At 43.8% G+C, this 72,089-nt stretch overlaps 1 long non-coding RNA gene across 1 annotated transcript; it reads right to left on the bottom strand.

The window, feature by feature from the left end:
* Nucleotides 1–23,398: 23,398 nt before the first annotated feature.
* On the bottom strand, nucleotides 23,399–42,199 carry LOC117509724. The gene is made up of 2 exons (XR_004560479.1): nucleotides 42,095–42,199; nucleotides 23,399–23,461 (listed from the first exon to the last, which is right to left on the bottom strand). It is a non-coding gene; the product is annotated as an uncharacterized LOC117509724 (long non-coding RNA).
* Nucleotides 42,200–72,089: the final 29,890 nt, after the last annotated feature.

Below are 72,089 nucleotides of genomic sequence, written 5' to 3'. Positions count from 1 at the left end.
CCGGTAGGGAATAAAAGTGTGATCACATAAACAGTTAAACTCCGTAAGCGATGGCGTGGAATCGTCTGTTAATGTAAAGCAGTTAAACTCCGCGAGGAGGGCGGACTCCTCTACGGTTGCGAGGGACGCACGTAGTTAAATTCCGAAGGAGGGTACGGACTCCTCTGTTTTAATATGAAGTAATACCGGTTTTTGAGAATAAAAGTGTGAAAGTGTAATACTTTGGACAACGTAAGTGACAACCGTGTGTGTGGATGCAGAGGCAAGTGATTCCGCTTCCTACGGGGAGGTGAAAGGAATCAACCACACGACGGCAAATTAATTGTCACGTCCAAAGAAAGTGAAAACTTCAGATTTAGAACACCCTAGGTGTGCCCCCGTCTGAAGTCCAAATTATAACAAGGAATAATAAAAATGGGGGGAAAGACGTCTAAAAATAAGGAAAATTTATCAACTGACGACTGGAAATTTATGGAAGCAAAAAATCCAAAAGCAACAAAGAAATTGGAGACCTGGATAAATAAACATGACTTTGACGGATGACTAAACCTGACTAGTATTCAAAAACTGAAGGAAAGGTTGGAAAAGGAACATAAAGGTGATAAAAAAAAGAAGCAGAAAGTAGGGGCAGATTTAGTGGCATTTTGGGAGGAGGAAGCAGAGAACAGACGGAAGGGAGCAGAGAAGCGACGATTAGAGAAAGCAAGGAAAAAGAAAGCTGTAGGTAAGGCAGAAGAAGATGTGATAATTCAGCACAGAGAACCAGAACAACCTCAGAAACCACCGACGGCTGGACCGCCGGCAACAACGCATTTGTACCCTCCTCTACCAGAGGATGATGATGTGCCGCCACCGCAGTATGATATGGCGGTGCGACCTAAAGTAAAAAGTGAAAAACAAGAAAGCCACAAACACGCAGTCAAACAAAAGTGCCTACAGCTCCTCCCATGGAGGAACACAGTGACCAGGAAGGTACCTATCCTTTGATAGAAGTACCAAATCCTCGTGCAGGAACTCCAGGGCACCGATCAACCATGCTCGTATATCGAACATGGAATGCTGATGATATCAAAGCAGCAGTTGACATGATACCATCACCTCATGTTGACATTGAGGGATTCATGCAAGACATAGAAAACATTAGAAAGTCGTATCACCTAGATGGAACTGTGGAAGGTGTAACTCCCCCACGAGAAGATGTAGCCCAGTACATTATTGATGTAACCGCTTTGGTTAAATCCTACAATCTTAGAGGGGATGAAGTTCAACAAGTCATAATGGCAACTGTGACAAAGGATTGGGCTGATGTAAAAGGAGATTGGGATCCTGCAGAGGCAGACCACACTCCATTAGCCCATGATAGTCAGGAATTGGAAGATCGATTGGCCGCACTATTGCTGAGAATTAAGCAGAAATACCAGCAGAAGTCAAATTACACAGAAATAAATCGCACAAAACAGAAAGATGATGAACCATTCGAAGACTATCGACATCAAATGGAAAAAGTTTTTAAAGTGCACAGTGGTCTTCTACCACTGAAAAATGATAGCGTGTATGAACAACAATTGAAAAAATGCACTCCATGCCAACTCCAGATCAGATATCCGAGCATGGGTAGACAAACACATGATAACGCTCCCAACAGCTGGGTTACAAGAGTATGTAGACCACGCCATACATGCAGAAAGAAATCTGAAAACAAAAAAGGCAGCCCGCTACTGTATATACAAATTTGGCCCAGGCCTGGCAGTGCTCTTTGGATCTGTCGGAATTGAGACAAACTGAACAATTATTGGAGGAAGGTCTGATGACCTGTGAAAACAGCGAACATGTAGTAATGATGTCACCTAAAGATCTACACATAACTATACTATTCACTCCACGAAAGGATGAAAGGTATGGAGCAGGATTTCTGAAAATTCCATCAGAATTACAGACAGTAGCACACCTATACACAGACAGAAAAACCACCTCTGTGTGTAGTGTAGTGCTGACCCAAAGTGCAGACAAATGGTACAGAGGAAAACCTGAGGCTGTGCCGCATATTTCACTGACAAGGGCAGACACTCAGTCCTGGAAGGACCTTGGAGGAATTGCTAAAATAGCTGAGGAAGCAACTGATTGGCACGAAGCAGATGAAGTGTCGGTGTGGGATTTCAGTCCATCCACAGGCTGGTATCAGAAATACATGTTTGTAAGTGCTTGGACGACACCGGTGATACATGAAGTAGATCTGGACGATTGAAATTTAACAACATCTGTGTTGTTGACACAGGAAGATGAGACTTTATTGGCCAAACTGCCTCCTCATCTCTGGGTGAATGCACCCACAGATGTAGGACTGTTGAAAAATATTCAGCCAGTCAAAATTAAGCCACGATCTGATTGGAGACCACGGATCAAACAATATCCGTTAAAACCGTCAACAAAAAAGGAAATGATGACTTTCTTAGGTATCTGTAATTATTGCAGAGCCTGGATTCCATGTTATGCAGAGAAGGTGCAGAAATTGCAGGATTTAATACACTCTATACCAATGGATATGAGTGACAAAATACAGTGGGATAAAAGAAGCTGAAGAACAGTTTACAGCTCTTAAACAAGAACTTGTGAGTTCCACAGTATTATCTCTGCCCAATTATGCCAAGCCATTCACTCTCATGGTGGACACAAAACGGGGATTCATGTGTGCAGCTACAACAACATGGTAATAAAAATAAACCAGTTGGCTATTATTCCAAAGGTTTGGATCCATTCTTATCGCCTGCTAGACAGACAATGAACCATTAATAGAGTCTGACCTTTTATTGGATATGCAAAAACAGGCACCAGCGCAGGAATGACATTTGTGGTTGGAAAAATGGGCAACCCCAAACCCCAAAGGACTTTATTGTTACATAACAAACCATCCTACCCAAAAGCTTATTCAAAGCAGCTGCAATTGCGACACATGGGTGTGTCGACAGGGGGGATGGTATATATGGTAGACCAATACTTTACTACCTATGGATTTAATTTATACTCAAAAAATTTTTGTAAAGCCTGTGTTACCTGATTGAAACACAACCCACAGGGAAATATAAGACCCCGGAGAGGGCAATTCCCAAAACCACAGTATCCTTTTCAAATTGTCCATATGGACTTTATTGAACTAAATCGATGTGGACCTTATCAATACAGTCTAGTATTATGGAATACCAGAGACATTGTACAGTGATAATGGAACACATTTTGTAAATGAAGTTGTACAAAGAGTAGCAGAACACATGAAAATTAAGTTAAAACATCATTGTGCTTACCACCCACAAAGTGCAGGATTAGTGGAAAGGACAAAGGGCACAATAAAAATAAGATTAAGGAAATGTATAGAAGAGACAAAACAAACCTGGATTGAATGTTTGGACCTAGTAAAATTGTATATGAGAATAACACCAACACCATCAGGTTTAACACCATTTGAGATACTTTATGGACGACCATATCGTCTACCAATTTTGACATGGATACTAAAACAGCAGATGAGGAACAAACATTAGCAAATTTTATGAAAAAGACATTAACACAGAAAGAGATAACTCAAACACATTTACTGCCGAATAATTTTGATCTTCCACAGGACGGCCTTCCAGTAGTCTAGCCAGGAGACTGGGTGTTCATCAGAGTGATTAAGAGGAAGAACTGGTGCAGTCCTCGTTGGGAAGGTCCATACCAAGTGCTGTTAACAACACCAACTGCAGTAAAGATAGCGGAGAGATCAACGTGGATACATCTAAGTCACTGTAAGATACAGCGTGTGTTGGCGGCCTCCACAGTGTAAGGGGAAGTCTGGCTACAAAGGGAGTCTATTTAATTAGCAATAGATTGTCTCAATGCCAGTCAAGCAGGGAGATCCTTGCACTATTAGGTGAGGTTGGTTAACAACACTGTATCCTAGCAATCATGACTGAACTACAGCAGACCCCGGAGCGGCGTGCTCAGCGCCGCCGCTGCCGGACTGTTGGTAGGGCAGCCGGTTGCGTTGTGATCTTAGTGTGTTTCGTGCTCCTCGGATTCCTGGCCTGGTGGTTGACCCAAGAATTGCAGCTCACTGTGGACCGAGCCAGAGAACAACGGACGTAACGTCAGAAGAGGTTTATTCATAATGTGAATGAGACAGATGGACACCCTCATATATACCATACTAATATGTGGTACAGATATGTTCATTTATTGGCTATGGAATTACGTTACTAATTGTTATGTTTGTTCGCAAATACCTATATCCTCAACACACCCAGCTCTGACGGCTAAACCGTACCCTGCTAGGGTGACAGAATGTCTTATCATACGGATGCATAATCAAACTGTATTTCGGGGGCAACAGTTCTCAGCAAATCTGATAAGATGTAACACCACTTGCCTCAGTGCAACCACTTATATGATAGGGATTTCAACAGAAGACGTACAAGCGTGCCCAAGTGCTGCTCCATTGACTAGACTGAAGGGAAACGCAAAAACATCATCACGTTAAATTGTCATCACAACGGCCATTCCCGATTTGCTTTTACGGGACAGGGAATAAAACTGTAGGTAAAATTAAGAAACGTCTGTGTACCCAAACTTATGTTCTATCAAATAATTTAAGCCTAACCAAAACATAATATGTGGATGGTACTTATCTTCATCACATTGGACGGGGATGTAATTATACAGGCTCCTGTCCATGGGGAACGGATGAAGCATGTGCTTATGTTAGTAAGTTTTTGCTACCACCTGTAAATGGTACTCCGGTGTATGATGACATCTATTGGCTTTGTGGTTCCAGACTGTACATGAGTCTCCCACCAAATTGGGGTGGTGTGTGTGCACCTACCCAGGTGACTGACCATACATATGTGGTAGTGCCAAGGACCTCCACAGAGAAGAATGGCAGCACCAGACGGAGGAGATTGATATACCCAGATGTGTTACCACATGATCACATGTGGGGCTCGGATGTACCAAAGGACCAGAAATTGTGGTCTGTAGGAGATAAAATAGCACATTCATTGTTCCCCTGGATAGGAGTGGTAAAAAATTCATTAATGATTGAAACTCTGAATTATCGATTGGGTCTGTTCATGAATGTAACTGAGAAAATAGTAGCAGCTCAAAACACTGAAATAGATGCTTTACGTACCATGGTGATGCAAAATCGCATGGTTTTAGACTTGCTTACTGGTTCACAGGGAGGAGTTTGTGTTCTGCTGAACACAACATGCTGTACTTTCATCCCAGACTCCATTCATTCAGTGGATGTGCAGGACGCATTGGAAGAGCTGAATAAACTTCGTGATGTAATGCATAAAGACACCCTAGCCGTGAACCGGTGGAATCCCTGGTCCTGGTTGACTTCAGGAGCATGGTGGCAGTTACTATTGAAAATGGTGACACCAGTTATTATAGTCCTAATTCTGATTGGACTTTGCATGTGTTGTGTGATCCCTTATATCAAAACAATGGTTGGCAAAATGGTGTCAAATACATTTGTAAAGTGTAATCTGGCTTTCCAACAAACTATGCCAAAATATCAAGCATTGAAACAGTCAGACCTTAGTGGAGAAAACTATAATGACTGTACTGAGAATTATGATGATATTGAAAAGCTCACAACTCCAGTTCAAGCTTGAACTGTTGACGTGATGAGTTAACACACTCTTAGCCTATGAAGCTTTAGCTGAAAATGTAATAAGACAAGTGGTGTAGTGGAATAATACAGAAAAACGGTTCATTTATACCAGTCAGCCGAAGTGGCGTGTGGTGGTGGTGTGGAGATAATAGAATTTTTGACAGATTGCCTAGGAATGTGTCAGGCTACTGTGCTTTAGTGTCCCTACTCCTCCCAGTAAAAGCCATTCCCGTTTTAGCCAAGGACTTGTTGACGCACCTAAAGTCTGTGGTGCCTGAAAATTGCAGCTGAAAATCTGAATAAGAAGTGGTTGCTTAGTAACAATTGTTTACTTTTAGGTGAAGCTGTAATACCGTTGGAATGCATGATAAACAGTGGGGAATGTTGGAGTTATTCTGTAGATACACTGTTTTATTTTATCATGCATGTTTTGTGTTCTCTGCTCTGGTAGAATGTAGTTCTCTCTGCTCTGATAAAGTGTACTGTACTGATGTGATGGGTGAAGGTTACTTAAGATATGTGACATGACGTGCTTCTGCAAGTTGTGGTATCTCTGTGTGCACGCTAAGCTCTTTTTCAGGACATGTGAAGATGACCCAGGCAGAATGCAGCCGTAAGCGGAGCAGTGAGATAAAGAATAGAGAATTGAATGTTCCAACCACAGTGTGATTATGATACATTAGTCCTTGTGTCAGAAGAAGTGTGATTAATCGTTAGATGTCTTAAACACATCTTAATCGAGCCCAAGATTAAAAAGGTTCTGAAAGTCCTGAATGTATTGTGCAATCAGCGGTTCTGCGGCAACAGCTCACGCGCTATCACTCCTCCCCTTAGGAGCTGTACCGCCCATGTATGTAGGGAAGTCCTTAATAAAAAGAGCGGGAGCGCAGGCCAGACTTTAGTGTAGCTTTGGTGTACAGCCTGACTGCACTCCTCGCGAGCTAAATTTGACTTTCTGTCTCACTGGTGGTTCTTGACTCTGTTTGTCTTGTTAAAGGTTTTAAGAATGTTTGGAGGCGAAAATACCCAACAGAAATGGTCGCTGAGTCTGGAGAAAGGTAGAATGGCTGGCTGGGTCTTACCCACCACCTGATTTATCCTCAGTGGCCCTGCCAGCACAGCGGGGCGATCCATTCCCTCACCTCATCAATAACTTCCCCTGAACAGAGGAAAAGGCCGGCCTTCCACACGGACACCCACCATGGGGAACGGCTCAGTGGGGGAGGGAATCATATCGTCGTGTCAGCTGAGGGAGGAGTTTGTCTACTCAAGGGGGACTTCAGTACACTGCACAAAACAGAGTGGGAAGAATTTAAAACTCTTTCAGAACCTTGAAACCTGAACTGTTCCAAACGGATGTTGTCACATTAGATCAGGTTGGTCTGGAAGCACACACTCGAGCAGACCACCGGTCCTTCCCCACCTCCTCCGTGTAGTCAGCTGTCTGCTGCTGCTGGATGAAAGGATCCATCGGCCTTTAAAGGGTTATTCCATGGAGCGCCATTCCTTCCTTTTAATCCCAAACAGCAAATCTGGGCATGTTTTGAAGCCTCACAGTAACTTCTTGATCCATCTCATGAACAGACTTGGTATAGTTAGTATATCATCAGCACCAGATTCCAGTTTTTGAACTGTTCAAATAATTTCATCCCGAACCTGGAACTCATTGATAGTAAATGGTAACTTCCAGGTATTGAACTTCTTTAAATGGGGTATTTGTCATGACGACAGCTTGAAACTTGTGTGATCATGCACCATCAGGATAAATATTTGAAGCAATTTGTTGAAGTTGTTCAACGTTGAACAGCTTGATCACATCTGACCAGAGCAGCAGCTCCTTTCTTTTCTTTTTCTTTTTGTTTTTGACATCTTTTACTGTCTTGTTGATTTATTTTGTTCTTGTATTTAATGATATCATTTTAAATCCTTTTATTGTACAGCACTTTGGGGCAGTGTTGACTGTTTGTAAATGTGCTTTATAAATAAACCTGACCTTGACCTTGTTTTGCTCAGGTGCTGTGGGAGACAGCTGCTTCACCAGTAGCTTTACCTCTTTTTTACCTCTTTTTTTTCCCTTAGCCTTTCTACCCTTCTGCTCTTCTCATGAAGACATTGTGTGCTGTATACATATCCAATGGATATTTTAACCTTTTCAATGCTACCAGGACCCATCTTTATCACTTATTCAAGAGAGGAACTATTGGCTCTGAGAACAAAGGCACGAACCGGTGCCCCAAAGAGATGATCTACCTGTTAGTAGGTTCTTTTATCATGGTGAGACCTCCAACAAGATCTGGACAGGAAACGGACTTCAAAGTTTAGATGTTGTATTGAAAAGAGTTGTTGCACCGGTACAGAGTTATCTCAGCGCCGGTCACATGCAAACACCAGGAACAAACAACACAGACTTTCTTTGTTCTCTAACTTTTATAACCAGCCTAAGCCACCCCAATTCGCCCGTTTCAAATCCCACAAAACCTCAGAGAGGTCGCCGCGCTGTGAGACCTCAGTAACATTGAGAACTGCATTGAGACGCTCTGATCATGCTGCACTTTAACCGCTGCACACAGACAACACCATTAACATCACAACAAAAAACTATTTTTATATTGTGCCTAAAACTCTCATGAATATATTCTCTGGGTTTATAGATGTTGTTATTGTGTTTGTTTCATGTAAACATGTGAGAATCACAGTCTGTCTCTCCGTTATTTTCAGTGGGAGCTGCTGTGAGCTACAATCACTTCCTGATCATGTCGTTCTGGGGGAAAGTGAAGTTTGCTCTTTAACGTCTTGATTATTGTTCTTTATAACACTGTTTGTCCTCTTTGTTCCAGACTAATATATATAATATGTCTGAAATTCAGTTTGCGCTTATTAAATTCCACACAGATTAAAGGTAGCAGACACGGATTATTTGTTATAATTGTTTTAGCAAGTTTTCAGGGTATCATGCAGAAGTCTCTTATTGACGTGATGAAAAGCATAAAAAAATACATTTTTGTAGTGTAGTATTCATTTACAATTGTCATCATGTGGATTCTCTATGTTATTTGACTGCAGCGACTCTCTGGCGTGCAAAGGATTATGAGATATGTCAATAGGGTGAATATGGGCGGTCCTGAACCTGGCTCGAGTCAATGTCTATGTGAGCTGGCTGCAGGGTGGTGAAAGTGGGCGGTGTCTTCGCGGTGTGTTCATGGTTATGTAAAAATCTTATAGTGTGTGTTTATGTATGTAGTGTAGTTTCACATAATAAAAACAGAGTGTTCCATCATGTTGATTCTTTTTCCAAACAGACATGAATACTTTGGTTTTATCAATTAAACATATATACAAAGATCAGATGGTTTTATCAATTACACAGCTGTTAAAGGATCTGATAATTTTACCAAATACAAGGACATTTTGTGTGTGCGTCATGGAACACTCTAACATACCCGTCGAGAGGATCGCCACCGTGCAACTGACCATGCACATTTTCCCTGTCGCAGCCTCTGTCATCTCATGACAATATTTGGCTTTAAAGACAGTGTGTGGACATGCAAGACATGCAAGTCTTTACTTTTTTAAAACTGAGAAGATACATTACTGTATTTTTATGTAAAGACAAAACTTGCGTGGGTTTTCTACAACCCCAATTCCAATGAATTTAGGACGTTGTGTAAAATGTAAATAAAAACAGATTACAATGATTTGAAAATCCTCTTCAACCTATATTCAACTGAATACACCACAAAGACAAGATATTTAATGTTCAAACGGATAAACTTTATTGTTTTTGTGCAAATATTTGCTCATTTTGAAATGGATGCCTGCAACACGTTTCAAAAAAGTTGGGACGGGGCAACAAAAGACTGGGAAAGTTGATGAATGCTTAAAGAACACCTGTTTGGAACATTCTACAGGTGAACAGGATAACTGGAAACAGGTGAGTGTCATGATTGGGTATAAAAGGAGCATCCCCAAAAGGCTCAGCCGTTCACAAGCAAAGATGGGGTGAGGATCACCACTTTGTGAACAACTGCATGAAAAAATAGTCCAACAGTTTAAGAACAATGTTTCTCAACATTCAATTGCAAGAAATTTAGGGATTCCATCATCTACAGTCCATAATATAATCAGAAGATTCAGAGAATCTGGAGAACTTTCTACACGTAAGCAGCAAGGCTGAAAACCAACATTGATTGCCCGTGACCTTTGATCCCTCAGGCAGCACTGCATTAAAAACTAACATCATTGTGTAAAGGATCTTACTGCGTGAGCTCAGGAACACTTAGCATCTACAAGTGCAAAGCGAAAACAACATCCAGAAACGCCGCCACCTTCTCTAGACCCGAGCTCATTTGAAATGGAGAGACGCAAAGTGGAAAAGTGTGCTGTGGTCTGATGAGTCCACATTTCAAATTGTTTTTGGAAATCATGGATGTCGTGTCCTCTGGACAAAAGAGGAAAAAGACCATCCAGATTGTTACCAGTGCAAAGTTCAAAAGCCAGCATCTGTGATGGTATGGGGGTGTGTTAGTGCCCATGACATGGACAACTTACACATCTGTGATGGCACCATCAATGCTGAAAGGTACATCCAGGTTTTGGAGCAACACATGCTGCCATCCAAGCAACGTCTTTTTCAGGGACGTCCCTGCTTATTTCAGCAAGACAATGCCAAGCCACATTCTGCACGTGTTACAACAGCGTGGCTTCATAGTAAAAGAGTGCGGGTACTAGACTGGCCTGCCTGCAGTCCAGACCTGTCACCCATTGAAAATGTGTGGCGCATTATAAAGCGCAAAATACGACAACAGAGACCCCGGACTGTTGAACAACTGAAGTTGTACAACAAGCAAGAATGGGAAAGAATTCCACCTACAAAGCTTCAACAATTAGTGTCCTCAGTTCCAAAACTCTTATTGAGTGTTGTTAGAAGGAAAGGTGATGTAACACAGTGGGAAACATACCACTGTCCCAGCTTTTTTGAAATGTGTTGCAGGCATCCATTTCAAAATGATCTTGTTATGTGTCGGACGCAGCTCGGAGAACCGACCAGCGTTTGAAGGACCCAGTATGAAATAAGCAGAGCACGGTACAAAGGCTAACTGAATTTAATACATAACAGTGATGTGATACAAAACAACAAAAGAGTGTGCGGTCTGGCGTGGTGGTGATACGGTGCGCTCCCAGCAGCGCTAACGGTCCGGAGCCAGAAGCCGTTCGGACCCAAGGACCCCGCCGACACCCCCCAGGTGGCCGCAACAAACCGAGTCTGTGAAAGAAGGAACCATTATGTGAGTCCACACTCTACACACAGAGAGACCACTCAAAGGTGTACATAAACAGCAAATACTTCCTGGCTTAATTACTAATCAGCTTCCCAACCTGCAGGCATGGAACATCCAGTTCACAAAACTCCACTGCAGTGGAAGCCGATACATGACTAACGTACAGCTCAATATAATAAGGTGTGAGGGACACCACATTTACTGACTGTATAAAGTTAGTCACAAAATCTAACGTACCTCAGGAAGTGTGCTGACGAGCGTGAGACCTCACCCCCTCCTCTTTCACAGACCGTGCATCAAACCCTGGACGTTCTCTGCATCCACTGATGATGAGATGGCTCCCGAGACGACGATCTCACCCGTCTGGTCACAAGGTCGAGTCTCTGGCAAATACACACTGTGTACTCCAGTCTTAAATGCCACCATGTTCCAATCCATATAGATGCACCACAGCTGTGAGTCCTGACGAGCCGCAGGTGATCAGGGTGAGGTCCTGATAACCTCTGCAACACAGCCACTCAGTCCCAAATGCAAGCCACCTGGAAGGAAAAACAAAAGACAGAAACAAAAGGCAGCCAGGCCCCCCAGCCATACAACAGATCTCCTGTTACCCATGGTTTGTTATTGGGGGTAACAGAGGACAGTCTTGGTTGGGCAGACCATGTCTGCACAGAAGTTAAGATAATCTGTCAGACAGTGTGTCAGCCCTTCTATAATCTCACTGTGCAGATTGATCAGTTCATCCCAGACCTTGGACACTTACCCCTTCAGGGGACCACTTCCTGACAGAGTGAGTGGTTACCAGCTGCCTTTGTACCAGGGGGGTACACTGTGGCTGTAGGTGGACCAGATTGTGGTCAGACTTCCCTTAGTGGGGGGGCGGGGTGATCCTGCATACATACAGTAAGTCTATTGTCCTGTTGTTCGTTGTTGGACAGTCCACAACCTGGTGAAATGCAGGCAAAGTAGAGTCCAAAGTTGCACACAGTTAAAATCCCCAGAAATGCTCACCAGAACCTCAGGGTGACAGTGTGAATTTTCTCACATGCAGTGGTTGCGTCTGCTCGCGGTGGGGGGAGGGTGGAGGGGACACAGATCAACTTCCTCAGTAGATAGTATGGCCGTAGGCTAACAACTAGCAGCTCAAGGTCTTGGCAGCACAAAACTGTCTTTACAGAGATGTGTTCTGGGTTACATCAGCAGTTGTTAACATGCATAATGAATTCCCCACATGCTTTAGTGTTTCTGTCGGTTCTCACAGCAGTGAATCCCAGCGGAACACTGGACAAACTGCTAGACATTATGGACGATGCCAGTCAGCCTCTGCACACCGTCATCAGCAACCAGAGGAGCCTCTTCAGCCTCAGACTGTTCCTTCCCAAGTGCAGGACCAACAGTCTGAGAAACTCCTTTGTTCCTCAGACCATCAGACTGTACAACTCCTCACTCAGGGGGAGGAGGAGTAACAGGAAGACAGAGGACAGGAAGGAGAGCAGCAGTAGTAGCCAATAAACCAGGCAAGCAGTATTTCTGGTATTTATATTTGTGTATTTATATTACAAACTGTTTTTCTTTTTTACTTTCTTTTTTACTTTCACTTTTTACTCTGTGTGCTGCTATACAATTCTGCTGGAACCTCAGTTTCCCCGAAGGAGTCTTCCCAAGGGTTTAATAAAGTACTATCTAATCTAATCTAATCTTGTGTTTTTGGGTGGGTTGCCAGGTCTGCACTTTATGAGACAGCCAGTTAGGAGGCCAGATCGTAGTAGAACCGCACGCTGTGGAATAGCCCTGTTCCTCGTCATTCCAGTCCTCAGCACTGAAGAACCTCTGTGCTGGATCAGGTTCAGGCAAACAGCCACATGACAGTCATGTTATACATGATAATGCCTTATCCGAGTCAGCTGAAGAAAACGTTCACTTGACCAAAAATGTAAATAAAAACCAATCCAGTACAATGCAAGGAATGTCCAAAGAGACCAAGGACCAAAGATGTCATCTTAGACCACTGGCTAGTGTCCAATTGTTGCAACTATAAACTGTAAAAAAAAGCCTGTGAAATTAACTGGGAAATTCTGCAAAATGACAACAAAAAACTGTAAAAAGAAAAACAATGGTGTTTAATTGAAAGCACTAATTTGTAAAATGTAGAACGAAACTGAGCTGTGAATTTAACAGGACAAATATGTTAAAATAATCATATACCATTGTAGAATTTACAAATGACTGTAGTTTAAAAACAGAAAAAACGTAATACCAAAAACTGTATAATACAGTTCAAATTACAAGATGACACTGTTAAAATGATGTTTTCTTCCTGTTAATTTGAATTTTATTATTGTTTTAGACTTTCCGTGACCCTTAATTGGACTAAGTGGTTGAAGATGAGTGAGTGAGAGTGAGATAAGAATTTTCACAAATACAGTAAATAATGTAAATTAAGGGTATGACAAAAGAGGTGATTTGTCTGTTTAAGCATTTTGAGGATATTTAAACATAAGGTGAATGTTTTGTGGAGATTTTTTTCTTCTAAACAGACAATTAGCTTTTCTGTTCCATATATTTGCATTGTAATAATTATTCATTAATAAGATAGATAGATAGATAGACAGACAGACAGACAGACAGACTGGGAGTGCCCTTGCATGGTTGACATTATACCTGACCAGTTGTTCTCACTGTGTTTTGGGGTTCCACAGGGATCTGTCTTAGGCCTCCTGCTTTTTTCCCTTTATATAGCACCCCTTGGGCACTTATTGCAGCGTTTTGGGTTTACCTTTCATTGCTATGCTGATGATACTAAATTGTACATGCCAATAACTGTTGGTAATCTCATCCACATAAAATCCTTAGAAGATTGTCTTGCATCAGTGAGAAGCTGGATGTCTAGTAGCTTCCTACTTTTAAATTCTGATAAGACCGAAATGACTTTTGACACGAAGCAGAAACTTTGACCACATTACATCCATTTTGGCATCTCTTCACTGGCTCCCTGTCTCTGTGAGATCAGATTTTAAGGTTCTATTAACCTATAAAATGGACTGGCACCATCCTATTTAGCTGATCTACTTAAACAGGACGCAGGATTACTTTGTGTCCCTAGGGTGAATAAAAAGTCTGTGGGTCACAGTGCTTTCTCTTATCATGCACCTGTTCTGTGGAATGATCTCCCTGTGTCAGTGAGTCTATGGAGACTTTCAAGTTTACTCCTTTATTGTGCTTTCAATCTTTAATTATGATCTTTGATCTTTTGGCCCATTTTGTTTTGTTTGTTTTTAGTTGTTTTCTGTGAAGCGCTTGAGGTGACGCTGTCATGATTTGGCGCTCTGTAAGTTGAATAAATTGAATTGAAATAGATAGATAGATAGATAGATAGATAGATAGATAGATAGATAGATAGATAGATAGATAGATAGATAGATAGATAGATAGATAGATAGATAGATAGATAGAACATTGTGTCAGGAAGGGCATCCGGCGTAAAACTTGTGCCAAATCAACATGCAGACCCACCTTGGATGTCCTGTGGCAACCCCGAGTGAAAACAAGGGAGCAGCCAAAGGGACTTACTATACGAGGTCTGTCCATAAAGTATCGTACCTTTTTGATGAAGCGAGACAAAGGAACACCTCCATTTCGGCGTGTCAGAGGACAAGTTTGGACATGTCTATCTCGGCTTTCAATGCTTACCAGTCCAGTAAGTATCAGTGAAATTGTGGAGAGCTGGACATGTCCACACTTGTCCTCTGACACGCCGAAACGGAGGTGTTCCTTTGTCTCGCTTCCAAAGTGAATCGGTCGTGACGCGCGAAGCCTCCGCGCGGCTTTCCATGACAAAATCTCTTGTTAAAAGTGAAATCTGCCGGAAAATGGCTGATGTCCAGCTCTTGTGATAACCAGAGAAAGAGCACACGACGGTCTCGTATCCACAGAGCCATCCGTTTAGAAATGGTCCGGTGGCTTGTGCCGCGTCGTCGCAGCTCAGAGCGCGGTGCGCCGAGCGTCCTTAAAGGGGTCCTTAAAGCTGTAGTAACAGTCCTTATTCTCTGTGAAGCCCGTAAAATTTTCACCGAAAGCCAGATAATTTTTTCGAATAGTTTCCAGGTGCCAGTCTCTAACAGCTTCTGAAAAAATTCTGATGGAAAAAAAGTCCTTTTCATTCCGCCATTTCCAGACAATGAAAATCTGACAAGGGGGCGGGACCACTTCTTCCCAAGGCGTGCTCACAGGAGAATGACGTAACTGACAGGCGTGGAAAAACTCACGCATGCGCACGAGGGTTCAAGCTTGTCTGACGTGAAAACATATGAATCAAATCCCTATAGTTTAAAAAAAAATAAAAAGGTACGATACTTTATGGACAGACCTCATATGTGTAAATATTACAGAAAATATAATTTAATAATAGCGTGGCTCTGCTAATTCAACAGGAAAAGACCATTAAAATGACAGGTTGAGTTTTATTTATTTTTTGGGGAAATTACAACAGGTTTAAACTAAAATGTACATATTTCATGTAAAACCATTTATATATTCACTGTAAGTTTTACTGAATTCCCCTGGCAACCACCTCTGTCCAGAGTCCTCATGATACTAGAAACTCTTACCTGGCATCTCTCGGTCTCATAGGTCAAACTCCTAGTGACATCAAAGTCAACACCATGAAAAGTAAATCTCTCAACAAGTTCCACACATTCACAACATACAAATATACTTTTGCTGAGTCCAGTAAGTTACTGAAACCCAGGGTTCACAACATCGGTTCACGCGCACATATGAAAAAAAAAAAAAAACTAGTTGCTGCTGCTGCGGTGCTGCTTGCTCTCCCCTCAAAGTCCTGCTCAGAGACTGTCTGCCAGACACAGGACATGTCCACATCAAGTATAAACTCCAGACATCTTCACGTCACTACATATCCAGTCCCTGATTGGTCATCGCGTCGCGACAAGATGAAAAAGTTCAGATTTTTCAGCTTGGGGAGGAGGGTGACATGACACGATATCCCACCACAAATGCGCCAGTCGCTCAAAATCACTTCATTCGCATCACTTCATTCTCGTCGTGTTGCGTGACTTGAACTTTTGTGGCACCACAACGTGTCTTTCCATAGGGATTACATGGCAACCTGTCGCCAGTGTCGCTTACGTCATGTGTGGTGTGAATGCAGCGTAGATTTGATCCAGGACAATCACAAACCCAGACAACACTCTGATTCCTCACTCAGCTCTTCAAGTGCTACAATCAGGACATCCATTGATTTCACAAAGATCACTAAATCAACCACAAAGTCAACGTTAGCAAACACTCCCTCACTGACTGGACTCCAATACCTTACAGACAGAGGATCTTCTGGTCATAAGCCAGCCACTCAAACTTCTCAGACATCACTGCACATCTTCACCTTCAAAGCTGTCTTGACAGCAGTGGAAGATGGTAACCTTTGCTGAAGTAGGTGCCCACCCTGATGAACCACCTCAAATTTGGACAGGGGTGACAGACCACAGTGGACAAACCCTCAGCAGCCTCCAAGGAGAAGACCCTGTTGTGTGGGCTGCTGAAGAGGAGGTACTGCTGGCCCACCACCACCAGAGGGCACCCTGCCTGGAGTGCGGGCTCCAGGCACCAGAGGGCGCTGCCGCCTCACAGGAGCAGCCGGGGTGACAGCTGACACTCATCACCTATGACAGCTGTCACCACTCATCGGATCAGCATCGGTATATCAGCAAGACGTCATCTCCACCTCTTTGCTGAGATATCGTTCTACCTGGAAGGTAACGTACCTCAGCTGTCTGCTTGACAAATATCCTTTGAGACTTTTGTGTATTATCTTTTGAACTGCTTTTCCAACGAGAGGTGGAGGTAGCTTTCCTGCCGTGCTGATTCCTGGGTGCAAACGCATCCTCATTTACTTGCTTTTTTTGTTCCTCGCCAGCAGTACCAGATCCGATACGCGGAGGCAGTGGCCACCTGGGAGTTCGGGACTTGGCGGCTCCAGTATTCCCGGGGTCTGGTGGCGGAGGAAATCGTGTGGTTCCGGTTCTGCTTTGGACAGGCGTCTCCTATCTTCGAGCCTGCCCACACGACACCTTGTGAATTGACTATTGTCTATTGTTGCAATCTGTTGTATTTGTTGTGCACATTCACAACAGTAAAGTGTTGTTATTTGACCTACTCCATTGTCCGTTCATTTGCGCCCCCTGTTGTGGGTCCGTGTTCCTACACTTTCCCAACAGACCCTTGATGATCATGGTGGATTCCTCATTTCCAGTGATGAGGATCCCAACAGCATTCCTCCATCCACATCATAACACTCACCAACCTCATGTGGTAAGAAGCAGCAGAGGTCCTCTCACAGAGTGCAGAAACATCCATCCATCCATCATTTTATGTAAAAAAAAAATCAAACTGAAAGTTGAAGTTTTGACACTAAACTGTTCACAGACATGAATGAGTGAAGCTCTTTAGCATCTCACTATGTCATTTAGGTCCTTCAGACTTTTTTGTTGAGCAAATGCTTCAGGGGAGCATTGGCTTGGCTAAAAGCTTTCAGCTTCTTGGGGGGGTACTGGGTACTCCCCCCCCAGACCCCAACCCCTCACCTTTTTAAGCATTTTTTCTCTTTTTTTGCCTTTCAGCTTCTGGGCAGGCAAGTATTTGTTTAAATGTAGATGTAAATTAATATTCAAAGTTTTCAGCTAGTTGACAGTCGGGCTGTACAATATGGACAAATTATCGTATCTCAATATTGTCATATCAATATGATATATGATATGACTATGACTTGACACAAAGTGCAGCAACAGTGAAAATTAAACCTTCTTAAACCAAACAGTAATAATATCACACTCATTTTACACTCATCATAAGGTTAGGATACTGTGTTCTCCAAAGGTATTGGGACACTTGGAATTTCACACATTTTAATTTGTTAATGCCATTTTAAATACTAGAAATACAAAAAATATAAAGAATAAAAATTTCTAAAATTATCTCCCTCAAACTCAGACTGAAAGCAAATCTCTAAAACTTGATAAAACCTGTAAATAATAATCAGTTTTATTGCCAGTTTTCTTTAGACAAGTCAGGGGATGGAAACATGAACATTTCAAAGTCACTGAATATGTCTTGGAAGATAACTTTAGATTCATTTATCTAAAGTTGTGTCACTGGTGTGTGACTCAGAAAGCAAAACTAAGACGTTATTTAAAAATAAGTCCATCAGAGAGCAAAATTAAGAGGTTACACAGGTTATATATAGAACAGAGGAGGAGTAAATTACCTGTATTTCTTTCAGCCTGAGTGTCTTCACATTTTATCTCATGAATCAACAGCTGCCTCCTTGTTAAAATCACTGGAGAAACATGTATATATAAGGCAACCCAAATTAAAAGAGAAATGCTGCTTTTAACAACTTGGACCTCAGTTCTGGCATAAAATACGGCCATTTACTTGCCAGTATAACCTTGGTGTCATTTAGAGTCCGTGAGCCAGACATTTTTTGTGCTTCTGCTAAGGTTGAGTAGAACTTTTTCTGGTACACAGCACCAGCTACTTTTCGGAGCAGCCTAGCAGTCAATATGTGTCACTGATTTCAAAATGCAGGTCTTTTCAACCAGACGTGCAGTGCCGTGACATTTGGGCTGCACCTAACGATTATTTTTTTTGATAAGTTGATTAATCTAATGATTATTTTTTTTTGATTAGTCCATTAATCTAATGATTAATTTCACTATTCTAATGATTATTTTAATTACTCGATTAATGACAAGGAATTTATCCAAAATAATAAGCAAAAGCATGTTTTCTTAATATTTCAAGATTTTTTCAAATATCTCTTGAAAAACAAAACCTTTGTTACAAAAGTAACAAGATTAAATATGCAACAAAAAATAGCCCAGTCTTCACTGGTAATCTGGTTTAGTAACATAAAGGGAAGTGAATATCCCATGTGAAATGTGCTGATCATCTCACAAAAGTACAAAGTTAAAATATAACACATATCTTTTAATTTTAAATAATGCACTAATTGTGAAGTTTTGTAACAAACACAGACAGATGCCAAAGGGATTATGGGTAATGAGCTTCTGCTAACACTGATTGGTTGACTCATTCATTCTATGTAAAAACCAACACATTAATGTGAGCTGTGTGTGTTGGTGTTTACAGATAAATGTGCTTTTGTAAAATATGCCTTTTTTATTTGTTAAAAAAGGCATTTGCATAAAGCCAAAAAGTCAAGTTGCGATTTGAGAACCATCTGATACAACCGGGTCAAAATAAATAGAACACTGCCATCCAGACGCTCATACTTCCATGAACACTACTGGCCAGTAGATGACAGTAGAGACCGTGAAACCCTGCCAAAACAAAATTCCAGATAATCCGTGTCTGCTACGTTTAAGATGCGTGGAATTTAATAAACACAAACTGAATTTCAGACATCTTATATGTATTACTCTGGAACAAAGACAACAGACAGTGTTTGACATAAGCAGGACTTTACAACTAAAACATATACGAGGTCTGTTAGAAATGTTTGGCTGGGAAAAAAAAAAACTGGCATACCTGGAGCGTTGGAAACTTAATCACCCTCAAAGTAGTCTCCTTGGGACTCCACACACTTCTCCCAGCGGTTGGAAGCATTCCAAAAAAGCCTCTTTTGAAATGGAGTTCAGCCATAATGTCCTCTCTTGTCTCAAATCTCGTTCCTTTCAATGGCATCTTGAGTTTGGGGAACAGCCAGAAGTCGCAAGGGGCCATATCAGGAGAGTAAGGAGGCTGTTGAACCACCAGAGTCTGGTTTTTCGTCAAAAAAGTCTGAATCTGAATTAAGTGCGATGAATGTGCTGGAGCATTGTCGTGGTGGATGTGCCAATTTCCTTTGGCCCACAACTCCAGTCTCTTGCGCCGCACAGCATTACATAGACAACGGAGGACATCCCTGTAGTACTCCTTGGTGATTGTTTGAACCTGTGGTGCGTACTCATGGTGTACCACACCACGGGAGTCAAAGAAAACAGTCAGCATCACCTTAATGTTGCTGCGCACTTGGCGAGCCTTCTTTGGTCTTGGTGACGTGGAATACTTCCACTGTGATGACTGGAATTTGGTTTCCGGATCATACCCGTACACCCAGGACTCATCACCAGTGATTATGGTGTCCATGAAGTCGGATTCACTCTTTGTGAAGTCCAGCATGTCCTGTGAGACTTCAACGCAATGGCGCTTTTGCTCCGCCATCAGCTTTGCACCAAAGCCATCGGCATGAATTTTGCTGCAACTCTTTTCATGCCCAACTCTTCTGTCACAATGGAATGTGCCAAAAAAGTGCTGATGTCCACCTCTTCCGCAATTTCTCGGATAGTCACACGATGGTCCCACATCACCACAGTGTTCACTTTGGAAACGATCTCATCATTTCGGCATGTTGATGGCCGACCGGAGCGTGGCTCGCTCTCTACCGTTATGCGTCCATCTTTAAACCGGTTGTACCACTCCTTAGTCCATGTGATGCTCATTGCATCATCTCCTGAAAGCCGTCTGAATCTTCCGAATGGTTTCCACCTGGCTGTCACCCAGTTTCTGGCAAAATTTGATGTAGTAGCACTGCTCCAATCGTTCCGTCATTTTCCTTGTAATAAAAACCTGCCCAGTGCGCTCCACACATCCTCACACAAAGGCTGCTTACCAGGAACGGACGCAATCGACAGGCGGGAGAAAATTCACGCATGCGCACGAAGGTTCAAGGTTTGCTCACACAAGCACACGTGATTCAAATCCATCAAGTTTTTGCAAAAAATAAAAAGGTCAGATACTTTTCTAACAGACCTCGTATCTGATATTTTCACTTTATAAAACATCAGACGTGACATTAATTTAAATAACTTGTCCGAAATTAGTTTGGTTAAAATTTTAACCATAAGTTAAAACTGTATGCCTCTGGATGACTTGGGTGATCTTGCCAGTGTGTCAGTATGGGGTCAAAAGAAATTAGCTGTGACTAGTTCTCCTTTGCCTGCAGAGGATAGAGCAGTTTCTTCTGGAACCAGCTCTCCTCTGTTTGAAGGGGATAGAACTGCACATCTACTACAAAACAGTTAACAGGTAGATACTCAACTGATTTTAGAATTCATAAATGTTTGTATCTGTTAAGCTTTGTTCACCACGCCTGCAAAAATATGTTAGCTGCCTAAAATTTATCAGAAAATAATTAGTCCGCTGATAGTTTTCGAAATTATCTGAATAGCTAATCTGATAATTAAAACATTAGCTTCAATAATTAGTGGTTAGAGAATTAGCAGAACTGTACCCACCACTGAACACATGCTTTATTTGGGGAAAAAGTAAACGGGACTTATGCTGCTGTTTTGTACTCGTACTGCTGTGATTCATTGTAGTCGTACTGCTGAGCCGTATTACTTTGTCACTGTATATAGGCCTCCTGGCCAATATTCTTGAATTCTTAGATAAATTTGTTGCGTTCATCTCTAACTTGTCAACTAGTGCAGTTAACATTCTGATCATTGGTGACTTTAACATTCATGTAAATATGCCTTCTGATCCCCTCTGTAAATCATTTATGGAAATTATGGATGCATTAGGACTTCGGCAATGCATTCAGGACTTGATGCACATTAGTGGAAATACCCTGGATTTGTTTCTCGCACGTGGTATTGCTGTCACGAATATTGACATCATGCCTCTTACATCAGTGGTCTCTGATGAATGAATGAATGAATGAATGAATGAATTTATTTATTCAGACAGACACAAACACTGAACATCGGATCTGTCATCAAAACATCACATCACATTCACCTTATTTTTTCAATACAAAAAAATACAGAAAAAAAGAATATCAACAACAAAAAATGCATGTCTGAATAGGAGTGGGAAGAAGTGAATCACTTTTATAACCCCACCCCTCTTTACAAATCTGTCCTTAACTGACAAAAACATATTTCAGCTTCCTTCAAAAGCTGCTTTGAGGTTTCAGCTGTGAACATTCAACCTTTAAATCTCTTCGCTAACATACTTGGAAAAAATATTTTCTTTTAATTTTTTTTTTAAACTGATGAATTGTTTGACATTGTTTAAGTTCTTGATTCAAATTATTCCATGTTTTAACTCCACTCACAGAAACACAAAATCTTTTAATCTTTTAACCCATTTAATTTCACAAATACTTTACAGTTCACTGTCCAAGTATTCTGTATCTTTTTCTGTTTCTTCAGGTAGCGAGCCATTTTTGCGATCTCTGCGTTTTGTTTGGTGAGGTGCTCGTTGAGGTAAACATTTGATCCCTTTAATTTAGGACCTTGTTTGAGCAAAGCGATTTTGTGCTTCCTGCTCACAAATTTCAACATAACAGCTGGTTTGCCACCATTGTTCTTCCTTGGAAGCAGGTGGCATATGTCGATGGTATTTAAATCCAAAGTGATTCCCTTTGTGTGTAAAAATCGCAACCACCTGTTGCTCCGTTAAGCTGACGTCTTGCTCATCTGGCTGTCCCCCAATTTGACCAATTAACACTCAGCCTCGGCTCGTGTGTCATACATCACACTGACAAAGTGAGGAACCTTGGGGTAATTTTTGATCCTTCGTTGTCCTTTGGCCTCCGCATTAGAAATATTACTAGGACTGCTTTCTTCCACCTGCGAAATATAGCGAAGATTCGTCCCATCCTGTCTGTGGCTGATGCTGAGACCCTGATCCATGCATTTATCTCTTCTAGATTGGACTACTGCAATGTTCTATTTTCTGGTTTACCACAGTCTAGCATTAGGGCTCTCCGACTGGTTCAAAATGCTGCAGCCAGATGTTTGACATGAAGCAGAACGTTTGACCACATTACACCCATTTTGGCGTCTCTTCACTGGCTTCCTGTCCCAGTGAGATCAGATTTTAAGGTTCTGCTACTAACCTATAAAATTATTCATGGACTGGCACCTCCCTACTTAGCTGACCTAATTAAACCTTACGTACCGGCCCAGGCTTTACGTTCTCAGGGTGCAGGACTACTTTGTGTCCCTAAGATGAATAAGAAGTCTGCAGGTCACAGAGCTTTCTCTTATCGTGCCCCTGTTCTATGGAATAATGTCCCTGCGTCAATAAAACAGTCAGATTCTGTGGAGACTTTCAAGTCCAGACTTAAGAAGCACTTATTTTCCCTTTCATAGGGCTAGCATACTGGCTAGGGTTGGGTATCGGGAACCGGTTCTTTTCGGGTATTGTTAAGAAATGATTCAATCCACCAATATCAATGGTCTTTTTGCTTAATGATTCCCTTATCGGTCCTTCAGAGCGGCCGTTATTTTTTAGGGTGTTTGTCGGGAAAATTATCATTTGCAGTGGCTCTGTAGTCAACTGCTTCTGCAACACGACTCCACTTTGAAGCGTGAATCAATGAAGCAATGCTTCGATCTGTTAGCTCATTGGTTCTTTGTTTTATTTTGCTTTATCTTAATTTTTCCCCACTAAAACCCTAAAGAGCATATGTCTGTGAGTAATATTTACCTTTTTATGTTAAACCAACCTGTTATGGTCTTCTGAAACAGTTGATAGATGTATTTTATAACTTAAAAGGGGACCGATGCTAACGCATTAGCATGTCTATGGCATTTTCAATGTTAAAATTAGTATTAAGCTGTTCACATCTCAGGACATTTGTGTGCATTTATTTTCTGTATAATAATTAATGGCTCAGCGTTTGTATCCGTAAAAGTATTAAAAATTGTAATTAAAAAAAATTTTTTTATTTATATATTTATAATAATAATAGCAACAACAACAGCAACTCTTCAGAAGCAGAAAGCTTGCTTCTTAACCCCTCTCAAAGCCATTAAAATATGTCAATCGTGAGTCACTTTTGTGTGGATTAAAGTCACTAACAGAGACTCTTGTCTTTTTGCAGTCAAGAAACGAGAATCGTCCTCCGTTCCGTTGGCACAACTCCAAATGCTGCGCAGCTCTCTGCCGAGACAGAGTCCGGTCGGAATTAATAACTTCAAAACAAATTGCTGCTTTAAATATAATGACACCTCTTTCCAAACGTTGTAATACAGACAATAAAATGAGATGTGCTGCATTCTTTATGAATTACATCCTGACGTGCAGCACAGCCAGCTGTAAGAGCTCGGCTCAGCTGTATGGAAAGACATTAATCCCAATAATGTCTGAAAGGAAATGCTTTCGACAAAAACTACAGATTTTCTATTCTATTTCTATTTCTATTTATGTCCAGAGATCAAGGATCCAGTGACCAATTTCATATTTATTTACTTTAAGACTCAATAAAATGTTGTTGACATAGAAAACCTGTAAAACCCACTTTTAGTACACAGAAAATTCACAAGAGGTATCGATAAGGAATCGGATCGATAAGTGGAATTGATAATGGTTTTGATATTGATAAAATCTTATCAATACCCATCCCTAATACTGGCATAGTATAGTTCTATGCTTTTTACTCTTTTAACTCATTTTATTAATAAACGGAGTGTGCCGCAGCCTCAACTTTATCTAAATTCTGGATCTTTTAGTGAAGTTTAGGGCTAGTGGTCGGTGATCACCTTAGTATTTCTTCTGTTTTTCTTCTTGTTTAATGCTGACAAATTATACAGTATTTCTTGTCTTTCTGATGCCTGATTCTGTTTTTTCTCTCTGTTTGAGGTTTCCTCCTCAGAGGGAGTTTTTTCTTACCACTGTTACTCTGGGGGTTAGTAAGGTTAGATCTTACTTGTGTGAAGCGCCTTGAGGCAACTCCGTTGTGATTTGGCGCTATATAAATGAAAATAAATTGAAAATTGAAGTAGAAAGTGATTAGTCATTTCTGTCTTGCAGAGCTGACATATCATAATGTGATTAGAGCTTTGGTTGAAATATTCCCACACTTAATTTAAATGTGGCCGAGGTTTTTTGTTGCAGCTTCTCCTCCAACTGTTTTTACCGCGAGCATCCATCTTACTACTCCTGCTACCATGCAACCGCAACACATCAACGCACGCTTTATGCGTCAAAGTATTTATGTAATCGATTATGTCGACGAATCACCCCACCCCTATGTGACATGTCAATCATCTGTGTCCAATCAGATTTCAGGGGAGTCCAGTGCAACCCTAGCCTCTGCTGTAGCTCCACCCATGCCAGGAAGTGTTCAACATTTGACATTTCCTGTTTCACTGTGGACTCAAAATTTGGCACTTCCTGTTTGGGACTCCCTGTGCCATGAGCGAGCTTCGCTCCGCTGCATGTCGCTTTGATCCGCTGCACGTCGCTTCGATCTGCTGTACGTTGCTTCGCTCGTATAATCATTTTAATCACTCCATCACAGTATGATGACACCTTTAGATATGCATGGTTGCTATTCACATGCTTAAATAATTAAAGGAAACTGGAAAAAGTACTGTTTTTTTTTTTAAATTTAAAAGTCAAATTTCCAGATTGAAATAAACACGGCTGAGTGACAATAGACAGATGATGATGGAATTGTCATAAACATAGTTTTGGAGTTAGCACGCTATAATGGCTTGAGTAAACCAGACTAAAATATTTTGTCTGCTTGCAAATATCACTTAATCCATCTGTGTTTGGTGGATTTGGAGCTCTGATGGAAGGATGACCTCACATTTCCACTGACAACACAAAGAGCAGCATTCAACAGAACAACATTCAGGGTTTTAAGACATATTTGCATGCTGGGGGAGCTGGATTTGAGCGAGATTGGCTGAGGTCTGAATGCAAATGTGGCTGCAATCTGGCTCACTCAGGGGTCATGAGGTCATGTTTCCTCACAATCTATGTGCACTGACAGCATCTTCTCAACGTGCCAACATTCAGTGTGACTGTGAGGACATCAACCAACCTTCTTTCTCTGCGATGCGCACTCACCAAGAGAATCCACTGTGTGCGCTCTGATGTCCATGCCCTGTATCCATGAAGCAGCCTCAGGCTAAAAACAGCTCCTAGTGATGCTATTCTGAGAAGAATTCCTCCAATTCTTAGGCATTTCTTGGGGGCCTTCACACATAGTACGAATAAGTGCAACTCAGGGTAACTCATGGCGGAACAGCTCGTATGAGCAAACCATGAAAACATCGCACTGACGGGCAGGCGTGCATGATCCCGCTGCGACAGTTCATGCACCCGACAGCATTTTTCGAGCAGGAACACAGTGCGAGCAGCTGCACCACATTGCGCCACTGATACGGAGAACAATAAAATAAAAACCAGCTGTATAATTAGTGAATATCACAGGGTTGATATAAATAGCAGCCGGTCTGCTCTGTGTCAGTCTGATCCCGTCAGATCACAGAAGCTAAGCAGTGCAGCATCTGGTTAGTACCTGGATGGGAGACCTCTTTGGAACACCAGCGGCGGTGTGTGTTTCTCCAGGTAAAACTGGAGTTGCGTCAAGAAGGGCATCCGGCATAAAAGTTGTGCTAAGTACCAATGCGGATCTGGCTCTTTCTGCTGTGGCGACCCCGAACAAAACGGGACCAGCCAAACAACTGGGTTGATATAAATAATACATAAAAGTGAATGCCATACAGAATCCCGCTGTTAAATAACCCTGGTTAAAAAAATGTCACTCACGGGATTCAAACCTGTAAGCTCTGATTACCAGATGGAAACTTTACCACTGAGCTACCATCGCTGTCCTGTAAAAGTACCAGGAAAATGCTTGAAATCAAGACGGACATTGACGTATTTAAAAAAAAAAAAACATGCATCATATAAAACACCGCATTTTATTGCATCCCTCTTATAAAGCAGTTATTGAATTCAAGCGGGCAATACAAGTATGAACCGTCTGTTCCTCTGTAGATGACCCATGGTCATAGACGTACATTCATGAAATGACATGAATGAGAAGCAGGGGGCTCTTATCATGTCCACATCTGCTGGCGGCGTGTGCAGCTGGCCTGGCACGTCTGGCCTGACACGTGTCTTGTGGACGGTGCTCCGCAGGACAGACACAGCATCATGTGGAACAGAGCTCACGTGGGTCACGTGACATTCACATTGCCACAGTGTGTTATAATGTGACGGTTTATTTTACTTGGGGTAGCCTGTCAATGTGCAGGGCGCGCGCGCGCTCGCTGCAGATCATTGCAATAGTGATATATGTTTTTATGTATGTTCACGTGAGGACAGCAAGCAGACACATGTGTGTCACAGTGGACAGATGTACTGTGTGAAACAGTACGTCTGTTGTACACAGTACGTACACAGTACGTACAGTGAAACACATACTGTGGTAACACATAACGTGGTTCCCAGCTGTGACTTCCAGATCCACAGATTTCCACAGCTGCTGCTGTCGGTGGCCACACACCCTATCAGTTCAGCGCACACACCAACATGTCACTGTGTCTTTCTGCAAAGTCACACTCATGGGGCACTTAGACAAATTTCACATCCAGCTCGACAGTGATCGTCTGCTGACTGTTGTTGTGTTAACAGCACGAATGGCCACACATTTTCTAAGTGTCATGCATGTGGTGTTAGATGTTCATGTGTGCCACCTGGAGTTTGGCCGACACCTGCCATGAGAGGGATCAATGGGCTCTCACGACGCACACTCTGTCTTTCAGCCGCTGGTGTGCACAAATAGTTTTAGCAACAGGTGTACAAGGTGTTAGAGGCAGCTATGATTTTACACCTATTACATACGATTCCTGCTTCATGCGCAATTCGACCAAATTTGCACTATGTTTGAAGGGCCCATAGAATTTTCCCTTGGTAAGATGGAAGTTGTCTGCAAAGCACCTTCGGCCTTAAGAGAGCTCCTAAGGTGGAGGGAGGAGGACTTTTAGGAAGGCTAAGAGTGTCTTAAGTAGAAAAGATGGCAGAAAAGACAGAGAGGAAGCAGAGCTTTTCTCTGTACGTAGGATGACAGTGAGTCAGTAACACGCTACTGGTTCGATCTACATCATTATTTTATGTTAATTTACTGTCTTAATGTATTTATAAATTGATCATGTTCTTGTTATCATATACACAATGTTAATATTATCATTATTTTTATTACGTCCGCCAAGGACATTATACGTGCACAGTTATGGTGCGCTGTGCAAGTGTGGCACCAGTAGTTCTGCACGATTGGCACCAAAATGGCACCATGTTCTCAGTTGTCGCTACTCTCTGTATAAAGGGACTCTAGGCACACCAAGATGTGTCTGCCACCTGCACATGTTTTGGATTCTTTGAAGAAATTAGGAGCAGGTGTGGTTGCTTAAATGCGCACTAAAGCTGCTTAAATAGTTTACCATCTTCCGAGGTGTTTAAAAGCACTTAGTATATATATATGTTAGTTTAAATGAGTCAACACCCCCGAGTCACACTAACTGTCAGAATGCTCGTAGCACGGGCCGGGGCGGTGGATTAGCAGCAATCTTCCATTCCAGCTTATTAATTAATCAAAAACCCAGACAGAGCTTTAATTCATTTGAAAGCTTGTCTCTTAGTCTTGTCCATCCAAATTGGAAGTCCCAAAAACCAGTTTTATTTGTTATTATCTATCGTCCACCTGGTCGTTACTGTGAGTTTCTCTGTGAATTTTCAGACCTTTTGTCTGACTTAGTGCTTAGCTCAGATAAGATAATTATAGTGGGCGATTTTAACATCCACACAGATGCTGAGAATGACAGCCTCAACACTGCATTTAATCTATTATTAGACTCAATTGGCTTTGCTCAAAAAGTAAATGAGTCCACCCACCACTTTAATCATATCTTAGATCTTGTTCTGACTTATGGTATGGAAATAGAAGACTTAACAGTATTCCCTGAAAACTCCCTTCTGTCTGATCATTTCTTAATAACATTTACATTTACTCTGATGGACTACCCAGCAGTGAGGAATAAGTTTCATTACACTAGAAGTCTTTCAGAAAGCGCTGTAACTAGGTTTAAGGATATGATTCCTTCTTTATGTTCTCTAATGCCATATAACAACACAGTGCAGAATAGCTACCTAAACTCTGTAAGTGAGATAGAGTATCTCGTCAATAGTTTTACATCCTCATTGAAGACAACTTTGGATGCTGTAGCTCCTCTGAAAAAGAGAGCTTTAAATCAGAAGTGCCTGACTCCGTGGTATAACTCACAAACTCGTAGCTTAAAGCAGATAACCCGTAAGTTGGAGAGGAAATGGCGTCTCACTAATTTAGAAGATCTTCACTTAGCCTGGAAAAAGAGTCTGTTGCTCTATAAAAAAGCCCTCCGTAAAGCTAGGACATCTTTCTACTCATCACTAATTGAAGAAAATAAGAACAACCCCAGGTTTCTTTTCAGCACTGTAGCCAGGCTGACAAAGAGTCAGAGCTCTATTGAACTGAGTATTCCATTAACTTTAACTAGTAATGACTTCATGACTTTCTTTGCTAACAAAATTTTAACTATTAGAGAAAAAATTACTCATAACCATCCCAAAGACGTATCGTTATCTTTGGCTGCTTTCAGTGATGCCGGTATTTGGTTAGACTCTTTCTCTCCGATTGTTCTGTCTGAGTTATTTTCATTAGTTACTTCATCCAAACCATCAACATGTTTATTAGACCCCATTCCTACCAGGCTGCTCAAGGAAGCCCTACCATTATTTAATGCTTCGATCTTAAATATGATCAATCTATCTTTGTTAGTTGGCTATGTACCACAGGCTTTTAAGGTGGCAGTAATTAAACCATTACTTAAAAAGCCATCACTTGACCCAGCTATCTTAGCTAATTATAGGCCAATCTCCAACCTTCCTTTTCTCTCAAAAATTCTTGAAAGGGTAGTTGTAAAACAGCTAACTGATCATCTGCAGAGGAATGGTCTATTTGAAGAGTTTCAGTCAGGTTTTAGAATTCATCATAGTACAGAAACAGCATTAGTGAAGGTTACAAAAGATCTTCTTATGGCCTCGGACAGTGGACTCATCTCTGTGCTTGTTCTGTTAGACCTCAGTGCTGCTTTTGATACTGTTGACCATAAAATTTTATTACAGAGATTAGAGCATGCCATAGGTATTAAAGGCACTGCGCTGCGGTGGTTTGAATCATATTTGTCTAATAGATTACAATTTGTTCATGTAAATGGGGAATCTTCTTCACAGACTAAAGTTAATTATGGAGTTCCACAAGGTTCTGTGCTAGGACCAATTTTATTCACTTTATATATGCTTCCCTTAGGCAGTATTATTAGACGGTATTGCTTAAATTTTCATTGTTACGCAGATGATACCCAGCTTTATCTATCCATGAAGCCAGACGACACACACCAATTAGCTAAACTGCAGGATTGTCTTACAGACATAAAGACATGGATGACCTCTAATTTCCTGCTTTTAAACTCAGATAAAACTGAAGTTATTGTACTTGGCCCCACAAATCTTAGAAACATGGTGTCTAACCAGATCCTTACTCTGGATGGCATTACCCTGACCTCTAGTAATACTGTGAGAAATCTTGGAGTCATTTTTGATCAGGATATGTCATTCAAAGCGCATATTAAACAAATATGTAGGACTGCTTTTTTGCATTTACGCAATATCTCTAAAATCAGAAAGGTCTTGTCTCAGAGTGATGCTGAAAAACTAATTCATGCATTTATTTCCTCTAGGCTGGACTATTGTAATTCATTATTATCAGGTTGTCCTAAAAGTTCCCTAAAAAGCCTTCAGTTAATTCAAAATGCTGCAGCTAGAGTGCTGACGGGGACTGGAAGGAGAGAGCATATCTCACCCATATTGGCCTCTCTTCATTGGCTTCCTGTTAATTCTAGAATAGAATTTAAAATTCTTCTTCTTACTTATAAGGTTTTGAATAATCAGGTCCCATCTTATCTTAGGGACCTCGTAGTACCATATCACCCCAATAGAGCGCTTCGCTCTCAGACTGCAGGCTTACTTGTAGTTCCTAGGGTTTGTAAGAGTAGAATGGGAGGCAGAGCCTTCAGCTTTCAGGCTCCTCTCCTGTGGAACCAGCTCCCAATTCAGATCAGGGAGACAGACACCCTCTCTACTTTTAAGATTAGGCTTAAAACTTTCCTTTTTGCTAAAGCTTATAGTTAGGGCTGGATCAGGTGACCCTGAACCATCCCTTAGTTATGCTGCTATAGACGTAGACTGCTGGGGGGTTCCCATGATGCACTGTTTCTTTCTCTTTTTGCTCTGTATGCACCACTCTGCATTTAATCATTAGTGATTGATCTCTGCTCTCTTCCACAGCATGTCTTTTTCCTGGTTCTCTCCCTCAGCCCCAACCAGTCTCAGCAGAAGACTGCCCCTCCCTGAGCCTGGTTCTGCTGGAGGTTTCTTCCTGTTAAAAGGGAGTTTTTCCTTCCCACTGTAGCCAAGTGCTTGCTCACAGGGGGTCGTTTTGACCGTTGGGGTTTTACATCATTATTGTATGGCCTTGCCTTACAATATAAAGCGCCTTGGGGCAACTGTTTGTTGTGATTTGGCGCTATATAAAAAAAAAATTGATTGATTGATTGACTTGAAAATGTTGTGACAGCACATTAAACCAGTGGGGATTTACTCAAGAACACCAACTCCACAACTGGACTGCTGAGAAATGAGTGATTTTAACCCAACTGTTGAAATGAAACCTTTAAAAACAATGAAGTTCTTCAACCTGTATGAACAGAAAAAGAATAAATGTAAAATGTGTTAAATTGTTCAATTAATCAATCAATATAATTTATTTGAAAGGGACCATGTGCAATTAAAACAGAAATGTTATTAAGGATCAGAAGCTGATTACTGATGATTATTTTCAGCTGCAGTGACACAGACGGGTCCGCGGTGGCGGTGGAAAAACACCGAGTGGTCGTGTTGTAAGAGAAATGGAATTTCTGCTTCCGCTGCCAAAGCTTGTGAGTCACATCCGATGTGAGAGATTCATGTCAGATGTGAGAGTGGGAGGTGTGGGTGGGCTGCAGAAATATGATCTAGACGCAGCAACTCAGCCTCCGAGCACTCGCTCTGCTCAACACCAAGAAATCAATCCGGTCACCTTGAAAAGTCCTCCAGGCCTTTCTCAGCACGGCTGGAATGTGTCAGGAAGAAATAAGAGAAAATCCACTCATACACACAATCCCAGCTCAGTGGACTCAGGCCAGGTTCCAGTTCTTGTTCCCCACCCAGATGACAAAAATAAAACCTACTCCGCTCACTGACAGAACTCACCGCTCAGGCTCAGAGCTGCACCGACATTTCAACCCTCCGTCTGTCTCTCTCATCAAATTTTTTATTGCCATTCACCGAAACGGACACACAAAAGTACAACTTATGCAAAAATGAAAACACGATGATGAGCTTTAAGAGGCAGCAGAACAAAGAGTAACACTACAGCCAACAGCAAAAAGCAGCAGGTACCAAAAGAAGGGACAGAAAGTCACAGATTCAAGCACAGGAACTGTCTGGTACCTGGGCGAACACTCCGGGACATTGTGGGAAGGCCAAAATGTCCAGGAGGGACACAGAGTAGAGTCACAGTTTCGTCACACTGGAAGAAGCTGGCTGAGGTGGTTCGGGTATCTGGTGAGGATGTGGGGCAGCAAATGGAACAATCAACCCCAAAAAACCTCAAGGTGAATTTCACAGAAGATCAAATTTGACTCAGTGATAACAAGTGCAGCTCCGGTGACATACAGATCAGCCACGGGCCGTGTGGCCTGTGACGTACTGGCCATATTTGAATGAACACAAAGCACAGTGAAATGAGAAATGTTGCCACTCGAAAAAAATATTTGGCAGTCATCAGTCAGGGAACTCAAAGGAGTGGACTGGAGAGTCAGGATGGACCAAAGGTAGTTCCTAATGTTCAGGCCAGAGGTCAAAGGTTATTAGACTAAATATAGGAGAACACTCTCACTCACTCATCTTCAATCGCTTATCCGGGACCTGGACAGGGGGCAACAGCTCCAGCAGGGGACCCCAGACTTCCCTTTCCCAGGCCACACTGACCACCTCTGACTGGGGGATCCCGAGGCGTCCCCAGGCCAGTGTGGAGATATAATCTCTCCACCTAGTCCTGGGTCTTCCCTGGGGTTTCCTCCCAGATGGACGTGCCTGAAACACCTCCCTAGGGAGGCACCCAGGACGCATCCTTACCAGATGCCCAAACCACCTCAGCTGGCTCATTTCAACACGAAGGAGCAACTGCTCTACTCCGAGCTCCCCATGGATGACCAGTGAGAGTAGGAACAAAGATTGACCAGAGCTTCGCCTTTTTGCTCAGCTCCCTTTTTGTCACAACAGTACGTTAGAGCGACTGCAACACCACCCCTGCTGCACTCATTGTTTGGCCAATCTCATGCTCCATTGTCCCCTCACTCGTGAACAAGACCCCGAGGTACTTGAACTCCTTCACTTGGGACAAGATCTCATTCCCTACCTGGAGTAGGCAATCCACTGGTTTCCTGCTGAGAGCCATGGCCTCAGATTTAGAGGTGTTGATCCTCATGAACTGATTCAGTGAGCATTGGAGGTTACTGGCCAATGAAGCCAACAGGACCACATCATCTGCAAAAAGCAGTGATGAGACTCTGAGCCCACCAAACTGGAAGCCCTCCTCCCCCCGACTACGCTTCGATATCCTGTCCAAGAATGTCACATACAGGATTGGTGATAAGGCGCAGCCCTGGCAGAGGCCAACCGCCACCGAAAACAAGTCCGACTTACTGCCGAGCACCCGAACACAGCTCTCGCTTTGTGAGTACAGAGACTGGATGGCCCTGAGAAGTGACCCCCTCACTCCATACTCCTGCAGCACCTCCCATAGTATCTCCCAGGGTACCCAATCATACACCTTCTCTGAGTCCACAAACACACAGACTGGATGGACAAACTCTCAGGCACCATCCAGGATCCTTGTGAGAGTAAAGAACTGGTCGGTTGTTCCACGACCAGGACGGAACCCACATTGTTTCTCTTCAATCAGAGGTTTGACTATCGGCCGAACCCTCCTTTCTGTCATGATTTGCCCCTGCTCTGTTTGTGTATTATGTTTTCTGCCAGTCTGTCCTTATTGATTTCTGTTTATCTGCTTTTTTGATCATCAATTTATTTTGCTTTGTCACAGCTTGTTTTCTGTGCATCACACTTCAGCCACATGTTCAGTTCTGTTCGGGTTTAGTTTAGTCTTTGGCCCACTGTTTTTGATTGTTTCATGATTGCTTATGTCACTAGTTTGATTTCTCAGGTTTACCACATTAGTCTTCGGTTGTATTATTCAAGTCAGTTCTGTTCTAGTTTCAGCTTTTGATTTTCTTGTTGCCCTTGCTGCTTTGGTTCGAGTTGTTCTTCTCTGTCTTGTTAGTTCAGTATTGTTTGATTTTGTTTGATCACTGCACTCTCTTGTCTGTCTCTCCTCATCTTGGTTCTCATGTGTTCACGCCCAGTCTCATTTGTTCCACAGTCTCGCCCTTTCATCACTGCACTCTCTTGTCTGTCTCTCCTCATCTTGGTTCTCATGTGTTCACGCCCAGTCTGTTTTGTTTGTCATCTCATCATCCACCTGTTACAGCACTCTCTTGTCTCACATAGTTGACTATCCTCTTTGTTAGTCCACCACACCTGCTTCAAATCACATCCTAATTAATCCACTGTGTATTTAAGCCCTGCTACTTTTCTTTTCACTTGCTTGATCGTTTGGTCTCCATACTATTCCAGAAAGGGCAGACAGGGTGCAGGTTTTCCTTGCAACCACTGACTTCAACAGGTGATTTCACTGATTAACATCACTTTGAGCAGGAGGGATGAGTTTATAAGTGAAATCACCTGCTGAAGTCAGTGGTTGCAAGGAAAACCTGCACCCTCTCGGCTCTTTCTGGAATAGTTTGGAGACCACTGGATGTGTTCTAAGTTCCTAACCATAGTTCCTCATTGCCGACCGCGCCTGTTTTTTCTCGACCTTGCCTTTTGTCTTAGCCCTTGTAACTTTGATTGCCATGCTCTGACCTCAGCCTGTATTTTTGACAACGCCTTTGTATCACACCTGCCTGTACCTTCGCCTTGCTGACTGCCTTTTTGTGTTCCAGACCCTCTGCCAGTATTTACGATAAAACCTTTTATATCCTACCACCTGCTTGAGAGTTTGCATTGTGCTTCCTGCTGAGCCCAGCTCCCCTGAGAATCATCACACTTTCCAACAAAACTTCCTTTCCCTCCCTACAACTTCCCTTGTAGAGTTGGCACTCTACAAATTGAATAAATTGACATTTCCAGCACTCTTGAGTAGACTTTACCAGGGAGGCTGAGTAGTGTGATGTCCCTGCAGATGGCACACTCTCTGGTCCCCCTTTTTAAATATAGGAGAACAGCAAATACAGAACAGACAAGACATTCGATGGGTCGAGCAGTAATGTCCATCATACTCAATTGTTAGTTGCCCTTAAATAGGGCAAACTTTATAAATGAAATTATTTTTCCAATTACTTTTTTGTTCATGTTATCTTCCTGTGTTGCACCAGTGAATTAAAAAAATTTTCTTCAAAAAAAAAAAAAAAAAACCTGGATAGTGGTGGGTTCTGGCAGTAAACAGTCATTCTGGGGCAACCAGTTAGGCAACAGAGAGCTGTTGTTGTCATCTGGAGCACAGCTGGTTGGCTGATAGAAGAGCAGGGATGTCATCAGTAATGCAGTAGATAGAGAACAGCAGAAACATTGTCAGATGGCTGGCCAGGCAACTCTCAGGAGCCGAGACGTTATCAGGCCTCGAGACCCCAGCAAGGTCAACAATCCCAGGCCCTGAACCAGGGACAGAAGCAAAGATGGAAGTCCAGGGGGGCGACACAGGTGCCAACTTAGTCAAATCAACTCAAGTCAGGGAGCATGTGCTGGTGTAGAGCATCGCTGCATCCACGACACCACAGAACCGCCTTGGGTCCTGATGGCAACCACCAAGACAAACAACTGGTCCATCCCCCACATCTCTTGGAGGGAGTGCCAAGATGGCGCCGTTGTGTCTGGCTGCTCGTCTGCTGCTCTCCAGTCTGTTTGTTATTTTATTGTTTTTAATTTATGCTGTTTTTTGAGTCAGAGGCACTGCGGGTGTATGATCGCCAAACTCTGCTGGATCTCCAGCCCCCGGTTCGTGGTGCAGTGTGGTTATCAGTGGGTGGACAGAACTTTCCGTCCCCATTTTTTATTGGAGGTGCCAGCTTTTCTGTGCCGTGCTCCTGCGCTGTCTTTCGGCCGAAAGCGCAGTCATCACCGCGGGAAACGAAGTGGCCGACTGGTGAAGCTGAAGCTCTGTTTGGCGTCTGGACGAGCTGTGCACAGAATTCTGGCAGGATCTGTCCTGCCCTGGTGCCTTGTGGATCCGGTTAACGCCCCTGTGGTGCCGCTGGTCGGCTCTGAGGACTGTCGGCCCGGCCGTCCATGTCTTCGCCGGATTGATGTGCGCCAGTGGCGCTCTCAGAACCTGTGCTTGCTTCGCCGGGTACCGAACAGTGAGACTGTCATCCCCACTGAGGTCCTTACCCTGGGTCTCCTGAACATCAGATCACTGTCCTCGAAATCATTGTTGATTAATGATTTAATCATGGATCATCATTTAGATATGATTGGCTTGTGTGAAACCTGGCTCAAACCCACAACTCTGCTTCCTCTGAATGAGGCCTGCCCACCAGCGTACACATTTAGTCACGTGTCTCGTGGTGTGAAGCAAGGTGGAGTTGTTGCTCTTATTTACTTTATTAGCTGTTGGGGGTCACAAATATAATTCCTTTGAGCATCTGACTCTCCGTTATGCCCGTGACGCTAAGTACTGTCAGGGTCATAAAACTGGAGCTCAGCTATGTTACTTTGTCACTGTTTATAGGCCCCCTGGTCCAAATTCTGACTTCTTAGATGAATTTGGTGCGTTCATCTCTAGTTTGTCAACTAGTGCAGATAACATTTTGATTATTGGTGACTTTAACATTCATATAAATAAGCCCTCTGATCCCCTTAGAAAATCATTTATGCAAATTGTGGATGCTTTAGGATTCCAGTAATGCACTCAGGACCCAACACACATTAGTGGAAATACCCTGGATCTGGTTCTTGCACGTGGGTTTGCTGTCACAAATATTGACATCTTGCCTCTCACATCTATAGTCTCGGACCATTCACTTATCAGGTTTACATTTACGCTGCTACGTTTAGTGGAACAACAACCTTGTCTACTACTGCGGTGTCATATTACATCCTCAACTATGACTGAACTTAAGGCCAGACTACCTGATATTTCAGCTTTGAATCTGGAGAATGCTAAATCAGTGGACAGCCTCGCGGATAGTCTAAATTTAACGCTTAAAACTACACTTGATAAGATTGCACCTCCTCTTTTAAGGCCACGCCCTCCCAAGGCACAGTCACCTTGGTTCAGTGGTTACTTGCGTGACCTCAGGCAGAAGGCTCAAGGTTTGGAATGGAAATGGCGTTGTTCCAAATTAGAGGTGTTCCGCCTTGTGTGGCGGGATGCTATTTTAGATTATAGGCATGCACTACTGGCCACGAAGCGGACCTATTACTCTGATTTGCTCAGCAAAAATAAACATAACTCAGAGTTTTTGTTTGACACGGTCACATTTCTTATTCACGCCTCAGCCCAGCCATTAAAACCTGCTATGGAGGTGGGCGCTACCATTGAGGTGTTACCTAGATTGACAGAATTTAATAGTATTTCATTGGGCGTGCTGACAAAACTTGTGGCATCTACAAAAAGCACAACCTGTTTATTTGATCCTATGCCAACAAAACTGTTTAAGGACCTGTGGTCCACTCTTGGGCCGACTGTGCTGGAAATTATTAATCTGTCATTAACCTCTGGATCTGTTCTGAAATGTTTTAAATCAGCAGTGATTAAACCATTACTTAAGAAATCTAATCTTGACCCTAGTGTATTGAATAATTACAGGCTGATATCAAATCTATCATTCTCTTCCAAAATTTTAGAAAAGGTGGTTTCACGGCAGCTCATAGACCACCTCACTGAGAATGATCTTTTTGAGCCACTGCAGTCTGCTTTTAGAAAATATCACTCCACAGAGACAGCGCTCACTAAAGTAGTGAATGATCTTCTGTGAGCAATGGACTCAGACACCACTATGGTTTTGGTGTTGTTAGATCTCAGTGTTGCGTTTGATACCGTGGATCATCATATTTTGCTCAATAGGTTGGAGAATTTTTTGGGGATTACTGGAAGTGCCCTTGCCTGGCTGACGTCATATCTGTCCAGTCGTTCGCAATGTGTCTTGTATAATGGCACTACCTCTGACCTTGGCGACATGAGATTTGGGGTTCCACAGGGATCTGTTTTAGGCCCCTTGCTTTTCTCCCTGCATGTGGCACCCCTTGGGCGCATACTACGGAGTTTTGGGATTGCCTTTCATTGTTACACTGATGATACTCAGTTGTACATGCCGATAACTGCGGGAAATCTCACTCCCATAAAATCCCTGGAGGACTGTCTTCTATCAGTGAGAAGTTGGATGTCTAGTAAGTTCCTAGTTTTAAACTTTGATAAGACTGAAATGATGGTTCTTGGTCCAGCAAGACATCGGCATCAGATTGACCAGCTGGTGCTCAGCCTGGGTTTGTGTGTCATACATTATACAGACAAAATGAGGAACCTTGGGGTAATTTTTGATCCCACGTTGTCTGTTGACCTCCACATCAGGGATGTTACTAGGACTGCTTTTTTCCATCTGCAAAATATTGCGAGGATCCGCCCCATCCTGTCTATGGCTGATGCTGAGACCCTGATTCATGCTTTTGTTTCTTCTAGACTAGATTATTGTAATGTTCTATTTTCAGGGTTACCACAGTCCAGCATCAGGGGTCTTCAGCTGGTTCAGAACGCTGCCACCAGACTTCTGACACGTAGCAGAAGGTCTGAACATATCACACCCATTTTGGCATCTTTGCACTGGCTCCCTGTCTCTGAGAGAGCAGATTTTAAGGTTTTGTTATTGACTTACAAGGTTGTTCATGGACTGGCGCCATCTTATCTGGCTGATCTGGTGGAACTTTATGTGCCGGCCCGGGCTTTGAGGTCACAGGATGCTGGACTTCTCTGTGGTCCCAGGGTGAAGAGGAACTCAGCAGGTCAAAGAGCCTTTTTGTATTGTGCACCCACCCTGTGGAATAGTCTTCATGAGACCGTGAGATAGTCAGAGTCCATGGACATTTTTAAGTCAAGACTGAAAACCTATTTTTATTCTCTTTCTTATGAATAGTTTTTATTTTTTATCTGTTTTATTCTTTTACTTCTGTTTTTATTTATGTATTTGAATTTTTTAATTCATTTTTAATTATTTATTTAAATTTAATGTTGAATTGTTTTATGTAAGGCACCTTGAGATGGCTTTTGATGTGATTTGGTGCATTATAAGCTAATTAAATTGAATTGAAATTGAATCTCTAACATATACATCTATCTGCCAGGGGAAATGTGGGTGCTCCATGGCTTTCTCCAAAGAGACCTAGGACCAAAGATGTCCAGTTCTCACCTTAGGTTACTGGGTAACGTCGAAGTCTCATAATGATACAGCAAGACAAGTAGCAGCAGCACCCTAAAGACTTGGACCTTCATTCTCCTGTGAAGATACGGACAGAACCCTGTGCCCTGAGGTCACATTTGTTCAGTGACCTCAGGGCTGCAAACCTAGGGAACAGATAACATAGAGGACCACCGCTGCCCAGGAACAGGAACGTTCCATGTGTGCCAGCCCTTGGCCACCTCAGACCCAGAAATAGGAGCAGAGCAGGCACGTCAGTCCTCAGCCAACTCAGAAACTAGAACAAAAGCAGGATAAATATCCCAGTTCACGTCCACCTTGGAGACTAGAACGGACTCTGGTGGTGATGCTGCTACAACTGCTGATGCTGATGTCCAGCTGAGCTCTAGGGACATGAAGTAGCAAATTCAGATGTAAGGTCTTGATTGAAGAAAACCATATCTGGGGTGAAGTCAGAGGAGTGCAGCAATGCCTGGAGAGCTGACTATTGCAGCAGAGCTGGAGGCTGTAAAACTAACTTGGTTGGGGCAAGGACCTGGTGACTGGGTCTACAACTGTGGGACTCGGTCGGGCTTGGCCTGAAAAACCAACACAGTGTTACCTCCATGTAGCCTTACCACCTGCAAGGAGAATGTAAAGGGTCTTGGGCACTGTTTCATGGGCAGTGGACAGGGACAATTGCCCACAAGGACTGACAGACTTAGACCAAACTACATTCAGAAACGGAGGAGAGCTGCCAAACTGGACTAAGGATATCGTCAGGCGGTGGAAATAACGCTTTGATAATTTCTTCAACTCTACTGGCATGCCCTCCTTTGAACAGGCAGGAATGGAAGACTCAGGTGGATCATCATCTTAACAAAAGTCACCAAGGTAGTCAAAAAAAAAAAAAACCCTATTCAGTGGCGAGTCACTGGGGGAGGATGAGATTTGTCCTGAGATGCTGAAGTCTCTGGATCTTGTTTGGGCAGTCATGGCCTAAATGCTTCCACACTTGTTGCATGGAAGTCTGGGAGAGTACCTCTGGATTGGTAAACTGGGGTGGTGATCCCCATGTCTTAAAAAGGGGAACAGAGTCTGTATTCAAATGATCAAGGAATCACACTTTGCAGCCTCCATGGGAAAGCCTATGACAGGGTAAAAGAGAGGAGATTTTGACCTTGAGGCAAACCTTCAGGAGGCACATTGCAGGTTCCGTCCTGGTCATCGAACATTGGACCAGCGCTTTACCCTCTCAAGGATATTAGAAGGGCCTTGGGAGTATGATCAACCAGTTTGCACGTGGAAAAAGTGTAGGACCGGGTCCCTTGAGATGTCCTGTTGGGGGGGTGCTATGAGAGTATGAGGTACCAGAACCTCTGCAATGCATGATCTGGTCTTTATATGACCAAAGGAAGAGCTGTGTCCGCATTCTCAGCATAGTATCAGATCATCGATGGGATATCAAGGTGCAGTCAGCGACTGGAGGGTGTCTAGTTTGGTGACATCAGAGTTGTATCTTTGCTTTTTGTGAACGATGTAGTTCTGTTGGCTTCATCAAGCGGTGGCCTCTGATGTGCACCAAACCTGTTTGAGGATGAGTGTGAAGCAACTGGGATGAGACTCAGCACTTCCAAATCTCACTCCATCTTTATCCAACAGAGGACCATTGTCTGTGTACTCTGGGGCAGAGGCGAGTTACTGCCCCCAGGTGGAGGAGTTTAAGCTTCTCAGGGACTTGTTGACGACTGGGGGTAAGTTGAAGTGTGAGATTGATAGACAGATTGGGTGGCGTCTGATGTTTTCTGGATGCTGCACTGGATTGTCTTGGTGAAGAAGGAGCTGAGCCAGAAGGTGAGGCTCTCAATTTATGAGTTGATTTACACCCTTTCCTTACCTGTGGTCATGAACTTTAGGTAATGACCGAAAGAATAAGGTTGCTGATACATGCGGCAGAAATGAGATTCCTCCCTCAGGTTTCTGGACTTACACTCCTGAACAGGGTGAGAAGCTCGGCTATCCAGGAGAGACTTGGAGTCGAGCCACTGCTTCTTTGCAGCAAAAAGTTGTGGTGGTTCAGGCAACTGACGAGGATGCCCCCAGTCATGTCCCTAAGGAGGTCTTCTAGGTACATCCAACTGGGAGGCCTTGGGGAAGAACCCAGGACATTCTGGAGGGATTATGTTTCCCAGGTGGCTTGGGAACACCTCGGGATCCCCTGGGAAGAATTGCAGGACTTGGCCAAAGATAGTGAACTGTTGGATGAGCTGCTTAGTCTGCTGCCAACGTGGCAGAAAATGAATGAATGAATGAACTTCTTTGCATATAAACTAAAATGTTTGAATTTTCATTTTTTATAATTATGGCTTCCAGATTTAAAAAAAAAAAGGAAAATGCTCCCTATCAAGGGAGCCGAGTGTGAAGCGGCTAGGATGAAGATCGGCACCTCTAAATCTGAGGCCATGGTTCTCAGCAAGGAGTGGACTGAGCCTTGAGTCAGTGTATCAAGATCCACCACTCACAGACGTGTCCAGGAAATGGACTACTAGTGTCACGTACCTAGTGTCAAGCCACTCCTGAACCAGAGACAATGTCTCGCCAAGTATTTGTCCCAGTTATAGTCCACTGGTGTTGACAAATATCTGATCAACTGTCTCTGTGAGTAATGTTTACCATTTTTATATTAGACCGACCTGTTATGGTCTTCTGAAACAGTTCATAGATGTATTTTATAACTTACAAACGGGGCCGATGCTAACATATTAGCATGTCTATGGCCTTTTCAATGTTAAAGTTAGCATTAAGCTGTTTGCATCTCAGCACGTTTGTGTGCATTTGTTTTCTCTATAATAATTAATGGCTCTGGTCAATTTATAAACACATTTTTGATATCATGACTTCTAAAAGTCAAGGCATTGTAATATGTGGAGGGACTTCAACATCAGACTACATCCTAAATGGGATTAATCAAATGCGAAAGCAGACACAAAAATTTAAGTAAAAGAATTAATATCTTATTGAAGGACTGGGGTATTCTGTGGAGGGAGACAAACCCAACAGGTCGGGACTATATGCATTACTCTGCAGTATATTCTTGCATCGATTATTTTTTCATGTTTAAAAATGACTGGCTCTGGTAGTCTGACTTCTGTCTTGACTCTTGTAGAGAAGAATAAAGCGTATTGAATATAGACTATAAATAATTCACTTCCATACTCTCCAAAAGGCTTGAACAAATACTGCCAGACCTCATCAACAATGACCAGACAGCCTTCATCAAAGACAAACCCAAGATAAAAAATAAGGAAGGAAGACCCTACTTATAATGAAGCATGTCAACCAGCACAAACTACAAGCCTTAACTCTGAGTTTAGATGTGGAAAAGGAATTTGATTCGGTACGATGGAATTTTTTATATAAAGTTCTAATAAAGTTTGGCTTTCACCCTCTGATAGGATTTTTACCTTGCTGTACGGCAGACCGACCACCAGAGTTAAAGTTAATGGGGACCTGACTAAAGAGTTGATCCAACAGAGAGGAAGCCGACAGGGCTGTGGGGCCTCCCCTCTCCTGTTTGACCTTTTCTTAGAACTCTTGGCCCAGTGGATCCATCACAGGTCTGATATTAAAGGGGTCACAGTGACAAGCAGGGAACAAAAGATAGCTTTATTTGCTGATCATGTATTGTTTTTTTAACCCAACCTAACCAGACACTCCCTAAATCATTGACAATACTGGAGGAATATGGTTCACTCTCAGGATATAAAATTATGTCAACAAAACCCAAACACTATGTTTGAATTTTAATCCAATAACTAAGATTAAAAACAACTATAAATGGAAGTGGGATTCAGAAGACATAACATACAGTACTTGGGAGTTGTTCTGACAAAAGATCTAACTAAACTGTCTGAGACTAATTATGGGCCTTTAACCTCAAAGATAAAATCTGATTTACAAAGGTGGAACAATGTTCCATTTTTAAATTTCTATTCCCATGTTGACTCCATCAGAATGAATATTCTTCCTCGCACGCTTTACCTGTTTCAGTGTTTGCCAATTAAAATACCCCAAAAACAATTTGATGACTGGGACAGGATGCTAGCTAAATACATATGGCAGAATCAATCAATCAACCAACTTTTTTCTTATATAGCGCCAAATCACAACAAACAGTTGCCCCAAGGCGCTCCATATTGTAAGGCAAGGCCATAAAAGAATAAAAGGGCCAGAATTAAATCTAAAACACTGCAATTAATGAGAGAGAACGGGGGATTGGGTCTTACCTGACTTAAAGAATACTATTACTCAGCCCAGCTCAGACCCCTGATCTGCTTATGTTCTCCAGTTTACTCTGCAGGATGGAAAGATATAGAACTTCATACTACAAAAGAATGACCTGTCAGCGCGCTACTGGGGGACAAGAAATTGCAAAAGACCACATTGTTAAAGGACAACTTCTTGGTCAAATCAATACTAAATTCATGGAATGAAATGATCAAAACAATGGATTTAATAGAAGTATCAAAAATGTTCAAGTGGTATGCTTATGACTCTGACTTTGTGCCAAACACACATGATGACCCATTTAGAAGATGGATATCCAAGGGAATAACAAACTACTCTTCATTCATTCTCAAGGGGGAGTTGCTTAGTTTTGAGGTCCTGCAGAGTAAATATGGTTTAGGCAAAGATGACTTTTACAGATATTTACAGGTTAGGCACCATTACAATAAAAGCTTGAAAACAGGGTTTGAAAGGAAAGAGTTTTCCAGACTCTAATTAGTTAACATCAGCAGAAAAACACCATTTCCCAGCTCTACAAGAGTGTCCAGCAGAGTAAACAACCCAGCACACAGTATATTAAAAATAGGTGGGAAAAGGAGGGGAAGACGATTATTTCTCTGGAAAGTTGATCAGATATTTGTCAACACCAGTGGACTATAACTGGGACAAATACTTGGCAAGAGTTCAGCTGGAAGAACATTGTCAGGTACTTTATGACACCAGTGGTGGAGGAGACACCTGAGGGAGACAGTGTGGGGTCACAGAGGCCAATCATTTTCATATTTTTGGGGGGTGTCAGATCATCAACAAATACTGGGAAGACATAAGGGATCATCTTGTAGCAGGATGAAGGTCCCGGGTCCTGATTGAAAAGACGTTCCCACTTTGCTACCGGGGAATTCCCCTTTGGCTGACCTGGTAGAGGAATGGCCTTTAATGCGAACCGTCTGGAGTTCGATCCCACCACCATCCCGGCCACAAAGGTCCTGTGGTCACAATCTGAACAATGTATTTGGCACCAACCTGCCCCTGAAATGTGAAACTCTGTATTGGGGGATTTACCTGTACAACACCGGGAGAATATAGACAAAAGACTGCTGTCGTAAAAGTCAAATGTATTACAAAATGTAATTTTTTTTATTTATTTTTGTTTCTATATTAATAATAAAAATAATAATAGCAACAACAACAATAATAGTAAATAGGACTGCAAGCAGTCATATATGGGCCCTCATGCCGCGCATACAGGGGCCGACCCTCATCACACAGTTCAAGTTTCAAGCAAATCAGACAGTGCATGTAGAAGTTATGACAAGTTGATGGTTAATACACAAGAGGGGCCAGGTGTGTCAAGGGGCTGACCCTCATTACACATATGAAGTTTCAAATCAGTCAGGTAAAGCATGAAGGAGTTATCATGACTTGATGTTCCATGGCAAAGGGTCAAAATGGCGGCGCCATAGCGGCCACACCCATCAACATAGAGAAAAGCTTTCGATAACTTTTGGTCAGTATCATCTCTGGATGCTGAGAAAGAAATTTGAAGTGCATTGGACAAAATCCCTAGGAGGAGTTCGTTTAAATACAACAAGTGGAAATCATTTCAAAATGAGAAGAAAATTCAAAATGGCCGACTTCCTGTTTGGAGTAGACTCATGGTGCAAGAGACTTTTTTGTATGTCTGTGCAAGTCACATGTGTACCAGTTTTCATCTCCCTACTCCAAAAAAAAAACCCTATGGGGAGGGGTTTTTTAACGCTTCAAGGGGGCGCTATTGAGGCTTTTTTGCCCCGCCCATGGGCGACGCCCCTATGAATTGTAAGAGGTTGTCGTGCTCGACCTGTGTATCAATTTTCATGATGATATGACAAAATTAAAGCCATCAAAAGGAAGAACGTAATTTCATGGCAAAGCGTTGATATTCGGCGCACCGCCACATGGACGCCGTTACTCGTAACTTCAAACGAAGCTTTGAATAATGAATTTTGTGAGGCTATGACAAAAAAAAACCCAATGGGGAGGGGTTTTTGAAAATTTGTAGGGGGTGCTATTTTGCCATTTTGCTGCGATTATGTGTGTGACCTCCAAAATATCAAATTTCGGATGAGACTGGCTGACTTTATAAAGTTTGGTGAGTTTTTGAGCATAGGAAAGGGCCAAAATTTGGGTTTGAAAAGGGAAGAATAATAACAATGAACAGCGCAATTACAATAGGGTCCTCACAGGACGTTGTCCTACTCGAGCCCTAATAATAACTAATAATGCTATAATACAATTTTAGAGAAAGAGACAAAAAGAACCTGATTAAAACACACACACACACACACACACACACACACACACACACACACACACACACACACACACACACACACACACACACACACACACACACACACACACACACACACACACACACACACACACATCTTCAACCACTTAGTCGCGGGGAGCTGGAGCCTATCCCAGCAGTCATAGAGCGCGAGGCGGGTTAACCCAGGACAGGATGCCAGTCTGTCACACCTGATTAAAACACAACAGAAAAAAAAAATGAAACCAACTAACAATGAACATAAATAAATATATAAATAAATACATATAGAAATAAATAAGTGTTTCCTGTGAACACCTAGTGTCTCTTACACCTCCACTTCATCCCTGTTTTATTTAAGTTTAATGACAGTTTGTTTTGGTCAAACCATATTTTCAGTTTGTTAATTTCTTCAGTTATTTCCTCCAGAACTATCTGACAAACTAGAAAACTGCTGCATCCTAGTAAGAGCAGAATACTACTGGAATGAATTTAAATAAGGAAATTTGGGTTTTTTTTTCTCACTAAATGGATGCTGCACTCACTGCAGTTTATTGTCCTGAATAGTCCCAGATTGCATTTCAGAGCTTCTAGAATTCAAACATTTTCGTGCAGGTGGTGTTGGGGGGTAATTTTTTTTTTTTTTTTTTTTTTCACCACTTTCATCCCTGAATATGTCAATCGTGAGTCACTTTTGTGCAGATTAAAGTCACTAACTGGGACTTCTGTCTTGTTGGGAAAAAGAAATGAGAATCGTCCTCTGTTCTGTTCACACAGCTCCAAACGCTGCGCGGCTCTCTGCCGAGTCAAGATAGAACGATAGAGTCCAGTCGGAATTAATAACTTCAATGTGAAACGTTGTTTAAATCAATTGACACCTCTTTACAAACGTTGTAATACAAACAAATTGCAATTGATAAAAACGTTTTTTTCCTCCTAAAATGAGACATCCTGCACTGACATGCAGCTCAGCTCAGAGGTACGGAGGTACATTCATGTCAAAAACTGCAGATTTTATTTATTTTTATTTATGTCCAGAGATCAAGGATCAAGGATTTACTTTAAGACTCAATAAAATGTTGTTGACATAGAAAACCTGTAAAGTCTACTTTTAGTACACAGAAAATTCACAAGAGGTATCAATAATGGAATCAATAAGGAATCGAATCGATAAGCGGAATCAATAATGGCATCGATATCGATAAAATCTTATCAATGCCTATCCCTAGTCATGGGTCAACTTCATTTTAGTTTGTGTCCAGCTTTTGTTTTTCCCATTGTGTATTCATTAGTGGAATCACCTGTTTGTTTTGTTTATGTTGAATTATCAGTGTATTTTACTGTTGCCTCTTGTGAGGTGTTGTTGATTTCTTTTCAGTCTTTACATTTGTTTTCTGGTTAATTCTTTGTCCTTTCATGTTAGGTCTTTGCTTTATTTCTTATTTATTAGAACTTGGGTTTTGTTCATTAGTGGTTTTGACATTTCGTTTAGATCACGGTGGTTTTAGGTTCACCTTTGAGTTGGGCCCTGTTCACTTTGCTTTTGTCTTACTGCACTCTCTTGTCTCTTGTTCAGGGTTTGGTGTGGGTGTGTCCTATCCCTTCTGTTTGCCACACCCCCTTCCAGATTGTTCTCCCACACCTGTGTCTTGTTCCCTAATTACCACTGGTTCTATTTAAGTCCTTTGTGTTTGCCCCCTCACTGCCAGTTTGTTGATTTTTTTCTTTCACTTACCAGCCCTCCACAGTCTTGTTCTTTTGTCTGCCCATGTTACAACCTCGCCTTGGTTTGACCTTGCTTCTGTCTCTGCCATTGTATCCTGCCTCGCTGTGTTTGAGAACTCTGCTTGTTTTTTGGACCACATCTCTGCCTACTCCTGCCTGTTTTGTCTGCTTGGCTGATTGACCACCTGTCTACCGAACCTTTGCTCATTCTATAAATCTTTAGCTATGCCCACTAATCAGCTTCTGAAATAATTTTCCTTTTTGCTTGTCCTTGTCAGGTTTTGCAAATTTTTGTATTCAGATTACTCCAGTGTTTCATCAAATGTTCAAATCTGACTTTAATCCCCCCCTAGAACCTATTAGGAATGATGGATGGGCTTCCCTTTCCCTCTCACTATTGAGTAGAGTGTCTATCATGAAGATGAGTGTTTTGTCTAGACTGCTCTATCCGCTGAAAATGATTCCTTTATTTTTGTCAAACAAGGTGTAAAAATGACTTAATAGCTGGTTAACTGACTTTATATGGAACAAAAGAAAACCAAGGTCAAAGATATCAAAATTGTAAGTTCCTAGTTCCAGTGGAAGACTGGACATCCTGTTCCTGTCAATCTGTACAGTTTGCCTGTTTTTGTTCAGGCTCAAGTCATTTTTCACCCAGTACGGTGTGTGACCAATTTGTATACAGTGAGATGAAAATTTCAGAGTTGTTGTGGGTTTTTTTTTTAATAATGTAAATGTTCCATTTTGTTTTGATGTCAGTGATTTTGTCTGTAAACACAGATAGTTTTCGTATCCAAATCATGAATGTTTGAGTTCAATGGTATGAATATTTTAAATGAAATATTTGTTCCATTGAAAGAATGATAAAACATTCATTATTTGTTTTATGTAATGGCAGAAATAGATCCGCGTCGTTTGATATTTTATTAATTTAGAAACAACAGAAAAGGGACTTACATTTTGGTGTTCCACTGGTGCTTAACAGTCAACACCAACTTTAAATGGTAATCCAAAAATGTGACGATGTAGTCTGTGACGCTGTGCACTGACCCCAAAAAAAGAGACTTTGTGTAGTTCTTCACTCTGATGAAAAATCATGTCAGAAATCTGTCCAGACTTTCATCCTAACAGCTCTTCATGCCTCCAGGCAGCTTACGGTGTAGTGGATTTGATTTTTGTGTGTTAGAAGAATTAGCAGCATCAATTAGCTCCTTGAAATGGTCGTCCACCAGCAAAACTTACTCTGCCATGTTTAGCTAAACGCCAGTGTGAGCACACGTGGTGGTCGGGTGTGGAATAGCAAATTTCATATAGAACAAAACTGCACATAAAAAACTATTGCACAGTAAATGAAACACAATGGCAAACGGTACGAATAATCCATGTCACGTGACAAACAAGCCAGCAATCAAATGACAAGGATCCACTCAGAGCACTGGCTGCTTTTGATGTCTGTGCTGTTGTGTGGGCCGCTCTACCTAGGAGGTACAGTACTCAGCCGACTGTGTTGTCTTTTTGACATTAATACTTTGTTACTTTTGTGCGTTAAATAGCAGACATTCTTCCGACGAGAGGTGGAGGTGGTTTTCCCGCCATACGGGTTGCTGGGTGCAAACGCACCCACATTTAATTGTTTTTGTTCCTCGCCAGCAGTACCAGACCCGACACGCGGAGGCAGTGGCCACCTGGGAGTTCGGGACTTGGCGGCTCCAGTATTCCCGGGGTTCGGTGGCGGAGGAAATCGTGTGGTTCCGGTTCTGCTTTGGACAGACGTCTCTTATCTTCGAGCCTGCCCACGTGACACATTTTGTGAATTGACTTCTTTGTCTATTGTTGTAATCTGTTGTGTTTGTTGTGCTTATTCACAACAGTAAAATGTTGTTATTTGACTTCCTCCATTGTCCGTTCATTTGCGCCCCCTGTTGTGGGTCCGTGTACCTACACTTTCCCAACATGTGCCTTTGGAAACTTTTTATGCACCGTTTCAAACTGCACCAGACCAAAGGTTTATGAATAATGATTTTTAGAACGTTATCAGCACAACTGTGCAACTGTGGCAGTTTGTGTTTTTACCAACATTCACGCTCTGTTCAGCTTTAACCATCACTGAGTTTAAAACATCCATCCATCCGTCTTCTACCGCTTAGTCCAATCAAGGGTCGCGGGGGGCTGGAGCCTATCCCAGCAGTCATAGAGCACGAGGCGGGGTACACCCAGGACAGGACGCCAGTCTGTCGCAGGGCCACAAATAAACAAACAAACACACACACACACACACACACACACACACACACACACACACACACACACACACACACACACAATTTTAAAGATTCCAATCCACCTAACCCACAAGTCTTTGGATGTGGAGGAAACCAGAACACCCGGAGGAAACCCACGCAAACACGGGGAGAACATGCAAACTCCACACAGAAAGGCCACGGGAATTGAACCCACAACCTTCTCGCTGTGAGGCAACAGTGCTAACCACTAAGCCACCGTGCTGCCCTGACTTTAAAACACTCTAAGAATATTTGATTCATGATTCTTTTGTCCAGATTTTAATGTTCAGTTAAACAGATAGCAAAATGAAATGGTCTTAGATCCAATAAAGGGGAGGTGATGGTCTAGTGGTTAAGGTGTTGGGCTTGAGTCCAGAAGATCATGGGTTCAAATGACTGACTGGAAAATCACTAAGAGCCCTTGGGCAAGGCCTTTAATCCCCTATTGCTCCTGGTGTGTAGTGAGCGCCTTGTATGGCAGCAGCCTGACATCAGGGGTGAATGTGAGGCATTATTGTAAAGCGCTTTGAGCGTCTGATGCAGATGGAAAAGCGCAATATAAATGCAGTCCATTTATTATTAAAGGGGCCATATTATGGCACATCACCACATTTTCATATGTTTGACATTTCATGTGATTTTGAAATATTTTTTTGACTTTTTTTTTCATAATACAGCACAGGTGTGGCAAAATCAACTGGTGTAGGTGTCAGTAAAGAAGAATGGGACATAATCTGGGATCACATATTTTGGTGTGTAATCCTGGAAAAATACTGCAATTCAAAATTCTGCAGCATGTGCAAAAAAAGACATCAGATGAACCATCAACTTTCACCTCCGTGTTTGAAGTGCAGATGACATACACACACCATGTTAAAAAAATTCAGTCCTACAGGATGGACATTTTGCAGGAAAAAATACTCGGCATGTCGTTGAAATTGGAGCCTCCATCTCCACTCTTGGGTACATTGAGGTTGGGACATCACTGTTGACACCAGCTTCCAAAGACGCTCTGATATCACTGTGTATGCTGCAAGGAAGAACACTGTCATATCTCCTCCTTCATCCCAGCACAATATCCTTATGGAACGCTTTTCTCTGAAATGCCTCCCCTGCTTGCTTCATTCTTCAAAGGGACAGTTTACGAGACTTTGGACTCCATGGCTTCATTTTATTTCATCAGTGACTGAAAATCTTTGGTGGTTGTTCACAATAAGGTCACTGTTGGTTTGACCTTTTCCTGCTTGATTACTTGATTTTTTTCTTTGACCTTGACTACACGTCCCTGCGGTGTCCTGTTTGCTGTAGTTGGGACCAGACTATATCCTTTTATTTTTCTTTTGGTACAGACCAGGTCTTGTGCTGCACCATTTATGATAAAAATGTCATAAAATTCAATGAAAATAACTGCAAATAAATAAATAAAATGAAATTATTTTTTAATGCAGTCAGCTGTGGTTGTGGGAAAATAAAGACGAGCTCACTGTCAGTGCCGGATCTTCATTCCTCACGCTTCATGATTTCACTGTCCCTGTGTGTCTGAAGAGGAACACGTCTCACTTTGTGCTGATTGGTGCCCAGTCAGGTGGCAATAAGCACGGGAGGAACACGGACAGACCGTAAACACCGTTCACACCGGCAGCAATAAACACAAACAGGAACACGGACAGACCGTAAACACCGTTCACACCGGCAGCAATAAACACAAACAGGAACACGGACAGACCGTAAACACCGTTCACACCGGCAGCAATAAACACAAACAGGAACACGGACAGACCGTAAACACCGTTCACACCGGCAGCAATAACACAAACAGGAACACGGACAGACCGTAAACACCGTTCACACCGGCAGCAATAAACACAAACAGGAACACGGACAGACCGTAAACACCGTTCACACCGGCAGCAATAAACACAAACAGGAACACGGACAGAACGTAAACACCGTTCACACCGGCAACACTAAACACAAACAGGAACACGGACAGACCGTAAACACCGTTCACACCGGCAGCAATAAACACAAACAGGAACACGGACAGACCGTAAACACCGTTCACACCGGCAGCAATAAACACAAACAGGAACACAGACAGACCGTAAACACCGTTCACACCGGCAGCAATAAACACAAACAGGAACACGGACAGACCGTAAACACCGTTCACACCGGCAGCAATAAACACAAACAGGAACACAGACAGACCGTAAACACCGTTCACACCGGCAGCAATAAACACAAACAGGAACACGGACAGACCGTAAACACCGTTCACACCGGCAGCAATAAACACAAACAGGAACACGGACAGACCGTAAACACCGTTCACACCGGCAGCAATAAACACAAACAGGAACACGGACAGACCGTAAACACCGTTCACACCGGCAGCAATAAACACAAACAGGAACACGGACAGACCGTAAACACCGTTCACACCGGCAGCAATAAACACAAACAGGAACACGGACAGACCGTAAACACCGTTCACACCGGCAGCAATAAACACAAACAGGAACACGGACAGACCGTAAACACCGTTCACACCGGCAGCAATAAACACAAACAGGAACACGGACAGACCGTAAACACCGTTCACACCGGCAGCAATAAACACAAACAGGAACACGGACAGACCGTAAACACCGTTCACACCGGCAGCAATAAACACAAACAGGAACACGGACAGAACGTAAACACCGTTCACACCGGCAACACTAAACACAAACAGGAACACGGACAGACCGTAAACACCGTTCACACCGGCAGCAATAAACACAAACAGGAACACGGACAGACCGTAAACACCGTTCACACCGGCAGCAAAAAACACAAACAGGAACACAGACAGACCGTAAACACCGTTCACACCGGCAGCAATAAACACAAACAGGAACACGGACAGACCGTAAACACCGTTCACACCGGCAGCATTAAACACAAACAGGAACACAGACAGACCGTAAACACCGTTCACACCGGCAGCAATAAACACAAACAGGAACACGGACAGACCGTAAACACCGTTCACACCGGCAGCAATAAACACAAACAGGAACACGGACAGACCGTAAACACCGTTCACACCGGCAGCAATAAACACAAACAGGAACACGGACAGACCGTAAACACCGTTCACACCGGCAGCAATAAACAAAAACAGGAACACGGACAGACCGTAAACACCGTTCACACCGGCAGCAATAAACACAAACAGGAACACGGACAGACCGTAAACACCGTTCACACCGGCAGCAATAAACACAAACAGGAACACGGACAGACCGTAAACACCATTCACACCGGCAGCATTAAACACAAACAGGAACACGGACAGACCGTAAACACCGTTCACACCGGCAGCAATAAACACAAACAAGAACACAGACAGACCGTAAACACCGTTCACACCGGCAGCAATAAACACAAACAGGAACACAGACAGACCGTAAACACTGTTCACACCGGCAGAAATAAACACAAACAGGAAAACAGACAGACCGTAAACACCGTTCACACCGGCAGCAATAAACACAAACAAGAACACGGACAGACCGTAAACACCGTTCACACCGGCAGCAATAAACACAAACAGGAACACAGACAGACCGTAAACACCGTTCACACCGGCAGCAATAAACACAAACAAGAACACAGACAGACCGTAAACACCGTTCACACCGGCAGCAATAAACACAAACAGGAACACGGACAGACCGTAAACACCGTTCACACCGGCAACACTAAACACAAACAGGAACACGGACAGAACGTAAACACCGTTCACACCGGCAGCAATAAACACAAACAGGAACACGGACAGAACGTAAACACCGTTCACACCGGCAACACTAAACACAAACAGGAACACGGACAGACCGTAAACACCGTTCACACCGGCAGCAATAAACACAAACAGGAACACGGACAGACCGTAAACACCGTTCACACCGGCAGCAATAAACACAAACAGGAACACGGACAGACCGTAAACACCGTTCACACCGGCAGCAATAAACACAAACAGGAACACTGACAGACCGTAAACACCGTTCACACCGGCAGCACTAAACACAAACAGGAACACGGACAGACCGTAAACACCGTTCACACCGGCAGCACTAAACACAAACAGGAACACAGACAGACCGTAAACACTGTTCACACCGGCAGAAATAAACACAAACAGGAAAACAGACAGACCGTAAACACCGTTCACACCGGCAGCAATAAACACAAACAGGAACACAGACAGAGCGTAAACACCGTTCACACCGGCAGCAATAAACACAAACAGGAACACGGACAGACCGTAAACACCGTTCACACCGGCAGCAATAAACACAAACAGGAACACGGATAGAGCGTAAACACTGTTCACACCGGCAGCAATAAACACAAACAGGAACACGGACAGAGCGCAAACACCGTTCACACCGGCAGCATTAAACACAAACAGGAACACGGACAGACCGTAAACACCGTTCACACCGGCAGCAATAAACACAAACAGGAACACAGACAGAGCGTAAACACCGTTCACACCGGCAGCAATAAACACAAACAGGAACACAGACAGACCGTAAACACCGTTCACACCGGCAGCAATAAACACAAACAGGAACACAGACAGACCGTAAACACTGTTCACACCGGCAGAAATAAACACAAACAGGAAAACAGACAGACCGTAAACACCGTTCACACCGGCAGCAATAAACACAAACAAGAACACGGACAGACCGTAAACACCGTTCACACCGGCAGCAATAAACACAAACAGGAACACAGACAGACCGTAAACACCGTTCACACCGGCAGCAATAAACACAAACAAGAACACAGACAGACCGTAAACACCGTTCACACCGGCAGCAATAAACACAAACAGGAACACGGACAGACCGTAAACACCGTTCACACCGGCAACACTAAACACAAACAGGAACACGGACAGAACGTAAACACCGTTCACACCGGCAGCAATAAACACAAACAGGAACACGGACAGAACGTAAACACCGTTCACACCGGCAACACTAAACACAAACAGGAACACGGACAGACCGTAAACACCGTTCACACCGGCAGCAATAAACACAAACAGGAACACGGACAGACCGTAAACACCGTTCACACCGGCAGCAATAAACACAAACAGGAACACGGACAGACCGTAAACACCGTTCACACCGGCAGCAATAAACACAAACAGGAACACTGACAGACCGTAAACACCGTTCACACCGGCAGCACTAAACACAAACAGGAACACGGACAGACCGTAAACACCGTTCACACCGGCAGCACTAAACACAAACAGGAACACAGACAGACCGTAAACACTGTTCACACCGGCAGAAATAAACACAAACAGGAAAACAGACAGACCGTAAACACCGTTCACACCGGCAGCAATAAACACAAACAGGAACACAGACAGAGCGTAAACACCGTTCACACCGGCAGCAATAAACACAAACAGGAACACGGACAGACCGTAAACACCGTTCACACCGGCAGCAATAAACACAAACAGGAACACGGATAGAGCGTAAACACTGTTCACACCGGCAGCAATAAACACAAACAGGAACACGGACAGAGCGCAAACACCGTTCACACCGGCAGCATTAAACACAAACAGGAACACGGACAGACCGTAAACACCGTTCACACCGGCAGCAATAAACACAAACAGGAACACAGACAGAGCGTAAACACCGTTCACACCGGCAGCAATAAACACAAACAGGAACACAGACAGACCGTAAACACCGTTCACACCGGCAGCAATAAACACAAACAGGAACACGGACAGACCGTAAACACCGTTCACACCGGCAGCAATAAACACAAACAGGAACACGGACCGTTCACACCGGCAGCAATAAACACAAACAGGAACACAGACAGACCGTAAACACCATTCACACCGGCAGCAATAAACACAAACAAGAACACAGACAGACCGTAAACACCGTTCACACCGGCAGCAATAAACACAAACAGGAACACGGACAGACCGTAAACACCGTTCACACCGGCAACACTAAACACAAACAGGAACACGGACAGACCGTAAACACCGTTCACACCGGCAGCAATAAACACAAACAGGAACACGGACAGACCGTAAACACCGTTCACACCGGCAGCAATAAACACAAACAGGAACACAGACAGAGCGTAAACACCGTTCACACCGGCAGCAATAAACACAAACAAGAACACAGACAGACCGTAAACACCGTTCACACCGGCAGCATTAAACACAAACAGGAACACAGACAGAGCGTAAACACCGTTCACACCGGCAGCAATAAACACAAACAGGAACACGGACAGACCGTAAACACCGTTCACACCGGCAGCAATAAACACAAACAGGAACACGGACAGACCGTAAACACCGTTCACACCGGCAGCAATAAACACAAACAGGAACACGGACAGGACCGTAAACACCGTTCACACCGGCAGCAATAAACACAAACAGGAACACGGACAGACCGTAAACACCGTTCACACCGGCAGCAATAAACAAAAACAGGAACACGGACAGACCGTAAACACCGTTCACACCGGCAGCAATAAACACAAACAGGAACCACGGACAGACCGTAAACACCGTTCACACCGGCAGCAATAAACACAAACAGGAACACGGACAGACCGTAAACACCGTTCACACCGGCAGCATTAAACACAAACAGGAACACGGACAGACCGTAAACACCGTTCACACCGGCAGCAATAAACACAAACAAGAACACAGACAGGACCGTAAACACCGTTCACACCGGCAGCAATAAACACAAACAGGAACACAGGACAGACCGTAAACACTGTTCACACCGGCAGAAATAAACACAAACAGGAAAACAGACAGACCGTAAACACCGTTCACACCGGCAGCAATAAAACACAAACAAGAACACGGACAGACCGTAAACACCGTTCACACCGGCAGCAATAAACACAAACAGGAACACAGACAGACCGTAAACACCGTTCACACCGGCAGCAATAACACAAACAAGAACACAGACAGACCGTAAACACCGTTCACACCGGCAGCAATAAACACAAACAGGAACACGGACAGACCGTAAACACCGTTCACACCGGCAGCAATAAACACAAACAGGAACACGGACAGACCGTAAACACCGTTCACACCGGCAGCAATAAACACAAACAGGAACACGGACAGACCGTAAACACCGTTCACACCGGCAGCAATAAACACAAACAGGAACACGGACAGACCGTAAACACCGTTCACACCGGCAGCAATAAACACAAACAGGAACACGGACAGACCGTAAACACCGTTCACACCGGCAGCAATAAACACAAACAGGAACACGGACAGACCGTAAACACCGTTCACACCGGCAGCAATAAACACAAACAGGAACACGGACAGACCGTAAACACCGTTCACACCGGCAGCAATAAACACAAACAGGAACACGGACAGACCGTAAACACCGTTCACACCGGCAGCAATAAACACAAACAGGAACACGGACAGAACGTAAACACCGTTCACACCGGCAACACTAAACACAAACAGGAACACGGACAGACCGTAAACACCGTTCACACCGGCAGCAATAAACACAAACAGGAACACGGACAGACCGTAAACACCGTTCACACCGGCAGCAAAAAACACAAACAGGAACACAGACAGACCGTAAACACCGTTCACACCGGCAGCAATAAACACAAACAGGAACACGGACAGACCGTAAACACCGTTCACACCGGCAGCATTAAACACAAACAGGAACACAGACAGACCGTAAACACCGTTCACACCGGCAGCAATAAACACAAACAGGAACACGGACAGACCGTAAACACCGTTCACACCGGCAGCAATAAACACAAACAGGAACACGGACAGACCGTAAACACCGTTCACACCGGCAGCAATAAACACAAACAGGAACACGGACAGACCGTAAACACCGTTCACACCGGCAGCAATAAACAAAAACAGGAACACGGACAGACCGTAAACACCGTTCACACCGGCAGCAATAAACACAAACAGGAACACGGACAGACCGTAAACACCGTTCACACCGGCAGCAATAAACACAAACAGGAACACGGACAGACCGTAAACACCATTCACACCGGCAGCATTAAACACAAACAGGAACACGGACAGACCGTAAACACCGTTCACACCGGCAGCAATAAACACAAACAAGAACACAGACAGACCGTAAACACCGTTCACACCGGCAGCAATAAACACAAACAGGAACACAGACAGACCGTAAACACTGTTCACACCGGCAGAAATAAACACAAACAGGAAAACAGACAGACCGTAAACACCGTTCACACCGGCAGCAATAAACACAAACAAGAACACGGACAGACCGTAAACACCGTTCACACCGGCAGCAATAAACACAAACAGGAACACAGACAGACCGTAAACACCGTTCACACCGGCAGCAATAAACACAAACAAGAACACAGACAGACCGTAAACACCGTTCACACCGGCAGCAATAAACACAAACAGGAACACGGACAGACCGTAAACACCGTTCACACCGGCAACACTAAACACAAACAGGAACACAGACAGAACGTAAACACCGTTCACACCGGCAGCAATAAACACAAACAGGAACACGGACAGAACGTAAACACCGTTCACACCGGCAACACTAAACACAAACAGGAACACGGACAGACCGTAAACACCGTTCACACCGGCAGCAATAAACACAAACAGGAACACGGACAGACCGTAAACACCGTTCACACCGGCAGCAATAAACACAAACAGGAACACGGACAGACCGTAAACACCGTTCACACCGGCAGCAATAAACACAAACAGGAACACTGACAGACCGTAAACACCGTTCACACCGGCAGCACTAAACACAAACAGGAACACGGACAGACCGTAAACACCGTTCACACCGGCAGCACTAAACACAAACAGGAACACAGACAGACCGTAAACACTGTTCACACCGGCAGAAATAAACACAAACAGGAAAACAGACAGACCGTAAACACCGTTCACACCGGCAGCAATAAACACAAACAGGAACACAGACAGAGCGTAAACACCGTTCACACCGGCAGCAATAAACACAAACAGGAACACGGACAGACCGTAAACACCGTTCACACCGGCAGCAATAAACACAAACAGGAACACGGATAGAGCGTAAACACTGTTCACACCGGCAGCAATAAACACAAACAGGAACACGGACAGAGCGCAAACACCGTTCACACCGGCAGCATTAAACACAAACAGGAACACGGACAGACCGTAAACACCGTTCACACCGGCAGCAATAAACACAAACAGGAACACAGACAGAGCGTAAACACCGTTCACACCGGCAGCAATAAACACAAACAGGAACACAGACAGACCGTAAACACCGTTCACACCGGCAGCAATAAACACAAACAGGAACACGGACAGACCGTAAACACCGTTCACACCGGCAGCAATAAACACAAACAGGAACACGGACCGTTCACACCGGCAGCAATAAACACAAACAGGAACACAGACAGACCGTAAACACCATTCACACCGGCAGCAATAAACACAAACAAGAACACAGACAGACCGTAAACACCGTTCACACCGGCAGCAATAAACACAAACAGGAACACGGACAGACCGTAAACACCGTTCACACCGGCAACACTAAACACAAACAGGAACACGGACAGACCGTAAACACCGTTCACACCGGCAGCAATAAACACAAACAGGAACACGGACAGACCGTAAACACCGTTCACACCGGCAGCAATAAACACAAACAGGAACACAGACAGAGCGTAAACACCGTTCACACCGGCAGCAATAAACACAAACAAGAACACAGACAGACCGTAAACACCGTTCACACCGGCAGCATTAAACACAAACAGGAACACAGACAGAGCGTAAACACCGTTCACACCGGCAGCAATAAACACAAACAGGAACACGGACAGACCGTAAACACCGTTCACACCGGCAGCAATAAACACAAACAGGAACACGGACAGACCGTAAACACCGTTCACACCGGCAGCAATAAACACAAACAGGAACACGGACAGACCGTAAACACCGTTCACACCGGCAGCAATAAACACAAACAGGAACACGGACAGACCGTAAACACCGTTCACACCGGCAGCAATAAACAAAAACAGGAACACGGACAGACCGTAAACACCGTTCACACCGGCAGCAATAAACACAAACAGGAACACGGACAGACCGTAAACACCGTTCACACCGGCAGCAATAAACACAAACAGGAACACGGACAGACCGTAAACACCGTTCACACCGGCAGCATTAAACACAAACAGGAACACGGACAGACCGTAAACACCGTTCACACCGGCAGCAATAAACACAAACAAGAACACAGACAGACCGTAAACACCGTTCACACCGGCAGCAATAAACACAAACAGGAACACAGACAGACCGTAAACACTGTTCACACCGGCAGAAATAAACACAAACAGGAAAACAGACAGACCGTAAACACCGTTCACACCGGCAGCAATAAACACAAACAAGAACACGGACAGACCGTAAACACCGTTCACACCGGCAGCAATAAACACAAACAGGAACACAGACAGACCGTAAACACCGTTCACACCGGCAGCAATAAACACAAACAAGAACACAGACAGACCGTAAACACCGTTCACACCGGCAGCAATAAACACAAACAGGAACACGGACAGACCGTAAACACCGTTCACACCGGCAACACTAAACACAAACAGGAACACGGACAGAACGTAAACACCGTTCACACCGGCAGCAATAAACACAAACAGGAACACGGACAGAACGTAAACACCGTTCACACCGGCAACACTAAACACAAACAGGAACACGGACAGACCGTAAACACCGTTCACACCGGCAGCAATAAACACAAACAGGAACACGGACAGACCGTAAACACCGTTCACACCGGCAGCAATAAACACAAACAGGAACACGGACAGACCGTAAACACCGTTCACACCGGCAGCAATAAACACAAACAGGAACACTGACAGACCGTAAACACCGTTCACACCGGCAGCACTAAACACAAACAGGAACACGGACAGACCGTAAACACCGTTCACACCGGCAGCACTAAACACAAACAGGAACACAGACAGACCGTAAACACTGTTCACACCGGCAGAAATAAACACAAACAGGAAAACAGACAGACCGTAAACACCGTTCACACCGGCAGCAATAAACACAAACAGGAACACAGACAGAGCGTAAACACCGTTCACACCGGCAGCAATAAACACAAACAGGAACACGGACAGACCGTAAACACCGTTCACACCGGCAGCAATAAACACAAACAGGAACACGGATAGAGCGTAAACACTGTTCACACCGGCAGCAATAACACAAACAGGAACACGGACAGAGCGTAAACACCGTTCACACCGGCAGCATTAAACACAAACAGGAACACGGACAGACCGTAAACACCGTTCACACCGGCAGCAATAAACACAAACAGGAACACAGACAGAGCGTAAACACCGTTCACACCGGCAGCAATAAACACAAACAGGAACACAGACAGACCGTAAACACCGTTCACACCGGCAGCAATAAACACAAACAGGAACACGGACAGACCGTAAACACCATTCACACCGGCAGCAATAAACACAAACAAGAACACAGACAGACCGTAAACACCGTTCACACCGGCAGCAATAAACACAAACAGGAACACAGACAGACCGTAAACACCATTCACACCGGCAGCAATAAACACAAACAAGAACACAGACAGACCGTAAACACCGTTCACACCGGCAGCAATAAACACAAACAGGAACACGGACAGACCGTAAACACCGTTCACACCGGCAACACTAAACACAAACAGGAACACGGACAGACCGTAAACACCGTTCACACCGGCAGCAATAAACACAAACAGGAACACGGACAGACCGTAAACACCGTTCACACCGGCAGCAATAAACACAAACAGGAACACAGACAGAGCGTAAACACCGTTCACACCGGCAGCAATAAACACAAACAAGAACACAGACAGACCGTAAACACCGTTCACACCGGCAGCATTAAACACAAACAGGAACACAGACAGAGCGTAAACACCGTTCACATCGGCAGCAATAAACACAAACAGGAACACAGACAGACCGTAAACACCGTTCACACCGGCAGCAATAAACACAAACAGGAACACGGACAGACCGTAAACACCGTTCACACCGGCAGCAATAAACACAAACAGGAACACGGACAGAGCGTAAACACCGTTCACACCGGCAGCAATAAACACAAACAAGAACACAGACAGAGCGTAAACACCGTTCACACCGGCAGCAATAAACACAAACAGGAACACGGACAGACCGTAAACACCGTTCACACCGGCAGCAATAAACACAAACAGGAACACAGATAGAGCGTAAACACCGTTCACACCGGCAGCAATAAACACAAACAGGAACACGGACAGAGCGTAAACACCGTTCACACCGGCAGCATTAAACACAAACAGGAACACGGACAGACCGTAAACACCGTTCACACCGGCAGCAATAAACACAAACAGGAACACAGACAGAGCGTAAACACCGTTCACACCGGCAGCAATAAACACAAACAGGAACACAGACAGACCGTAAACACCGTTCACACCGGCAGCAATAAACACAAACAGGAACACAGACAGACCGTAAACACCGTTCACACCGGCAGCAATAAACACAAACAGGAACACGGACAGACCGTAAACACCGTTCACACCGGCAGCAATAAACACAAACAGGAACACGGACAGACCGTAAACACCGTTCACACCGGCAGCAATAAACACAAACAGGAACACAGATAGAGCGTAAACACTGTTCACACCGGCAGCAATAAACACAAACAGGAACACGGACAGAGCGTAAACACCGTTCACACCGGCAGCATTAAACACAAACAGGAACACGGACAGACCGTAAACACCGTTCACACCGGCAGCAATAAACACAAACAGGAACACAGACAGAGCGTAAACACCGTTCACACCGGCAGCAATAAACACAAACAGGAACACAGACAGACCGTAAACACCGTTCACACCGGCAGCAATAAACACAAACAGGAACACGGACAGACCGTAAACACCGTTCACACCGGCAGCAATAAACACAAACAGGAACACAGACAGAGCGTAAACACCGTTCACACCGGCAGCAATAAACACAAACAAGAACACGGACAGACCGTAAACACCGTTCACACCGGCAGCAATAAACACAAACAGGAACACAGACAGACCGTAAACACCGTTCACACCGGCAGCAATAAACACAAACAGGAACACCGACAGACCGTAAACACCGTTCACACCGGCAGCAATAAACACAAACAGGAACACGGACAGACCGTAAACACCGTTCACACCGGCAGCAATAAACACAAACAGGAACACAGACAGACCGTAAACACCGTTCACACCGGCAGCAATAAACACAAACAAGAACACAGACAGACCGTAAACACCGTTCACACCGGCAGCAATAAACACAAACAGGAACACGGACAGACCGTAAACACCGTTCACACCGGCAACACTAAACACAAACAGGAACACAGACAGACCGTAAACACCGTTCACACCGGCAACACTAAACACAAACAGGAACACGGACAGACCGTAAACACCGTTCACACCGGCAGCAATAAACACAAACAGGAACACGGACAGACCGTAAACACCGTTCACACCGGCAGCAATAAACACAAACAGGAACACAGACAGAGCGTAAACACCGTTCACACCGGCAGCAATAAACACAAACAAGAACACAGACAGACCGTAAACACCGTTCACACCGGCAGCATTAAACACAAACAGGAACACAGACAGAGCGTAAACACCGTTCACACCGGCAGCAATAAACACAAACAGGAACACAGACAGACCGTAAACACCGTTCACACCGGCAGCAATAAACACAAACAGGAACACAGACAGACCGTAAACACCGTTCACACCGGCAGCAATAAACACAAACAGGAACACAGACAGAGCGGTAAACACCGTTCACACCGGCAGCAATAAACACAAACAAGAACACAGACAGACCGTAAACACCGTTCACACCGGCAGCATTAAACACAAACAGGAACACAGACAGAGCGTAAACACCGTTCACACCGGCAGCAATAAACACAAACAAGAACACAGACAGACCGTAAACACCGTTCACACCGGCAACACTAAACACAAACAGGAACACAGACAGACCGTAAACACCGTTCACACCGGCAGCAATAAACACAAACAGGAACACGGACAGACCGTAAACACCGTTCACACCGGCAGCAATAAACACAAACAGGAACACAGACAGAGCGTAAACACCGTTCACACCGGCAGCAATAAACACAAACAAGAACACAGACAGACCGTAAACACCGTTCACACCGGCAGCATTAAACACAAACAGGAACACGGACAGAGCGTAAACACCGTTCACACCGGCAGCAATAAACACAAACAGGAACACGGACAGACCGTAAACACCGTTCACACCGGCAGCAATAAACACAAACAGGAACACAGACAGACCGTAAACACCGTTCACACCGGCAACACTAAACACAAACAGGAACACAGACAGACCGTAAACACCGTTCACACCGGCAGCAATAAACACAAACAGGAACACAGACAGACCGTAAACACCGTTCACACCGGCAGCACTAAACACAAACAGGAACACGGACAGACCGTAAACACCGTTCACACCGGCAGCAATAAACACAAACAGGAACACAGACAGAGCGTAAACACCGTTCACACCGGCAACACTAAACACAAACAGGAACACAGACAGACCGTAAACACCGTTCACACCGGCAGCAATAAACACAAACAGGAACACAGACAGACCGTAAACACCGTTCACACCGGCAGCACTAAACACAAACAGGAACACGGACAGACCGTAAACACCGTTCACACCGGCAGCAATAAACACAAACAGGAACACAGACAGAGCGTAAACACCGTTCACACCGGCAGCAATAAACACAAACAAGAACACAGACAGACCGTAAACACCGTTCACACCGGCAGCATTAAACACAAACAGGAACACAGACAGACCGTAAACACCGTTCACACCGGCAGCAATAAACACAAACAGGAACACGGACAGACCGTAAACACCGTTCACACCGGCAGCAATAAACACAAACAGGAACACAGACAGAGCGTAAACACCGTTCACACCGGCAGCAATAAACACAAACAGGAACACGGACAGACCGTAAACACCGTTCACACCGGCAGCAATAAACACAAACAGGAACACGGACAGACCGTAAACACCGTTCACACCGGCAGCAATAAACACAAACAAGAACACAGACAGACCGTAAACACCGTTCACACCGGCAGCAATAAACACAAACAGGAACACGGACAGACCGTAAACACCGTTCACACCGGCAACACTAAACACAAACAGGAACACGGACAGACCGTAAACACCGTTCACACCGGCAGCAATAAACACAAACAGGAACACGGACAGACCGTAAACACCGTTCACACCGGCAGCAATAAACACAAACAGGAACACAGACAGAGCGTAAACACCGTTCACACCGGCAGCAATAAACACAAACAAGAACACAGACAGACCGTAAACACCGTTCACACCGGCAGCATTAAACACAAACAGGAACACAGACAGAGCGTAAACACCGTTCACACCGGCAGCAATAAACACAAACAGGAACACAGACAGACCGTAAACACCGTTCACACCGGCAGCAATAAACACAAACAGGAACACGGACAGACCGTAAACACCGTTCACACCGGCAGCAATAAACACAAACAGGAACACAGACAGAGCGTAAACACCGTTCACACCGGCAGCAATAAACACAAACAAGAACACAGACAGAGCGTAAACACCGTTCACACCGGCAGCAATAAACACAAACAGGAACACGGACAGACCGTAAACACCGTTCACACCGGCAACAATAAACACAAACAGGAACACAGATAGAGCGTAAACACTGTTCACACCGGCAGCAATAAACACAAACAGGAACACGGACAGAGCGTAAACACCGTTCACACCGGCAGCATTAAACACAAACAGGAACACGGACAGACCGTAAACACCGTTCACACCGGCAGCAATAAACACAAACAGGAACACAGACAGAGCGTAAACACCGTTCACACCGGCAGCAATAAACACAAACAGGAACACAGACAGACCGTAAACACCGTTCACACCGGCAGCAATAAACACAAACAGGAACACGGACAGACCGTAAACACCGTTCACACCGGCAGCAATAAACACAAACAGGAACACGGACAGACCGTAAACACCGTTCACACCGGCAGCAATAAACACAAACAGGAACACAGATAGAGCGTAAACACTGTTCACACCGGCAGCAATAAACACAAACAGGAACACGGACAGAGCGTAAACACCGTTCACACCGGCAGCATTAAACACAAACAGGAACACGGACAGACCGTAAACACCGTTCACACCGGCAGCAATAAACACAAACAGGAACACAGACAGAGCGTAAACACCGTTCACACCGGCAGCAATAAACACAAACAGGAACACAGACAGACCGTAAACACCGTTCACACCGGCAGCAATAAACACAAACAGGAACACGGACAGACCGTAAACACCGTTCACACCGGCAGCAATAAACACAAACAGGAACACAGACAGACCGTAAACACCGTTCACACCGGCAGCAATAAACACAAACAAGAACACAGACAGACCGTAAACACCGTTCACACCGGCAGCAATAAACACAAACAGGAACACAGACAGACCGTAAACACCGTTCACACCGGCAGCAATAAACACAAACAGGAACACGGACAGACCGTAAACACCGTTCACACCGGCAGCAATAAACACAAACAGGAACACGGACAGAGCGTAAACACCGTTCACACCGGCAGCAATAAACACAAACAAGAACACGGACAGACCGTAAACACCGTTCACACCGGCAGCAATAAACACAAACAGGAACACGGACAGACCGTAAACACCGTTCACACCGGCAGCAATAAACACAAACAGGAACACCGACAGACCGTAAACACCGTTCACACCGGCAGCAATAAACACAAACAGGAACACGGACAGACCGTAAACACCGTTCACACCGGCAGCAATAAACACAAACAGGAACACAGACAGACCGTAAACACCGTTCACACCGGCAGCAATAAACACAAACAGGAACACAGACAGAGCGTAAACACCGTTCACACCGGCAGCAATAAACACAAACAAGAACACAGACAGACCGTAAACACCGTTCACACCGGCAGCATTAAACACAAACAGGAACACAGACAGAGCGTAAACACCGTTCACACCGGCAGCAATAAACACAAACAGGAACACAGACAGACCGTAAACACCGTTCACACCGGCAGCAATAAACACAAACAGGAACACGGACAGACCGTAAACACCGTTCACACCGGCAGCAATAAACACAAACAGGAACACAGACAGAGCGTAAACACCGTTCACACCGGCAGCAATAAACACAAACAAGAACACAGACAGACCGTAAACACCGTTCACACCGGCAGCATTAAACACAAACAGGAACACAGACAGAGCGTAAACACCGTTCACACCGGCAGCAATAAACACAAACAAGAACACAGACAGACCGTAAACACCGTTCACACCGGCAACACTAAACACAAACAGGAACACAGACAGACCGTAAACACCGTTCACACCGGCAGCAATAAACACAAACAGGAACACGGACAGACCGTAAACACCGTTCACACCGGCAACACTAAACACAAACAGGAACACGGACAGACCGTAAACACCGTTCACACCGGCAGCAATAAACACAAACAGGAACACAGACAGACCGTAAACACCGTTCACACCGGCAGCAATAAACACAAACAGGAACACGGACAGACCGTAAACACCGTTCACACCGGCAACACTAAACACAAACAGGAACACGGACAGACCGTAAACACCGTTCACACCGGCAGCAATAAACACAAACAGGAACACAGACAGAGCGTAAACACCGTTCACACCGGCAGCAATAAACACAAACAGGAACACAGACAGACCGTAAACACCGTTCACACCGGCAGCAATAAACACAAACAGGAACACAGACAGAGCGTAAACACCGTTCACACCGGCAGCAATAAACACAAACAGGAACACAGACAGACCGTAAACACCGTTCACACCGGCAGCAATAAACACAAACAGGAACACAGACAGACCGTAAACACCGTTCACACCGGCAGCAATAAACACAAACAGGAACACAGACAGAGCGTAAACACCGTTCACACCGGCAGCAATAAACACAAACAGGAACACAGACAGACCGTAAACACCGTTCACACCGGCAGCAATAAACACAAACAGGAACACAGACAGACCGTAAACACCGTTCACACCGGCAGCAATAAACACAAACAGGAACACAGACAGACCGTAAACACCGTTCACACCGGCAGCAATAAACACAAACAGGAACACGGACAGACCGTAAACACCGTTCACACCGTTAAATCTTTTAATACGTGGTGCAGAAGGTTCTACAGTGTCTTTTAATGAGACATGACGTGGGCCCTATTACGTTCTCAATGGGTAATTTTTCTTTGCCCGCATGAAAAGGACATGTTTGACAGCAGTCAATGTACTGACCAATACTAACAACACTGGGAAAGACCAAGGAACTCAGAGAAGATCTACAGAGAGGAACTTTAGATTTACACAATTTGAGAAGGTCTCTTGAAGCCATTTTTAAACAACAATTGTACATAAGTACAAGTTAGTTGGACATGTCACCACACTGCCAAGGTTTGGAAGAAGACATAAACTCTTACCCTCAGATAAGATGAAAACAGGTGAGGATATTCAGGAACCACCAAAGCTCCAGGTTTGTTTTGAACTGGAAAGTGCTGGAACACCAGATGCAACTGTTCACAGTGAAGCGAGTTTTACATTGCCATGGATGGAGAAGGAAAGAAGCCCCAGCTCCAAAATCGACACCTTGAAGCTTCACTGAAATTTGCAGCTGGCCACACGGACATTGAACATCTTGTACAAATGTCTTCTGGTCATTTTGGATATTTGTTGTACTTACTGTAAAAATAAATAAATAAATAAATAAATAATTTCCTTTGGTGGAAAATTTTTTATACCGTTTTACATAACACTATGCATGTTAATCATATTTTTGTCTATCATTCCCATATTTGAAAAACATGACTTGACAGTGACCGGTACTTGGTAGGGGAAGCACTGAAAATACAATAATATTCATTTAGATTCAATTATTTGCTGCAAGACTGATACGCTATATTCCAAAACCCATCTCCTTCTTTAAATGAACATAAAATTCTGCTAAAATTAATTACCTGAAAATACAAAATAACCTCTTCCATTAAAGTGAAATTATAATTTGTGAAGATACAAAAACAGCATCAAAAATAAAATGTCCAGTTGCCTTTTATGATTTCTGTTGTATGTTGGGGGGTTTGGCTGGACATTTTGGTGTTGTTTTCTTTTCTTTGCTCTCCAGGTGGTATGCAAACTGGTTTTTGTCTGTGGAGAAGGTGCTGGCAGAAGAGTCCTTCACCCTCATCAGCATTATTGGCTGCACTTGTGGAGGATGTTTCACGTGCAGGCCTACTGACTCGCAGCACCTGTGGATGATGCTCACGTGTAAACTTAAAGACTTTCAGCTGAAGCAGATAATGAGATGGCGTTCTGCATTTAAGCCATGAGTGATTCAAGTAGAATTGCCGGGAACTCGACCTTGTGACGTTCGTTTGTGAGACGCTGAGGACCGCGCCAGGGTTTGACACATTGTGCCTGTGAAGGAGGACGGGTGAGGGACACATGCTGTCAGCACACATCAGAGGTGATGATTGTCTGAATAAGTGTTAACAGTAATTTGGTATTTTGTTACGCAGTATATTTGAACATTGAGAATTGTGCAGCTCGCTTCTCACTGCCGTGGTGTACGGACTGATGATCCTCCACCTGTTGTGAGAAGCTGCTCATTTACATAAAGCTTAAATTCAGACCTGAATGTGTTGCTGATAGTGTGTGCTTTTGAAGGATATTTGTTGTAGCTGTTGACTTACCTCACCTTTTCCATCCTTCACAGAGTCAGTTTGTCGTATCCACCTGGGGGGTGTTCGGCGGTGAGTCTGGGAAGAAGCGCCGAGCTTTGATCCATTTGGGCGCTGGAGAGTGCGCCGTCCTTCACCTCACCAGACAACCGCACATTTATGTTGTACACAAATTATTGCACAGAAGGGAAATAAATTTGTTTTGTTTTTGGAACCGCTTTCTGGTTATTTAGTGCTGGGTTCAGTCAGACGATGGTCCGCTCCTCAACTCGCGTCTGCACATAACAGTAGTTCCCGGCCATTCCAAAATGGACCCAGCAACAGAAGCGGTTCCTTTTGCTGAAAGAGTTCAAGAATACTTGGAGAAGATATGGGAGCAATTATGGCCTCTCGCAAATCAAATTAAACAAACAGATGCTCGCATTACGGAGCTTGCAGCGCAAGCCGTTCTGCTTCCTGCTGCTCCAGCTGCGGCACCATCGATACCGGTGCAGATAACTCCGTCATCCAAGGGGAGGCAGAGTGCGGTGGATTATTCCGTGGATTTCCGAATTTTTTCTGCTCAGTCCGGTTGGGATGCTGCAGCTTTGAGAGGAGTGTTTGTGGATGGTTTGAACGATTCATTAAAAGATGAGCTAGTAGTCCGTGACGAACCAAAAGATTTAGATGAGCTGATATCTTTGGCTATTCATCTAGATGATCGGATAAAGGAGCGTGGATGCGAGAGAGGGCGGACATCAGAGCGGGTCTTTTCGTCTTGGGGCTTTCCCCGACACAGATCAGGGCTGCCTCTTCTTCGCCCCACTGAGACTCCTCCGACGGGTTGTTAAAGGCAAACATACTGGTAGACCAAGGAAGACATCAAAGCGTCAAGACAGAAAACTTAAAGCAATATGTCTCAAAAATCGAAAAATGTACAACAAAACAAATGAGGAACGAATGGGAGGAAACTGGAGGAAACTGGAGTCAACGTCTGTGACCGAACTGTAAGAAACCGCCTAAAGGAAATGGGATTTACCTACAGAAAAGCTAAACGAAAGGCATCATTAACACCTAAACAGAAAAAAAACAAGGTTACAATGGGCTAAGGAAAAGCAATCGTGGACTGTGGATGACTGGATGAAAGTCATATTCAGTGATGAATCTTGAATCTGCATTGGGCAAGGTGATGATGCTGGAACTTTTGTTTGGTGCCGTTCCAATGAGATTTATAAAGATGACTGCCTGAAGAGAACATGTAAATTTCCACAGTCATTGATGATATGGGGCTGCATGTCAGGTAAAGGCACTGGGGAGATGGCTGTCATTACATCATCAATAAATGCACAAGTTTACATTGATATTTTGGACAATTGAAAGGATGTTTGGGGATGATGAAATCATTTTTCAAGATGATAATGCATCTTGCCATAGAGCAAAAACTGTGAAAACATTCCTTGCAAAAAGACACATAGGGTCAATGTCAATGAGCAGATCTGATTTGATGCAGGTGTTAGTTTTGGGGATGAAAATTTACAGGGTGATTCCATAAGTTTTTCCTCAGAATTGAGTGATTCCATATTTTTTTCCTCTGCTTGGTCTAAAAAAGTAACCGTTACTGACTGCCACAATCTTTTTTTCTTGATTTCTTATAGTGTTTCTTAAAGCCAGAAAGTTGCCATTTGAAATGACTTTAGTTTTGTGTCATGTCTGTGATCTGCTTTTTTTCTACAAAATTAAACAACTGAATGAACATCCTCTGAGGCCGGTGATTCCATCATTTTTGCCAGGGGTTGTATATGTTGTACACAAATTATTGCACAGAAGGGAAATAAATTTGTTTTGTTTT

The sequence above is a fragment of the Thalassophryne amazonica genome, chromosome 5, assembly GCF_902500255.1.
Source record: "Thalassophryne amazonica chromosome 5, fThaAma1.1, whole genome shotgun sequence".
Taxonomy (NCBI): domain Eukaryota; kingdom Metazoa; phylum Chordata; class Actinopteri; order Batrachoidiformes; family Batrachoididae; genus Thalassophryne; species Thalassophryne amazonica.
Note: the sequence above shows the minus strand (reverse complement) of the source record. Positions and strands in the feature narration are given on the sequence as shown.